This window comes from Phyllostomus hastatus, unplaced genomic scaffold, assembly GCF_019186645.2.
Source record: "Phyllostomus hastatus isolate PE091 unplaced genomic scaffold, TTU_PhHast_1.1 phas_contig_348, whole genome shotgun sequence".
Classification (NCBI taxonomy): Eukaryota; Metazoa; Chordata; class Mammalia; order Chiroptera; family Phyllostomidae; genus Phyllostomus; species Phyllostomus hastatus.
Window position 1 is genome coordinate 10,255,561 of NW_025333860.1, and position 72,089 is coordinate 10,327,649.

At 42.3% G+C, this 72,089-nt stretch overlaps 1 protein-coding gene across 1 annotated transcript; it reads right to left on the reverse strand.

Annotated features, from left to right (window-relative positions):
- Nucleotides 1-6,550: 6,550 nt before the first annotated feature.
- EGLN3 (egl-9 family hypoxia inducible factor 3) lies at nucleotides 6,551-32,929 on the reverse strand. Its single transcript, XM_045841270.1, has 5 exons — nucleotides 32,271-32,929; nucleotides 12,567-12,686; nucleotides 10,870-11,006; nucleotides 9,063-9,136; nucleotides 6,551-8,204 (listed from the first exon to the last, which is right to left on the reverse strand). The coding sequence occupies exons 1-5, from the start codon at nucleotides 32,625-32,627 to the stop codon at nucleotides 8,173-8,175; spliced, it is 720 nt and encodes a 239-aa protein (XP_045697226.1). The 5' UTR covers nucleotides 32,628-32,929; the 3' UTR covers nucleotides 6,551-8,172.
- Nucleotides 32,930-72,089: the final 39,160 nt, after the last annotated feature.

Below are 72,089 nucleotides of genomic sequence, written 5' to 3' on the forward strand. Positions count from 1 at the left end.
TAACTCTGGCCTATTGGGGACAGCACACCCCATACAGCTCATGTGCAGCATTGGCCCCAGAGGCCAGTATTGGACATACACCCAAAGTGCCTCCACAATCCTGTTACGAAGTTAGGAAAGAGCCTGTGGGGCAAAGGAGTCAGTCAGGCTCCCTCACCAGGATATCCGGGCGACTGTGACTCAGCAGTGTTCATACAACCATGATAAAGGCCTGCACGTGCAGAATCAAGCTCCGCTATATAACCAGTGATGTTGTATATTGGCACCCCACTGGGGTTGTGTTCACTTAGTATGTAAGGGAGTCTGGAGTTTCCGCTGGTGAAGATTGCTCCACCCCCAAAGGCATGTCAGACATCCCGAGGGCTCCGCATATTTTCTTCCAGCTGCCCGAGTCCCACATTAACCAGCCCAGTCTCGAACAATTGCGGGACACTCGGGGTAGTCGGCAGGATTCCTCGCAGTACGGTGTGGAACCATCAGCACCCCCAGAGAGGAGTTTAGAGAGGTGGCCTCCCACCAGCATATGGTATTTGGTGGCAAATCTTCTTGTGGCTGGGCACCGTCCCCACAGAGCTGCCCCAATGTTAGTGGCGCCCCAGACATGGCAGAAGGGGTTCTGTAGGCTGTAGGGGAGACCCTGGAAAAGCCAAGTGCCTGGGTGGCCATAGGCTGGATGTTTCTTACAGCTTTGCCAGCTGCGACTGAGACTGCACTTCGCAATAGGAAGTTACAAGAACTCCAAAAGAGAGAGGAAGCCTTGGAGGCTCAGATCCACGCACTGGAGGAGGACCTCTGGACAGTGGATTCTCAGCGGTCCCCCTCCTGGATTGTAGTGGACGATTCGGAGGAGGGGGAAGAAGAGCCAAGTCCCCTGTGAGCCTGCCCAGTAGCAATACAGAAGATGAAATCACAGCAGCCTATGCACCTGGTGGGGATCTGGTTGGCCCCGCCCTGATGGTTGAGCACACTACATCGTCTTTACAGACTGACTGGCTCAGCCAGCAGATCTGGGAAAGCAGTTCCCTGGCAGCGGTGGGCAGAGCCCTTGGCAGTATGGCTCCTCCACCTTTGGGATTTAGGAGTGGATGGTATTATGTGCACTGATGAGATAGAAAAGTTAGCTTCCATTATGACTCACCCCTCCCTGCACCAGCAGCTGCAAAATAGCCAGCAGCATGGAAGAGGACAGGGACCTCATTCCCTGTTAGAATGGGTCATGGCCACTCTCTGTATGGTCTGGACAGATGCAGGAGATGTGCTGGACACTGTGAGCAAATGGCAGTCCTATGCAGACTTAGTGCAGATCTTACTGGAGCTGAGCACATTCCAGGCCATGTTTAATGTCAATACTCATGGCCCTGCTGATGAACGCTTTACAGCAGGGATGAGGGATCTAGTACTGCAGCATGTCCCCTCTGCCTCTTTTGGATCCCTCATGGCTATTTTGGCCCTGTACGCCAAAATAGTGCCGTATTAATGAGGTCACCACAATGGTGGCAAGTCTGGGAGAAGCAGAGAGTCGGCTGCAACAGAAAGGAGTCTTGATGGTGTCTCAAGCCCCCTCTGTCCCTCAGGCAAAAAGTGAACCCAGGTGGGTGACTAGGACGCAGATGTGGTTAGATCTTTAGGGGCCTGGAGCAGGTTGAAATAAGATTGGTAGGAAACCAAACACCTACTTATTAGAACAGTGGAAACAGTTGTGAGCTGGCCAATGCTTCCTGCGGCCCCAGAAGAAGGAGATAAAGGGGAAACCCAGGATGCAATCGGGAGGCCCATCCTGTCCAGCTGGAAGACCACCTGGCTGTGCCAACCTTCTGAGAAGAGGGAGGAGATAGCCTTTGGAAATTTGAATAGGAGGAGGGCTGAGGAACCCGTCTACAGGGGACAGATGGGGACTGGAGGCAGCATGCGGAATTGGCTGTCCACTGGTCCCCTACAAATGTCCAGCGGGTCATGGCCTAGTAGACACGGGGCAGAGTGTACATTCCTGTATGGAAACCCTGACAAGTTTCTGGGGCCTATAATGATGGTTACAGGGAGCTCAGTGTGAAGGTGAAGGCTGTGTAGCTCTCCCTGAGTATTGGGCAATTGCTCCCCACCGCCACCGTGAATATACTGTTTATGTGTTCCCCATTCCCAAGTATATCCTGGGCACTGTTGTGCTCCAAGGATTGTGGCTGCAACCACTGCAGGGGACTTCTGCTTGAGAATTCAAGTGGTAAAAGCCATTCAGCAGGGGCATGCCAAACATTCCCCATTCAGCTGCCCTCTCCACGATGAGCGACAGCAGTTAAGCAGTACCAGCAGCCTGGGGGTTGTGAGGAGATTACGGCAACTCTAGGAGAGTTGGACAAGGTGGGGATAATTAGGGGCACCCACAGTCCCTTCAACTCCCCCATGTGGCCAGTGCAGAAGCCACATGGCATGTGGAGAATGACAGTAGATTTATCGGAAACTGAAAAAGGTCATTCCCCCAATATATGAAGTGATCCCTGCTGTGGCAGACTTGATGGACCAGTTAACCAATGAGCTGGGAATCTACCATTCTGTGGCCAATCTGGCAAATGCCTTTTTCTCCATTGATATTGCTCTGGAGAGTCAAGAGCAGTTTGCTTTTACCTGGGAAGGCCAGCAATGGACCTTTACAGTGCTCCCTCAGGGGTATTTGCACAGCACGACCATCTGTCACAGGCTTGTAGCGGAAGACCTGGCTAAGTGGCCACAGCCCACAGTGCACCTTTTTCATCACATTGATGACATTGCTAGCTAGTGATTCTCTTACAGAATAAGAAAAGGCAGTATCACAAGTGCTGTCACACCTGAAGTCATGTGGCTGGGCAGCCAATGAAGCCAAGATGCAAGGGCCTGAATTATCTGTCAGATTTTGGGGGGTTGTCTGATCAGGTGAGACAAAAGTAAGCCCTGGTGCGGTAATAGACAAGATTCAGGTGTACCCTACCTCAACCACTGTGAAGCAGCTCCAAATGTTTTTAGGCCTGCTTGGGTGCTAGAGAGTGTTCCTACCCCACCTCACTCAGGTTATTCATCCCTTAAACACTTTGGTAAAAAAAAAAAAAAAAGAGCAAGATGGGACTGGACCCTGTCTTTGGAACAAACATTCCAAGGAGCAAAGCGCATCATTAAATGTGCTCAGGCCTCGCATGCTTTGGATCCTGCCAGACCTTGTGAGCTGGATGTGCATATCACACAGGAAGGCTTTGGGTAGGATCTTTGGGAGCAATTGGAGCAGTACGGCAACCTCTGGCAACACCAGTGGAACAGTGCACATTCCTTATGAAACATGACCTGGACTGACATCTACGATGGGGCAGAGCAGCAGTATGACCGGCCCTGGCCATTAGTTGGCTACACCATGTGGGATGACTCAGGCTGGCTCCCAGCTGAGGCAGTGGAGTTGGCTGGACCAGCCTTCCTGTCTATTGAGAACCTCAGAGGACAAGCCCAAGTGGGCTGGACTCCGATAGGTCTGTGTCAGAAGCATATTCTTAAGCATTACGGGGAGGTAAGGAATAATGCATGGGCTGCAGTTCCCACTGGCACCCTCTGGGTGTGTGGCTCACATGGGTGGCCTTACTTGCCCAGAAATTGGACTGGCCATTGACCCTGGGGGTGACCTTATTTGCCTACCCAAGTTCAGAGAACTCTCACAATCCGACCAGTCAATTGGGAAGCATTTCAGGCATAACACCAGGTACAGAGTACTGCTGGTTGTACTACCCATTAGACACTTTTTTCTCCTTAAGCTGCTTCTATAGTAACTGAGGCCAAAATAATTGCTTTGGCTTTGCACACCACTTGTGCTTTGAATACAACACATGGTTCCTTGATCCTCTTAAATGAGGAAGTATATCAACTGCAAAAAGCAGCCTTATAAAATCTCATGGCCTTAGACATGCTCACTGCATCACAAGGCAGGGTATGTGCCCTACTTGGGGCTGAATGCTGTGTATATGCTCCAGATGTCCATCACAGTGTTAGCCAAGCTTTATGAGCATTAGCTTCTGAGACCCATGCTATCGAGCTCCTGACAGGCGATCCCCGGCAGGAAGGGTGGGCATCCTTAACTACTGAATGGCAGTGAGTCCTTGCTGTCTTGGACAGCAGTGCTTGTGTTTTGGTTGTTTGCTGCTGCAGCTTATACTGCTGTTGTGACATTTGGGTGCAGGGCTCTGCCCTCCTCACCAAGGGACCCTCACGGAAGACACCCTCATGTAGATTGTATGGTGAAGAACCCTGAAGGGGTGGAATGCAGGGACAATGGAGTCAGTCAGCCTCCCTCACCAGGATATCTGGGTGACAATGGCTCAATAGTGTTCATACAACCATGATAAGGGCCTGCATGCAAAGAATCAAGCTCTGTTACATACCAAGTAATATCATATATTGGCACCCTGCCGGGTTTGTGTTCACTTAGTACGTGAGGGAGTCGGGAGTTTCAGCTGGCGCAGATCACCCCACCCCTGAATAAAGTCATGTCAGGCATCCCGAGGGCTCCACCTACTTTCTTCCAGCTGCCTGAGTCCCGCGTTAACCTGCCTGGTCCAGAACGAGTGCAGGACATGCCCATTGCAAAGTCAAGAGAGAATTCAAGTATAAAGTTGGTGTTTTCTGCTCATGTGGTTTATATTGAAAAATTGACATGAGAAAAGCTGACAAGAGCAAAATGGGCATGAGACCCTCGTTGATAATAAAAACATTATGTAAAAATATCAAGTAGCAACAATTTACATAAAACTCCCTCTCTCCAAACTGCACTCATCCCACTGTTTCGTCTGGCATCTCCTCCGCGGATAGGAGACCCCAAAGACAACAATACTCAGCTGGAAGTCTTGAGTTAAATCCTGGTGTGTTGCCTCATCAGCCTGTAACCTCTGATAAGCCACCTAACCAGTTCCTTGTGTGTAAAAAGAGTGAGCTGTCTCAGAGGCTGCAAAAACTAAACATGTGAGAGCACATAGCACACGCATGGCATATAGGTATTCTCTGAGTACTTAAGAGTCATTTTACCAATTGTTTTATATCATGACTCTAACTAATGAGCTTGGCCTTGCAAATGTAAAGGAAATAGGCCATGGTAAATCCACCCTATCAAGAGAACTAATCTATCACCAAGGTGAGAGAGCAGCATATTAAAAAATCACATTTGCATAGTAAATTGGGTCTGAAAACAGACTGGGTTTTTAATACAAACCAGCATATGTTGCCCAACAGAGTTCAACTATAGCCAGCTTCATTTTGAAAAGAACAATTTATTTCCACTGTTTTGACAATAGTCTCTGACCACCTAGCTAATCAGTATTCTTGTCATGCCATTCAAAAGATTCAAGATTGAAGCTAAGTCAATTTTGTATTATTTTCATTTGAAATAACTTTACCAAGAACATTCCTTGTACTTGTCCTCATAGTTATCAAATATAAAAGTACCTGACATGTCCAAACCTTATTTCATACAAACTGCTGACCCAGCATGGCATTTCTCATCATTGCTTTCTGGAACACAGGAAATTTGAAGACTGAATGGCCAAAGTAAATTAGGATGACCCAGCCTCTAAAGAAATCTGAGTTATTTAAAGAAGGAAAAACAAAATTATGTCTGAATAGATAATTCGTGATTCAGACAGCCTAGTATTTAATTGGTATTAACTACTCTACTGAAGATCTATTTAATGCACTTAGGCAAGACTTTTTATTTCCATGAAATTGGATCTTTGGTTCAAAATTTAATCTCCTACGAAGGACTCTGCACTATGTAGGTGACGTAACACTGAGGTAGGCTCTTAATATTTCATTGCCAGGAATATAAAAGAAATTGATCAGATTATTTGCCAAATAACATTGCTTTAGCAAGACAAAGTCATTGTCTAAGTGGGCTGTCAAAGAGAAACGATATAGCAGACCCTATTACAGTTGTCTTTTCCAGCTTAATCTTCCAGACCTCAAATTCAGCCATGAAAAAGATCAGTGCATTAAAAGTTGATTTAATATATAGTTTATTAATTTATAGGACCTTTGTCTGAATGAAGTAATAAGCAAGGCCTCTGATATTTTGGCAAGGCAAAATATGGACCAAAGTAAAAGATACAAGATGTATCATTGAAACAACATGAGATTCTTTCAGAATATTCTCACTGTCATTCATGACATTTGTAATTATGGAAAAAAATCCTAATTACAATTTTATAGAACACAAAATTCTCAAGAAACAACCTTCTTTCTTTCTCTTTTAATGAAGTTTTCCAAAATTGTTCTGAAGGAAGAATGTACTCTGCCCTATCTGTGGCTATTCACGCAAACTACCTCTGCGTTCCCAGGGCACCGCAGGGCAGAATTCTCTGTTCAGTTCAGGTTCATAGGAGTCAGTGACCTGTTCAAACAGGTAAACAAATATGAAATGACATGATGACCAATGCTTTCTAAAAATCTTAGCCTAAAAGTGTAAGTCAACAACAATGATGAGAGGTGGGTATGTACAAAAATTCCAGCAAGTCCTTCCTGCCAGAGATGAAGGAGATTAATCAAACCATTGAAATGCTAAGGTAGGAGAATGAGTTTATTCAAAAGTATTTACTGAGCCCTTGCTGTGTTCCAGGTACTATTTTAGATGCTGGGAATACATTCCTGTTACCTTTGTGCTTAGGAAGGATACAAGAAAATAAACACAATAAATAAGAAAGTTACACAGTAAGTTAGGTGATGAGTAGTATGAAAAAGAGAGAGAGAGACAGCAGTTATGAGAATGAAGATACGTCTTAGCTGGAAATTTTCTAAAACCAGAAAAGGAAAAAATAAGGTTCTTTCTTGCAAAGTCTCTATATCTGTAAATGACCAAAGGAAATAGTCCTGGCTCTTTAAAGTTCATGGGATTTTCACACAAGTAATAAGAGATTTTCAAAATAGGAAAATGGAATTGGAAACTAGGAAGAGTAACTTTCACAGAGCAGGCACTGGACACAGAGTTCCTGAGGAACCTGTGCCCGCCGCCCTGGCAGAACCCTCCTCGGTCCTAGCAGACCCCTGCGGTCTGGCCGCACTGCCAACCACAGTGGATCTGCAGACTCAAGTCTGTTGAGACAAGCAACTCGGGACAGAAGATGTGAAGAATTCAAAGTTTTTCAGAATTTTTTGTTTTATTTCCATTTCCACTTTTAATAGCACCCTACTTTTTAAATATTGTCTTATTCTATTAAAGAAGGGTGAGCTCCTTAAAAAGAAACACTGAAAAATGAAAATGTCCACATTTGCAACTCTACCTCACTCTCAAATTGTTCAAGATGCACACACATTTGTCGTATATTGGTAGACCCAGGTCTTTCAACACCAGCATCAGAGGTTGCCATCTCTAAACTACCAGGTAAATATTTTTCCCATTGCTTTAAATTCAAATTTCATTTCAACAAAGCAACCAAACAATTAATGTCTAGTTTTTGCCCTGAAGAGTTAGGCTCTCCAAGTAAAAGTGAGAATAGAAAATAAATGATGTCATTTTTTATTAGAAAGTCACATGTTCAGTAAAATAGGGCAGAGGCAAGAAGTCCAGGTTGTAGGGTCAGGAATAAGGAGTGTCTACCCAGAGGACACTGATAAATGCTTGACTATGACAGCAGCCCTGTCCAGAGGTAATAATGTCATTAGGTTGTGATAATTCTTCAGAAACCCCAACAGCCCTTGGATTAAAAACATCTAGAAATTGTTCAGATGACACAAATTCCTGTTTCCTGCTATTAAGGCTTCAGTGATGCCTCTTTGTGGCATCTGTCACCATTTTTTTCTTTGCAAGCCTCCTCCTTTCAAATTGGGAAGTGTACATAAAGTGCAAATCAGATTTACTCCCTCACCCGTGTTTCTGGGCTCTCATTTTGATAGATGGTATTACCAAATCTATCAATTAAACCGCTGGCCACAGAGGTCTTCTGCAGATATTTTCAGAGTTGAATAATGAGTTCATCTGGCAAAGAGAGTGTCCGAAGGTGGATACAGTCTTGGCAAGAAAACACCAAGTACCATTTGCAAGATAGGGATGTGAATGATGCAAGCAGTAGGGGGTTTGCTGGTCACCAATTCACTGAAAAGGGCTTCTTTGGATCTCAACTCTGGAAGAGAATTCAGGAACTATTGTATCAATGAACGAGGCCAGCGGAATTTGGAGCACAGTCAGTCTTCAGTGAGGGCAGATTCTGTTTTCCCTGGGTTGGGAACAGAAAGGAAAATGAAGAGGGTTAGGAGCCAGATCTGATGAGTTTAATATCATACATGTCATTCTCCGACTCACAGAACAGAACTGAGCAGAGTGCCTCCCGATCGGGCTTAGCAGGATGGGTTTTCTTAAGTGTTTGATAGGTACATAGTCCAAACGGGTCATGAATTAGATGATGTTACCTATGACTTTACTGCAGGATTTCTTAGATCAATTTTTCTTGGTCAATATGCCAGTGGGCACTGTGACTCTTCAAGACAGGAATACAATACATAATATTTCCCATATTTGGGAGGCAAGGAATTCACCTTCTCATAAACCACCTGGGCAAGGCTATCAGGACTAGTGTTTCAGTGCAACATACTGTGGGAAATGCTCCTTTACAATACTGGTTGGAGGGGAGAGGAATGTTATTAAGTCATATTCAGTTTATATTATACAAGCCCAGTTTTTATATTAGGAGTCATGGTCCAACACACATATAATGAATTAACCATCCTAGCTGGGTTCCATTGTATTTCCTTTGCGATGTGTCAAATCCTGGGCAACATTTAACATTATGCTGGATGGGTGAATATTAATAATAAAAAGTTAACAATTTCCCATCTATTATAAACTGTCATGCAATCAGTGGGCATTCAGAAAGGATATCCTTTACATTTTTCTGATTTTCCCAGCAGAGCTCAGGCTAAGGTTTCAGGATTAAGCCCATCAAGATGTCATTATATATGAAGGTAAGCCACAGCTGAGAATGAACAGAGTAGACTAGAATATATGTTAAAAAAATCTTGAATAGAAGTCAAGGATTGATTTGATCAAAAGTCACAGAAAATTACCAAACACATACTAGTTAAATTCCTGAATTTCCTTTTGGCTTCTGCCCTTTCATCAGCATCAAAGTACCAGACAGTCATAGCATATCTGTGAAAGATAAGCAGATGTTAGAAAAGAGGTTTAAAAATACTACCAATTTAAAAAAAAATGCATCCTACAACCCTCCCCTCAGTGTCATTTGTAAAGCCAACATTTAAAGTTTCCCTATTATTAGAAGTCCATCCCAATTTTAACTTAAAATAAACTTCTTTGGTTTCAATTCTATTTAAATGTAATAAAACATGTAAGGAATTCCAAGTATGCGCCAGACATCAATGGGGGGAATGGGAATTCAAATGACATGCGAATGTATCTGCCTCTTCCTCAGGGAGCTCAGCTTCCAGTTGGGGAGCCAGGTAATTTAACAAAAAAAAAATGTAACAGGCTGTGCAATGATCTGCATGGAAAGGACAAAAAGGGAATCATTCTGCTACAGACGGAGAGACCCACTTGGTGGGGAGAGCACAGAGAAGAGGAGGTGACATCTGAGTGAAGCTTTAAAGAATAACTTATTTAAATGACAGGACACATAAAACTCTTGGCATTCTTTCTTCAGTTTTGGACACCGAGCCAAAGGTGCAATGGAATAATAATGCCCTCAAGCTTTCTGCTGTGTTCTCATTAATAAGCTTTATCCTATCTGTGAGCTAGACTGGAATAGGAGTCCTTTTATGCATGAGTTTTCAAAAGTTTCATTTTATAACTATTATTAGCTACTGGAATTTCAATAGCACTTGATTTTTTCAATGGCTTCCCATCAACATTTGCTAATGTTTCCTGTGACTCCAGCCATCGAGGGCCTGTGGAACAAGGAGGGAATTCCAGCACAAATGACAGGGTTTAATTATTGGACCCCATTAAACAAGCCACAGGCAGGCTTTGGTGGTAGAATAGTTAGTTACCTGCTCACCTAGGGCACATTTGACATTTAATATGCAAGTCTGTGTGGGGCTCAGATCTGTGATTTCTGGAGAACACATAAATCTTAAGGACTTTACACATGTGAATGTAATTTAAGTAGGCTTGTTAAGGTTTAGTCAATATTCTTCTACCCATGTGCTCACCCCTTACCCCCAGCTGGTATTCCCAGTGCAAGCTGTACCCCACAGCACTCCAGGTCTGCCTGGTTTACAGCTGTGGCTATAAAACTAAGCAAATGAAAGACAGAATCCAAAATTAAGATTATATCAAGTTCCTAGATTAATACTAAACAACACTAAATGGATTGGATACACTGAAAATCTTCCTATGCATGACCTAAGGACAGAATTATTTTATATCCAATTGTTGGGATATGATTGGTACAGAGAGCCCAAACCAATTTTATGCTAAAGAAAGGGTTAAAAAGAACAGAACTCAAAACAAATTCTTCTTTCTTTTCTCAAAGTTCTATCTCTGCTTTCAACTGGCAACTCATAAACTCATCCAGAGTTGACCAGACAGAATTCCTGGTATGTGGTAGCTAACATTCTCAAGGAGTAGTAGTTCAGTGTTATGTTTTTGAAGGGAGGGATGGGAAAGAAAGGAGAGAAGAGAAAAACATTCTGGGAAATTTGGCATCCAATATGCTCATCTACAAACTGACATTAAATCTTGTATACTAAAGAATCCAAAGCTTCCACTTTAAGGAAAACTAAAATTTATTCCAAACTGGTTTGCTATCATCAGCTTTGGGGTGTAGATACTCCCTCATATGCATAGGACATGAATTAAGAGAATTCTCTGGGAACTGAGGTTTAGACAAGAAACTTCTCTTGAGGAATCCTGGCCCTGGCCATTACCTGGTTGCATAGGAAGGCTGGACTTCATGAGGGTTCCTGCGGTCTGACCAGAAGAACAAGAGTCTGTCAAAAATGGGCTCCACATCTGCTACAAACGATTTCCCTTCTGGAAATATCCGCAGGATGCCACCGTGTAGCTGAGGGCCACAAAGAAGGAAGATTATTTCCTGGCCTCACATGTAGCTAATTAACAATGACATTTAACATGTCTAAAAACAAAGCCATCTTCCAACCTCCACTCTAAGCATATATACTCCCAAATTTTTACTTCAGCCTCATGCTCTGTACTAAATTTTATTTCAGACTTGGCTAGAGCTGCTTCCTTATTCACCTCACACCAAAGAAAGCCTTCCCACCCCACAGTCGTGATGCCCATGGACCCAAAATGGAGTTCTATTAAGTCAAATCATATAGAATCACCAATATTCAGCAAATTCGACCAACAACCCCCCCCAGCAATTTCACATGGTTCAATCTAATATTAACAGCTTCCTAGGATAATAATTCCACATAACCTCCCCTCCAATTAGAGTTTACAGCTTCCCTCTGAGCTCCACTAGCTCCTATGTGGCCTTGTTAGTTGGAAGAGACATGCTCTTTTTTCCTGAGCTCTCAGATCCCCTTATCTATAACCTTTATTACACGTCTTTCTCTTTTCATTGAATTGCTTTTTTCATTTCACATGTACACCCAACCTGTCCTACCAGAATAACCATAGCAGGGTGGAATTCAGACCTCACACATCAATGTTCCCCCACAGCACAATGCCTGGCACTAGCCGGCATTCCAATATTGGTTGAATGATTTCATGTTTTGTAATATATTGTCACAAACCTGACAACTTTACTTGCTTGTCTGTAACAACACCTTTCAAGATTTTAAAGGATAACTAAGGGATCGATTCTAGTCATGTTACCAAATAGGGAGAAGAGACAAGCCTTGCCACCAATTCACTGGATTCCCAGGTTTAGTTTTCTGACCCCAGATAAAATATCCTAGCCCATGACCGCCAGCGTCTGCCCTAATAAACAGGAAATGGAGATGCAGAAGGTTCAAAGCCAAACAAGCTTACAGAGTTCTGACTTCTCAGGCTCCTAAATCGTCCTTAGTGTTCAGAAAGGACACACATTCCAGATAAATGTTTGTAAGTGTGGAACCAGGCTTCATATCTCTTTCTGTCTATATGTTCAAAAAAATTCAAAAATAAACCATAAAGCCTTTGGCATCCACAAACCATAGCAGGCCATGGCAGGCAGCCACCAATGAGATGTATCACCCCAAGAGAGAGGACTGTGTGGGAAACCTCGCCCGGGGATGGCTTTATATCCTACAGTTCTATTTTTGTGGAATTCTCTCAGTGTTGCTGCTGGAAGGGAAAAGTGTATATCTTATTCTGCACTAAGATTCTTGTCAGCTCTAGATTACACTAAAAGTGTCAATCCCTAAAATAGCAAATTACCTTCTCTTCATCGACCATTCCTTCCATATCCTAATAATGACCCAACTCCTCCATCACATTCACTTCATATTCATTTTTTTCATCTTATCAACTTTAGTACTAATACCATGGTGGGGGGAATATAAAATAGAAAAGATTCACCAGTGGGAATTATGAACTCCAAACTCTCCTGTAAGTCATCTGAATTCTTTTCCTCTCGTTTCTAACCCCACGCTCTCTTCCCATTATTCCAAAGTACCTTGGAATCCCAATTCTTGTTGAGATAGTAGATGCAGGTGATGCAGCGGCCGTCACCATTGGGGTTGTCTACATGTCGAACGTAACCTGTTCCATTTCCTGGGTAGCAAGCCACCATTGCCTATGAAGAAGAAATCCCAAGAAAGATGGTTAACAAAGCTGAGACAATCTTCTCCCGTTGATGAACAGCTGAGTAACATATTCTCCTTGGGTACTATGTGACACGAATGGGCACTGCTGGCATCTTAATTGCAAGTACAGTACATAAATTTGGACTCTTCGGCACACATACAAGATTCAATGGCCAAGTCATACCTATGGTGCAGCCCAATAGAAAGTGGTTTAACAATATTCCCAGAGTTGTAGAACATTTTAGGCAGTAACCCATATATATCTCATTAGGACACCCGCCTGCCGTTCTTCAATCCTCCTTTTTGAAATAGCGGGTTCTGGGTTCCTTCTCTAGATCTCCAAAATCAGAATCACTAGGCATGGAATTTAGGGATTATGCCCATTTAACAAGTTCCTCTGAGTCACCAAATTACCTACTGTCTTAGATCTAGGACTCAAGATACTTGCATTTACAAAGAGGTGGAAACCAATCACCAAGGAAGAGAAGGTCAGGCTTGCTCAAATGATTAGGGAAGAAGGAAGAGGGAGCAGTCAATGGGAAGCCATGTCCTAACTTGTGAGCAGAGAACCAGTCACATCTGGTTCATAGAAAAGGCCACAGACACATCTTATGTTTCCCAATGCTTGTCTTCTTCCTACTGATAATTATCAAATCAGATGATAACCTGAAGTTCTCTTCCTTTTCCCAAGCACTGCCTGTATCAGCCACGTGGAGGAATGAAGCAGAAAGCCATACTAAATATTCTACTGACTGTTACTGTTAAGTTACTATAAATTCTACTGAGAATTACTATTAAGAGGATAACAAACTCCTAATCCCGGGGTGTCCAACCCATGGCCCACAGGCCACATGACTCCCAGGATGGCTATGAATGCAGCCCAACACAAAAGCATAAATTCACTTAAAATATTACTTAGTTTTACTACTAAGTTTTATACTAAGTTTTATTACTTAGACATATACATTTTCTATATTAGTGATCAAAACTTGAGACCTGCTCAATGATTTTAAAAGATTATCAAAAGGGCTGCTGCGCAATTAGGGTTATTATGTGAGGACTTACACCTCTGCCCTAAGCGTTCCATGGAGAAATTATAGCAAGAAACAGGACAGCATAAGCAAAAGCTAGTTCTTTGCATGGACACTGCTATATTTCTAAGATGTTTTTATAGAGAAGAGATAGATGCAGAGAAGATATTGGAACTGGCAACATAAGATGAGGAAAGCGGTGTTTTTCCTGTTTCGGGCACTGATGTATTCTCAGTGCCCAGAATAGCACCTGACACATAGAACGTGTCTGTTTAAAATGTGATATAAACAAGCGAATGAGTTAGTGAATGACTCTTTCCTCTAAAGAGTACGTGCAATATGTGTACATTCTATCTAAATCAATATAGATTTCCATCATTTTAAAAACCTATCTTCCAATATACATGTAGCAATCCAGTTCGTCTTTTCTCCTATAAATGGCAGGATTGTTTTATTGGTAAAGTGATCAGTCAGGTAGAGGCCCAAACTAATGCACTAGAGTAGCTCAATGAATCAGCTTCAGTGCTATGGGTGCCAAGTCACTCCCAGTAGCAACATGAAGATGTGAACGAGGCATATAGCTTTACAGGCTTCACACACACACACACTGCATATTGACTTCATAAAAAACCATGTCTCTAAAACAATAATAAGGCTGAATGGTAACTGGGTTTTGTGGTGCTCTTAAAGCTTAAATCGCCATCTCTATCAAACTTTATATTCCTATGCAGCCAGCAATCCCCATACCCTACCCTACCTTTGAACATCTAAAATGTCAATGCAATGTCATCTAGGAGGTACAGTTAGGCTGTTAGTGTGAACATCTTTCAAAAGGTGGAATTTTGAGGCTACTGTAATCAAGATTTAACAAATGATGGTACCACCAAGCAAATAATGGCCCAGGGAAAGGTGATTGGTAGCAGACAGAAATGACGGGCCCAGCTGCAGAAGAAGAGATAAATGAAGTCACCTGTAATGAGAAGGGAATTACCTGTCCCTGGAAGCAGCTATTAGGATTATGAGAGCCACCACTGAGCCAATAATGAAAGTCATTTAAGCTACAAATAATTACCATCTCAGCCTCACCGCTCTGTGAATCCCTGAAAAGAAAAAGCACTCCATCGATGCTCCATAAACCTACATTCTTAAACAGCTCAATTCTAAGGAAAAGGTCAGTGGTCAGATGCCTGCCACCTAGTTCACTCTGCAACTAATTGTATTTCTTTTCTATAAAGAGGGCTTTGGTTACATGGCCTCTGACAGTCCCAGAAGATCTAAGACTCAATCTAAGCACTACCTCAGGAAAAGCAAGAGGGACAGTTCTCCAGGGCATTATGAATACATACCTGCCTCAGGACTCATCTTAGATTCAAATATTGAAAAAACAGATACAACTCACAAAAGTACATCCTTAATGAATTGCTGTATCTATCAAACACACAGAGAAAGAGCTAGCAAATTCCAGGGGACTTAGCAGGTGGACAGAGCCTCTAACAGTCAGCAAAGTATCTGATTGCTCAAGGAAGAGCAACAGAGAAAATTTCTCTGGCCAGAGTAAATCTTCACCCTTTCTCCTGATGGGTGAAGCCACTGCATCAAGTCGGAAACAATGGGAGGAAATCACTGTGGGCCTCAGTGGGCCTGTTCAAACCTCATACAGTCAATTTTATCAGTGCTTTCTGGACAACAGCCATAGGAGATTGGTCTCAGCTTGGGCACACTCCTGGCTATTTGCTGGTCTTTGGCACTGTCTAGAACCAGGAGGCTGACAACTCACTCAGGAGCAAGGATCACGTCAATAACAAGTCACTGATTTCTGTGCCAATTTGTGCACGGGACAGGAACAAACCCCGGAAACCGGCGGGGTCAACTGAGCGGCTGTTTAAACCTCATCAAGCCCGGGAAGGGATTTAGAATGTATAAAGGAGAGTGTTTCAGAACAACAACAACAGCGCCAAAGTACTTTCATTATCATGTGACAAACACGCCACACAATGATTTGGACACAGATCAGGAAGATGTCTCATTTATTACAGACTTCGTATTTGCCAAAACCTCCTGACTGGATTAATATTTGAAATGTCAGTGTGATCTACAGAAGCATATACAAGAGAGTCTTTTTGTTCCATTGCTGGATATGCAGATAAATCCACAAGTTCCCTTAAGCATTTACCATTCCTCCCTCTAACCCCAACGTGGAACCGCCCCCCACCCCACCCCCCGCACCACCCCCATCCTCAGAGGCCTCCCAACAGCTCCTTAGCCAAAGGAAAATTAGCTGAGGGATGAACCCCTCCCAGGCTCCCAGGCTGGCTCCAGACCAAAGATATGTACTCTAGACACAGAGGCAGCCACGTTCAGGCAGGAAATATGTACGTATTCTTTAAAGATGTACACAGATATATAAAGTTTAACAGTCAAATACAAGTAACAAAATATGCTCCCCAAATGCTACAAGTGGAAAAGAAAACACTTGTTCTATCAGGGTTCCTGGTAAGCTGACTTTATAAAAAACCAGATCTCATCAATCACAAAGGTAAAGTTAAAAATGAAAGTCAAGAATTTCCATACCAATGCCTAAATAGAGTGTTCTTGATGGAAACTAACCACAGCTTGATTGTACAGATGAACCATTTCAAACAACTGGCGTCAGAGACCCCCACTGTCCATTCAGCGATGATGATCGTGTCAGACACACGGCTGCCAGGGGGGTGTAACTGCCCCCTCCCAGCCTCCAGTTAGGCGCACCACTTCTCTAATAACAATAAACAATGGATTTTTTGGAGCCAGATTCACTAGTATGACTTGATCTTGAACAAGTTATAATCAAGTGGCATTTTACATAAATTTTAAATCAGCAAATTGAAATATTAATAAAGTCTTACTTTATTTGCAAAATGTGTAATAAATGGGAATCTATTTTTTTTAAATGTGTCAAAAATAGCATTACTTCAAAGCTGACTGGCTGGGTGACCTGTAAACTGGTATTTGGGTCCATGCCAAATGCTAAGACCCATCTAACTGCTATGCAGAAATAGCAGCCAATCTTTGTAAGGATTTGTTTTGTATTATGAATGGTCTTTGTAAAATGCAACCTAAGTCCAAAAAACCTGTACTTAACCTCTTTGCACCTCATTTTTCTCATCCATAAAATGGGTTTAAGAAGACTGAAGGAGATACTCCTTATGCTGCTCAATGTTAGCCATTTTTAAAGTTGATAATATGCTTGTTTCTGTTCCCTTCACTGGGGCTTCGGCATGCCTCCCCTTCAGGGATCTGATTCTACTTAAGTGCTTCATAGCTTCAACTCTTTTTGGCACTTGTGTGTAACAAATAATTGAAACCAATCATGCATACATGTACATGTCAGAACTCTGGAGTGCACGCTATGCTACCTACACCAGGGAATTTACCATCCTTTGCAAGGGGGGCCCGGTACTAGAAAATTCTCCGAGTTTAGGGTAGTAGCGAACAACCAAACTGGATTTGTAGCTAAATGCTCCTGAATACTTTTTATCCCGATTTTTAAATTAGGGTCACAAAAAATACATCAGGTTGTATTTTAAGATCGCTGTCTGAATCTCCTAAGAAATCAGCTATCCTATGTCAACTCCTGAGCTGTAAGTGGGCACCTTTCCCAACTCCCTCCACCAGGTTCAGATGTTTGCTGTCCAAAGGCACAGCCTGGCCCTACAGTGCAAACCACCTTCCACTTGCCTCCTCCATAACTCCCTCTCCTCAAGTCCTTCCCCTGTGTCCACTCTAGGCAAAGCAAAGGAGACCCAGGATCCTTCCCTCCGCCCCCCACAAGGCACTAACGACATGGAGAATTAGATGTGGAAGGAGTTGAGAAGAAATACACAAGACTATGCACTTTCTTTAGCTTGGAAAACCAGCCAAGAAACCCATCATAATGGAGAGTGTAATAGCTGAAGTTTTCTGGCCAAAAATGGGACTAATTTATATTCAGGTGACAACAGCCTGGTGACAAACTTGCCAATGTTTCTAGTCAGCTGTGGGTGGAGGTGCTAAAAGCTATACTTGTGGGGTCATTCTTTCTGGGTGGTTTGTGTTCAGCACATACTTTAACACACGCCTTCAGTGTGGACAGTGGGCAGGGCAGCTGCATGGCTGTACACTTTATGTCCTAGATCCATAAAGGCACATGCTGGGGAAGGGGTCCCATTTGGTAATTCATTGCTGGGGGGGGGGGGCAGTGTTAAAAACTGAAACAAAGGCACTACATGTGCTAACAGGAGTTCTGAAATAAAAGTTTTCCTATTTTAAAAGAAAACCAAAAATAAAAATTTTTAAGTATTCAAAATGCTAAGTAGAAACACAGCACAGAAAAGGCTGAAGTGACAGAAAAATGGAAGAGGCATGATTATTGCAAGTTTTCTTCTCTAAAAACACAAACAAAAAAACCTAAAGATAAATTAAGCCAAAATTTCATTTTCCATTATTTTCTATTTGGCTGTGACAAGGAGTGGGAGAACTCCAAAAATCCTCCGCAAGGGCAAGGAACTGAAATCCAGAGGCCTTGGAAAGCAAACTGGAATTACTGCTTTAGCCTGTCCTCGTCTCCCTTGTTCAGGGGTATGTACTCTTCGAGGACACCTCATGCGACCCACTGGTGTCACTTAAATCCAATTACTATAGTGCAATATTCACAAGGCAACTTCACAAGATGGTGACAACTATGCAGTGCTTTTTCCAACAGTTTCAAGGAAACATTCTCAAAGTTCACATTGCTGCCAGGCCCCTCCTTTGCGGGATGTTGAACAAAAAAGTAAGTTCTTGACGTGATGATGGACAACACAGAAGCTTGCAAAGTGCTTTAGAATTTCTATATATTCACTCTAACTTCACCTGGATTGGCATAAAGAAATTAGTTGTAGATAACTCGGGGCATGTTGGAGAAAAATAGGGAACTTTGTTGCAAACTGTCATTAGTTATCTGGCATCTTGTCTGTCATCTATCTTGTTGGTGAAGAGCCAGCTGAGCTATTTCCTTCCTCCTGGTGCCTCTCATTAAAGACGAAGGCAGCAGCAGGAGGAGGAACTAGGAAGCAGGCTTTTGTTGGCAACAATGTGAGTTGTGTCCAGTCACCGCACTCCCCTCCCCAATGATTCAGTGTCTGACCTGGCAATTTTGGAGATTCAGGACACCAGTCAAATATGTGTCAGGTAAATTCGGCAGGTGCTCGAAAACGCTGTTTTGTTACAACACCAATGAGATGCTATAGGAACTTAACTCTTGTTTATATTAGATAGCCTATGGTAAAATTGGTTTCATTAGACACAGTTTCATTTGTAAAGTCACAGAACCTACTGACAAGACTGAGGACTTACTGCAATCTTTTCAATGAACCCCAAGTTACTCATTAAAATATTTTTTACAATTTTGTTTCTACACTGAGAACTACTTCTGTCTTCCTCAGTTGCCCTACATACATACTAAAAATTCCTCTCTGAACCTACACCCTCAGAAGCCTGCGTGACACACACAACCTCACCTCCAATTTGCAACAATAATCATCATCCCTCATAGCTGAATTTTGTTGTAATACAGGAACTTCAGTAATTCTGAAAGTGAAAAACAAGACGTTACAAGCAACTCTCAGTGGTTCCAGTGAAGTGGGTCTGTGGTCCCTCCTGGTCAGGGAGAGCATCCTGGCAGGCAGTGACACATCTCCATTTGAAAACCTATCCCCAGGTAGGCCTTCTCATCGCTGCCCTTGTTTTACTATGAACTCAGTCCTAGATTCACAATCACCCAAACTGCCATCAACAATTACCTGGACTCCTAAACCTTCTATTTAGTTCTTCTAGCTCAGTGAAATAATGCCATGGGAATCCTACATTAAAGAGCTGGGCTCCCACTCCAAGCCCCCAGAAAGTGCACACATGCGCGTGCACACACACACACACACACACACATACACACAATTACAGCGGAGTCACGGGCGATGAAGTCTAACTGTTCTCTATCAAAATTCCATTCCAGAGGACCCTCCACTTTGTGCATGAACTTAAGTGAATCTGAATGGCCCTTCCCCAAGAAGCAACCGAAGCTCTGAGAGGCCAGGAATTTAAGAGACTATTGTCATTCCTCCAGGAATTGTGGTTAATTCCTCCCCTCGGAGGGGATTCAGCCAGCCGGAGCCCTGCAATTAAGCACAGTAAACAGGCCAGGGAACATCGACATATCAATACAGGCTGCTTGGGTTTGGGAAGGCAAGTCCTTCCCGCAGCGGCCTGGCTCTGGGCCAGCCGGGTGACGGCTGAGTGACAGGGCTACGTGCGCTGCGTGAGGGTGGCAGCCGGCCCACACCCAGAGCACACAGCCCGGGACGCAGAGGGAACAGGCACGGGAGAGCACCTCCCTCCCCCTGTCACTACCCTAGTCACCAGAGAAATGTTTTGAATAAGGGCTTCCTTGCAATTATGAAATCAGTACAAGCCAGCCAGGCTCAGGGTTGAGAACAGCAAGAGAGGCATGTAACCACACCCATTCTGACACCTTTTTGCAAATCGAATAGCTGCCATTTCCTGAGGACCCGTGGAGCCAGGTGACACTTCAGAGTGCCGCTTTACACATATCTCATTTAATCTCCTGGTGGGGGGCGAAGGTGAACAGCAGTCATCTGCATGAGTGACACTGCCCCCTTTTCCACAGAAGTCATTAACCCTGGAAGTTATAAGGACCTAGAAGTTATCTCACTTCTACACAGAAACAAATTCATGAGTAATTCTTAAGGCTACATGACAGTAGGGAGTCGCAATATTTAACTTTGACGTGAGAAGCAGTCTCATTTGAAAAATAAAACTTTACCAGGAGCTCTCTAAAGGTGTCACAGAAAACAAAGAATGTTTTCAACTCTTGGATCATCAGAATACGGTTGTCTTTAAATTCTCATCTGCAATGAATCCCAAAATACTTTAGGGAATCTGTGATAACTTAAATACAAATGGTAAGACAAGATTTTATTAATGGGTAATCTACAAAAAATAGTTACTAATCAAAACATGTCCTGAAAAATGCCTGGAAACATTATTTTTAATAGAAACCAGGAAAACACTTTACCTGCAATTCCCAATGAATTTTAAGAGTATTAACTTGGAACACTGCAACTGTGCTGGAAAAAAATAAAGGTAAAGAACTTGCTGGAAAACCAGATCGTATATTTATATTTGCATTTCAGCACTCGGAAATATACAGTTGCTGAATGACAGAAATGACACACAGCAAACCAGTTAGAACTGAACAAACATTTGTACAGTGCTCCCTACGTGCCTGACCCTGGTCTACATGCCTCACAAATATTACCTTATTCAACAGTCATTTGAACCCCACGAGGCAGGAACCATTACTGCTTGCATCCTACAGATGAGGAAACTGAGGCAGGAGGAGGTTTGGTAACCTGTCTTTGCGAACCCAGTCAGTCTGGCTGTGGAGTGGGAGGTCTTAACAACCAAGTCATGCCCTACCAGGACAGCCTATCAAATGTCTAACATTTGCCAAGTCACCCCATTTTTGAAGGAACTAAGATCTTCAATTCTACTTAAAGTTTTCAACTCCCCCGACCCTGGCCTACCATCTTTTCCATAACAATAGAAAATCAGAAAATACAAAAAAAATGAAAAATGATTGTGCTTGAAATTGAGTCTGTGAACTACAAGCTTGGGGAGGAGGAGGGTTGGTGCGTAACAAAAGCAAGGAGCAAAGGAAGTTGACTGAACCCTGTGGCAAAGCACCAGTTGTCTAGTTGTCTTTGCTTCCACTACTCTCACTGCAAGACAAGCTCGATCCCACTGTACACCATCCGCAGTCTCTGCAGGGCCCATATCCACTTCCCATGCAACTGGTCAAAAGTCAGCCCGAGTCCCCCTCCCCATGGGGTTGCTCTGCCCCTGCCAGGTTCTGTGGAAAGCAAGCAGCCAAGGTTTTTGGACTTGTTTCAAAGTCAGAAGACCAATGAGTAATTAAGTAAAAATTTCTAAGGAAATACAAAAGTATATTCCCCTTGGAAAGACAAAGGGTGAGATAAATTTTCCTCACATGGGTGCAAAACTTGTTTAGGAGACATCTTAACTCTCCACTACCACATTAACTAGCAGTCACTGAATGCAGAACTTTCTAAAATTATGTTAATTAGAATACAATGGATACAGATCCATGTGGCTCATAGGAGGGTTGAGATCCAGAAGACCTCTTAGACCGGTAGGAAGTAAAAAGCTCTTCCGAGAGAAATGTATAAAGCATTTTGGGGAGCAGTGAAAGGACCAGAAATAAAGGAGCACCTGCATCTGAGTCTTGGGCGGGGAGCAGGAATGATTAATTTAATTGCCCCCCCCCCCCGCCGCCCGCCGTGTTCCTCCAAGTTAGATACAAGCCCCATTTTACAAACATACAAACTGAGAGGCAGACACAAAAAGTCATTTACGGGACACTATAGACTTAGGCATGGTCTCTCCACCACTAAACACTACTTCTAAAATATCAGGAAAATCGTGCTAACTCAGAATAGGGGTTGTTATTTCCGGAGTGACCATGGCTGGAGTCGTCTGCCTTCAACACCAAAATAATGCAACAGGGGGTTCTCAGCTTTCCAGTACAGGCTCAAATCCTAATTGAAAAAGCAAAGCCCCGTGCGGAAGGAGGAAAGGTAGGCGACACATACTTCCCAACCTCTGCCTAGTCATAACTTTGATTCATTTGTCAGCTCCACCCCACCCCACCCCCACACACGTCAGCTTTCTGGGTTCTCCCTCAGGAGGCCCTCCTTCCCGGAGCACCAGAAATCACCGTAGACTTCCGTGTGGTGATCGCAGTCAGCACATACTACATGCTCAATGCAGAAAGAATCATCTGCTCACAAGACACTCTAGCTTAGTTTGTGCTCATCCAAAATCACTATGATTCTTTCTCATTCTCGCCGGTGCTGGTGGCTTGCGCTCCTGGTACGTGTGGAGGAGCAATACGCTGCAGCGGTTAGCCAAGGCTTTTCCCTCCGTTCACCACAACAGGAAAGAATCAGTTCCAAATTTCACTCTAATTCTGGTTCTGGAAAATTAACTTTATTGGTACAAAAATAGGAAAAAAAATGTGTATGTGTATACTTAACATGTTAATGCGTGGCGTTTTGGGTTTTTTTTTTCGCAAAAAATCCAAATTGAACTAAAAACGTGCATTTTTCAATTTCAGCAATGAATAAGCTCAGCTTTGATCAAATGTCTGAACTCCGATTTTCTCTGTAATAAAGAAACTGTAGGAAGACACAGCACCATCCCATTTAGCCTCCTATTCATTTGACTCAGTAATTCTCAGACATTAGCATGGGTGAGAATCACCTGGAGGACTTGTGCGTCTCTGTTTTACTAGGTTTGGGGAAAAAACCCAAGAATTTGTAGAAAGTTTCCAGGTGATGCTGAGAACCATGTCTATTTTGTGGTAAGACCAAGAGTTCTGGGGCAATGCCTTACCCTAGATGAGAAAAGGCAAAGGGGAATTAGTCGGCTACACTATTAATCTGCGGAACAGGAGGTGGTGGGCAGAGCAGGAAACAAGAGGCATTCCTGGGGCAGTTTTTGGCATGGGCTCGCAGTGTGGTTCCTAAGGCTGGCAGGAAGCCTTCCAGTTGTGACTCTGTAGCATGCTGAGGATTACTGTCACGTCAGTGAGCCTCCCCGGGTGTGACTGACTGCTGGTAGTCAGCTCTCATCCGGAGTCCAAGGAGAGGCACTGAAAGCACCTCTTTGCCCTCTCAGGTGAAAACTTATTCTCACTTTTCATTGAATTCCTTATAATCCTGGAGGCAGATATTTATTATCGTATCCATATTATAAAAGTCAGGCTCAGAGAACTGACTTGCCCAAGTTCACAGTGAGATGACACAAAATGTAAAAACATCCATCCTAGGGTGTAGTGGTTAGGTACTGACTAAATTAAGCTAAAAGATAAAAATAAAAATCAAACCCATTCCTAAAGAAGTAGAAATGGAGGTGCTGAGATGCCACTTTCCAGGGGCTGAGCTAGGACCAGACACCAGGACTCCAGCCTCATGGTCCACAGTCTTCTCTTGCTTCTCTGAGCCAGACCTGGATGAGTGGGTGGCAGGGTCCAGGGGTGCCTTCCCAGGGACAAGCACAGAACTCCAGCACTGAGGGAAAAACCTTACAAAGCCCAAGTCCCTCCTTTAAGATGGTCCCTCATAACATGTTAATGTAATAATAAAGTATTTAAACACTTTGACATCACATTAGGGACCAGGGTAAAAAACCTTTTTTCTGTTTTCTTTTTTGTTTTCTTTTCTCTTCTTTTCTTGTCTTTGACATCCTGACATCCTTTGAAATCAAAGTTCCTTTTGAAGATGAAATTAAGTCAACAAGCACCTATGAATTATCAAGGACTGTTCAAAGCACTAAAAGTATATATTAAACTTAATAAGCTCTGCCTTAAAGGGACTTTTAAGTAAATGTGGGGTTAGGGTAAGCAGTCAAAGAAATAAATGTATGGGGGCAGCCTGGACTGAGCCACCCGCAGAGCGCTAGGGAGCAGAGGGAGGACTTCAGGAAGAAAGCACTAAGATGGATTTGGAAGAGCGGGAGACAATGGGAAAGCTCAGTATGCCTGCAAATCAACCCATAGCATTTCAGGGATTGAGAGAGAAGGAAGGCAGTGAGCAGGAGATTAAGTATAGAAAGGTCAATGGGGTCAGAGGGGGTCAGAGGGGGCCAGATGTGGAGGAACTTAAATGGCGCACCGAGAAGCGCTCAGCATGTACAGTAGACAATGGGGGCAGAGCCCGGTTGGGCCTTTGAAAGCGTGGCGACTGCATGACTGGAGACGGCTCTGGACCATTTACACTCTGACAAAAGCACATTAAAATGGATTGCAGGGAGAACGAAAACAAAAGGCAGGTGATTTATGGTTAAACCAAGCCTCTTTGAAATACTCTTTCTTCCTCAAGGAATTCTACTATGAAAGCAAAACTAAATTTAGTTTTAAAAAAAAAGACAAAACTTGAAGTTCCACAGTGAACCTAAAAAACAAAAAAAGCCAAAACTTTGACCAATAACAGTGCAAGTTCCTGCCTGAATCTTCAATATTCTGTTTTTAAAAGGTTTTATTTATTTACTTCAATCATTCAAATTAACCTATAAAACCATATGAACAGGAAAAAAAGCCATCAAAAACAAATAAACAAACATATGAACACACAAACAAAAGACTCGCTGTCAATTTTGTGTGGGGTATTGAGATTTCTGAGCAATAGTCCCTCAGGTTTGACTAGATAGATGGTAGAAATGGGAGGGGATTCGGATGGAGGAACACAGCAGATTGCTGTTCTGTGTCTGCAGAAGACACACATGTTCCAAAGGATGTTCAGACTGTTTAAAACAATGTACCTTTACTTCTTCCAAGCAATACTCAAATAGAAGAGTATTATCCTGGAAAAAAGAAAAAGAAAAAAGAGTATTATCCTGAATACCTCAAAGCATCCTCAAGTTCCCCTAGAGAACCAAAAACAGATGTCACTGACACCTGGAATTGAGTTTTTCTTTTGTCTGCTTCCCACTGGCAAATACTCAAGACAACTATCATATTCTTTGTATTTTGAAATTATTCTATATGATAATAGTACTTTGGCCTCCTTTTGGAAGGAAAGCAGTATTTCATATGAGGTAGGTGCATTTACTCCAAAAACTGAGAAATGGTGATCATCAAATCTTCTAAGAAATCAAAAATCGGCTTGACTTAGTAAGGAGGCATTGATATGGCACTGAACATTGAGGACACTCAGTGAGTAGGTACAGAATGAATCCAACACAGATCTGAAAGCCTGCATTATACAACTGCAAACCCCTGTGCCTGCCAGGCTGGGGCTGGGTTGGGGCAGGGGTGAAAAATAGAACTCTCACTACCAGCTCACCAGAAACAAAAATAGGAACTCATCCACAAATCCAAATATCAAAAGAAGACACAAAGTTAAGGTAAGTGCCATACTGGTTTAAGATGGAAATAACTGAAGGAAAAGGGGTATCAATTCATGTATAATGAACCAAGCTAACTAATCTCGCTTGGCAAACAGACACACAGCTCTGAATCTGAGCCAAGTCAACGGCCCCTGGAGATCCGCCAAAGCCGAATTCCTTAGTCTGGCACCATAAAATGATTTGTCTGTTGCATTTACAATTCCAGTGCCTCTAGATTCAGTCACCGGCTGGACACCCCTGGCAGTTGCCCAGCAGAATACATCTGAACTATGGTTACTGTCAGAACATGAACATCTGACAAAAGCTATGGAAAAGATGACACCCATTTCTTGGAGCAATATTAGTTCACAGCTACAAAGTGCTACTACGAAGGAATTATCAAGTCTGTTGCTATAATAATAATTAACAAAGGATCAATAACCTTCTCCATTGTTTGAATGTGCAAGCTGCTCCTTAGTAGTCAATAGGCAGAGGTGAAAATGTCACTTAATTTACCTGAGGCTGCAAAGGTGAATCAAAAGCAGAGGGGCCTTGCCAAACTGAGTAAATGCAGCCCACAGGTGAGATGTTCTCTGAGTTTTTTAGTGATACGCATGCTGCTGGGGTGCTTGGAGAGGCTTCTCATAGGTGCTCTGCTCACTAGGGTACAAGCCCCCACCTTTCAGCGTCATCAGAGAAGTCTTCCACACGTGCTGTGTTTTCAGAAAGGCACTGTAACGTGCAAGGCGGCTTACTATTTATTAAATCTGAAATTTTTGTAGCCAGAGTCAGGAATCTGGAAAGAACTTACCAATTTGCTTTCAGCTGAGTGAGGTCAGAAAAGGAAAAAATTCACGACACCCCCAAGTGGAATGCACAGATATACTTACATAATTCCATGAAAGGGTGCTTGTCAATTTTAAGTTAGAATTATATTTAAAATTCCCCAATAAAATGCTGATGCAGCTGAATTAACCTACCGACCCTGTCTCCTAGTCTACCTGACTTACGGAGAGACCCTGGCCAGGCTAGCTGCTCTCTATTTAAGCACCTTTGCTTAGGCCCAAGAGCAGCCCCAGCCCCGCCCCAAAAACCTGCACAAGACCTCAACTCTCCAAATGTAAAAACTGCTGAATAATTGAGGGGTTGGGTAGCTGCGATTCCTGATACCTTTCTAACTTCAAAAACCTGCACCATTAAAATCCTGTATAGTTTGGGTAACTTATTTTGATCACTTAATTTTAAAACAGAGAAATTGGAGAAAGCCCAAAGAAGAGAAAGAAAAATGACGAATCAGTGTAAAGGTAGACTGTTTAACCAGAAAAACAGAAAGTATAAGTTGGTGACAACTATTTCACACCACTCAACTTTCAACTGCTTTAGGTGGTTTTATAATCACTTTTTACTTCCCTTCCCTCAGCCACTTACAAGTCTACCACAGTACAAGACGCATAACAATTTGTCAATGAATAAAATTAAACTGATACCCCCTGACTTTCCACTTCCCTGAAAGCAGATGAAGTTGTGGTTGTGTGGCCAGTGGCCCAGAATTGAACAAGAAAAATTATAAAGTACATACATACATGCACACCGCACCTACCTTCCTTGTTCCCACGTGTTATTCAACAAAAAAGACAAAAAAAAAAAAAAACACTATGAAAACCACCCAGTGGAGAAACTTGCTTCACTGTCATTGAGGCTGTATTCTATAAATTATTTCCTTGGATTAATTTCCTGCTTCCAAGAGCCAAGTTATTTTTAAATACAAACCCTTTTATAGGAATCTGTCACATCCTACAGAAAAATGTTCCAGTGTTTCAAATTCTGTGCCTCACTCCCTTAAGTACCTCATTCATGAGTAGATTTTTAAGATTTTAACTGCAGAGGCACCACTTACCGTGTCTAATCTTCAAACCGAGTGCTCAAAGAACTGCACTGGTCATGGGTCCTGGCATCGTATTTGGGACCCCTGATGCCATGCACCCCGCTACCACCCCAAACCAAGGCTGACGGCTCCCCTGAGCCAAGGCAAGACCATCCCACTTTCTCCTGGGAAGAAAAAGCAGAGTCTAGCATGTTTGTTGGTCGAGTATCTGCTGATCTCAAACTGAGGCTGAGGACCTTCTGGTTCACAGTTCATGGCTCCAGTTTTCTCTGTGAACCATGCCTGCATGTCCTGCCCTTGGGTCCTGAGAGAGATCCTGAGCTTCGAAACGCATTATCCCAGTTTTGCTTAAAGTAATTTGCAGCCATGAGAAGCTCCACTGAGTAATGGCTATTCCTGATATCACATGAGAAGGGTGGGCCAAAATTGTTATTGCTGAACAGCAAAGGAACAAACCCACCCCTCTGCAACACGTTTTCTTTTATTCAGACTTACCACTGTTTCATCACTTCTCTGCATGTTTCCAGGGGGAGGACTGAGCCCCCACCACCCCATCATCCAAAACTACTCCAGTCAGGGATCCTAACAACCAACCTTATTAACAAACACTTTCCCTGCCAGTATCAGTGGGAAAACATTAGCACGGCCCCACATTTTCTCCCTCAAATGTACTTCGCTGACCCACTTCAATTTTGGGGTTTTGTCTTTCTTCTTTTCTAGGCTTGAGAATTAATCTGTGTGAACTAGAAGATCCTGCAATTCAAAAGTGTGAGTGAATGTTAAGCCCCACGAGGCAGGGATTAAGCTTGTTCACCACTGTACCCCCAAGCCCTGCACAGTACCTACCCCACACTGAGTGAGCACTTGCTGAATAAACGAAAGGATGAAAAGTAGGAGCATCACGGGCAAGTACACAGACTCTGGAGTCAGACAGACCTGGGCTAGAATCCCACATCTTCCACTTACAGCCTTATAACACTTATAAACACTCAGATCTGCTAAGAATTTTGTATATATTATCTTATTTAATGTTCCCTCCCTGAAAAGCTCTAAGGAATTATCCCTCATTTTACACTTGGTAAAAATTGAGCAACTTTCCTAAGGCTACAAGGTCAGTAACCCCCAGCTTAAATGTATTTCTTTTTTTTAACTGAAGTTATTGGGGTGTCACTGGTTAATCAAATTATATAGGTTTCAGGTGTACAATTCTGTAACCCATCATCTGTATATTGTATTGTGCATTCACCACCCCAAGTCAAGTCTCCTTCCATCACAATTTATTCCCCCTTTACCCTCTTTTACCTCCCCCACCCTTCTTCCCCTCTGGTAATCACCCTGCTACCACCCCACTATTGTCTATATCTGTGAGTTTTTCCCTAATTTTTATGATACACTGCTTCTTACCACTAACTTTGTGACCTTGGGCAAATGATTTGATCACTCCATTTGCTGAAGACTGTGGTTCTGAAGACTAAGTCAGACAGACAGTGTGTGTAAAGTGCTTATTAGCACAGTGCCAGACAAAGGGCTCATTTAAAGGCAGTTATTATTATTAGTTACTCACTAGCGAGCCTATGGTGAATGTCCTTCAAGCAGGACATTCAGTTCCATAAATTACACGTTCTCTGGAAAGCAGCCATTTTCTAGGCAGCGAAAGCAAAAGGAGCAAATTATAACCAATATTTATTTTGGATATGATCTAAATTCTCCAAGAGGAAATAACAGACAAATCTTCTGATAGCCTGAGAGCAATGATCATGCTTGAAGTTAGGGGGCGCCATATTGCCATATTACATTATGGAAACCACTTTCCCAAAGAATATTGAGCACCCTAAGACTTTTTCTCCAACCACGTAAATAAATTCTGACCAGTAACAATTTTTTTGGCAGTTATTACTGCCAAAATTCTGACCACTAGGAACTTTTTTGGCAGTTATTACTGCCAAAGGGAGGGGGAACCCTTTAATATTTCTTTCCACACTCTTCCACAATTTCAATTTCAATCCCAGTATCTATTCCTACTTTATTGCCAATGCCTTTGCTATTGCTTCATTGAGATAAAGGGCATTATTACATCATTCAATGACCTTTAAAAAATCCAGGAAAAAGGGTATTTAATTAGGATCAATACACTAATAAGCACAACCCCAAGAATTTAAAGTACCTGTAAACTGACTGTTCTAAAATAAATGTATGTATTGGGTAATGTTAAAAATGGGTGATAGGAGCTCCATATGCTAGCCTCTCTAAATTATTTTTTTAAATTTTCATAATAAAAATTTACAAAGAAATTTTAAAATAAATTCACATGTTCTGCTTTTTAAAAATTAATTTTCCCTGAAAACCCACTTGGAGGACGCAGCAGGAAACCAGGTCTCTGTCACGACTCTGAAGCAGCGCAGAGTCAAGTACTCAGCTGAAGGAAGAGAAGTAAATAAGGTTAAATTAAGGTGAAACTAATATAAATCATGTAGGGATGGAATGTGTTTCTGCAATGCTTTACCAATGAACTTCAAACAAGAGACCCAACGCCACAGACTCTACTAAGGAGACTTCTTTACACAGGCAAATCAAACTTTTAAAAATTTTTACTATAATAATTGTTTGCTCAAGCCTGGTTTACATTTGGTTCTAATTGGTTGGGAATATCCCAGTCTAGAGGTGGTTTTTCTAAAGGGAAGGAATGAAAAGCTCTACGCCAAGACAACCAAAGGAAAGCTGGAAATCTGGGTGTGGGCAGGCAGATGTGTCTTCAGTGGACAAAGATGGATTTTCTCTTTTTAATTCACATTCATTTTCTGTTAAGTGAAAAGTTATTTTGTTCTACTCAGAAGATAACCCACAACAGAAAATCATGTCTATAGATCTCTTTTCCTTAGTCAGACATACACAGTGCTTTTCATTCCATTTGTGGAGCTAACTTCTGGCTAGCCAAAACCCTGCCACTGTTCTTAAGTCAAAGCTAAATAAAAATACTTAACATTCAAATATATTAGTGACCTCTTTCTACCAATTACTTCTGACTCCCTCAGAGCAAATTCTGTTCCTAGAATGCTGGGGAAGGGGTAGGAGACAAGGGGGAGTTTCCTAATACCTAAGTTTACAGGAAAGTTTTAAAAACTGGTAAGAAGTCATCTGCTCTTTCAATTTGAAGCTACAAGCTCCTCTGCAATACTGAGGCCAGGTATTCCCCTCTCCTCCCCCACCCCGCCCCAGCCGGGCAAGGTGCAAAAATAAGGCTAATCAAGACAAACAGCTTTCTAAACCACCCCGCAAATGATACAAGGAAGAAAACTAGCATCAATCTTCTACTGAGTCCAGCTCATTCCAAATTTTCCCCAAATCAAAGTAGAAGTTCGAAAGCAGCATTTTCTTTTAAGATTTACTTTTTGTGTGTGATTATCAACAACGTTGTCTGCTATTCTATTCATGTTCTCCTACGTGAAAGGTATACAGTAATCTGTCTCTCCTCTACTCCACTGGCCCACTCCAACCCCTTCATTTCTACACATTTCCGGTCTTCACCACTTGCCCTATATTGAGTGTCCCTCTCAGCTTATGGGACCAATGAGACAACAAAGGTGTGTTATCACAGGATCAATCTTAAATTGAGAAATACAACCTATATGTTTCAAGAATGGTACATAGGTGAATGTTCACCTTCCTTCTCACGCTAGCATGTTTTGCCTTGCTGTGTTAAATAAACTAAAAGTTTTCTACAGTTCAGAGTGCCCCTTGACCAGCCCACAATAAAAAAAAAAAAAAAGCAAATCACTCTCAGAACTGCCACAGGAAAACTGGCTGGCTTATCATTTGTAGAAAAGACTGAGTCGCTGCACTATCCCAAATAAGGTACATGGTTACTACACATTCCCATACTTCTGCCAATCTACCTGTAAATATTTCCAAGATAAATTTCCACCCAGGGAGTCACTTCTGGCTGTGAAGGAAAACATGATTTCTTTCCAGAGGTACTTGACTATCCTCTCCCAATCACAGAACTGGTGGTTTTGAGATTTCCCCATCAGCTGATAGTTAGGAAAGATAAGGTGGTGGTGTGGGCTCATCACCAGGAGAGAAAGTTCAAAAGCAAGCAGATGATCTCTAAGTGTCCTGGATGCAACAAGCCAAGGGCAGCGCTCAGAAGTGAAGAGGAGCTTTACTCTTTCATGGGGCAAACTCTTCCCCTACCTGCCAAACTCCACCAACTGAATGCCACACTGCAAAGTCACAACTGTTTCCAGAATTTTTTAAGAGTGTGTTCACAGGAATCATTCGAAATCAATGGAGGGCAATATTAGGTGACTTTAAAGTAGACATTTAAGGTCATGAGTTTACGTGTGTCTAGAATCACACACAATGTTTCTAACAACCCGTCCCTCATTTGAACCTTTTGAGAACCTCCATGTCTTAAAATCTGACCAAAAAGCCAGTTTGTCCAGCTTATACCAACCACTAGAGCCATTATTTCAAAGTTATCAGAAGATCATTAAAAATATAAACCTAAGTTCCTTCAGTGGATTTTCCCCGGGCGGGGCAGAGAGACCAGACTGACTTTTTCCTTCTTGGTGAAAAACTAAAGTTCTCTTGTAGCCCTGCGAAGGCGACAGACAACGGACTCTGAATGTCTCTGGTCCCTGCGGGCTGCAGCAGCGGTGGGGCGCCCGCGCGCGTCCTACCTTGGACCTCTCCTTGACGTAGTATTTGCCCAGCCGGCTCCCGCAGTACAGGACCAGCCTGTCGATGAGGGACAAGAGAAAGCTGATGGCCTCACAGCCCTCCTCGTTGCCCCCGATCCACGTGATCTGGTCTCCCCGCAGGTGCCGCTTGGAGACTCCCGCGCGCGGCCCGGCCAGCTGGCCATCCCGCAGGACTCCGTTGCTGTGCAGCTGCTTGACGCGCTCCAGGACGCAGTCGCCCACTACCTCGCCCAGGAAGTTATCCAGGTAACAGAAGCCGACCTCGTGCAGACAGGGCACTATGTACTCCAGGGCGATTTTCTCCAGATCCAGCCTCATGATGTGTCCCAGGGGCATCTCGCCCTCAGAGTCAAGCTCAGGGACCCCCAGCGTGTACCAAGAGTGAGCGACTTACGAGCGCGCGCAGCGGAGACACGGCTGGTGTGGCCCGGAGTTCAGCTGCCTGCAGCTGACTGGGTCCCCGAGCCAGGGCAGCGCCAGGGAGAAGGGAAACTTGCTCGCAACTCTGGGAAACGGGGATCCAGTTCAGGGATCAGCGAGACTTGTGGGGAGCTCCACGACCGAGCACCAGACTGACTCAGTGAGAAGTGAAAGGGCCCCTTTTGGAGACGCAGAGCAACCAATGGTGCGGAGGCGGCCCCAGGCAGGGAAAGGCTGAGGTCCAGTCCGGCAGCCGGCCCACTTGATGCGTCACGGGCCCCACCCAGGCCCCGCCCCTGTACCGCCTCCTTCTCCCCCGCCAGTCACCCTCGCGCAGATCTACAGCAAACAGCCTCGGTTGTCCGACTAGCGTAGAGGCTGGCTAACAGATGGAGTTTTCAGACTGCTATAGATTTGCACGTGTTTTGCATAAAATTCAAGACCAAACTTGAAAACGTGGCTCCCAGCTCTGAAAATACAAATGAAATTAACAGCACAGTACACTGCCGCATTCTGGCTGGTCACCTCACACTCCTGAACAAAATAATAAACTCAGGAGAAAATTTTATGTATATTAAACAGTGGTCTCTTCCTAGGTTTACTTGGTGCCTTTTCTTATTCCCTTTTCCTCTTCTGTTTGACCCAGATCAGGAGGTTCAAGCCACTGAGAGGCTGAGAGGATTCCAGTTTTAACTAAAATTAACATTTTCCTAATCCCTGCTCTAATTCAAGGCCCTCTGTGCCCAGTGAAGAAATGCTGGGTCCTATCTGATTGAACCCTGAAAACACCATATATTGCTTTGCTGGATGTTTTCATCGACTAATCTTTCAAATTTACTAAACCATGGCATTCTGAAAGTCTGCCTTCAAAACTAACCACATGCTCATGTAACAGCCAGCTTAAGTATGTCTTCTAAAAGATAGTCTGTAGTCCTCTCACTTTCCCACAAGAAGCCGCACTTACATGGGAGGGCAGCACCTAGAAGACTTTTTAGTTACCCAAAGGTAAGCTGAGTGCTTCATGGCTTTTTAATTTCCTGATGAAGGCCAGATCAAGATCAGGAAAAAAGAGTCATAAATTGCATGCAAATCTATTTCCATACTTTTAATTTTACATTAGTTTTATTCAAGTTCTTCATTTAAGTTGAACAGAAGAATGTACAGTCAGGTATCATTCATTTTGTACATAATCCTCTACAGCTTTTTCACCTTTATTCTCCTTCCAATAGCCCTGTCCGCTCTGCATCCAAGGGGGGGGGGGGAATATGATAGGAGGATGGAATAAAGCCCAGGCCAAGAACAAAGAGTAGGGTGGGAACGGGACACTGCTGCTGCTACATTGTGGAAAGAAGCAGACAGAAGGAATTTTCAAGAGGATCCATCAATGGGAAACTCGGATGAAACTTCTAGTTCTGTTGAGAAGAGCTTCTCTGCCAAGGCGGTGATTAGTTGGCACCGTTGGTACAACCTTTCAGCAAAAGGCGCACCAATGAGGGTAAAGTCTTGACTCAACCAGCCTCAAGGAACTAAGTTCCCTCGGCAGCTCTATGATGCCCACATCCTTGGACCTCCACACTTAGCAGCCAGTAGGTACCTAATCAGGTGGGCCCAGGTAGGCTGTGGCTTTCGGTTTGTGCAGCTTAGGGGACTGTTGTAGACCTCAGAAGCACATATCCCTGTAGAAACCAGAATTTAAAAGGAAGGGAGTGGCCAATAAATCTCGGTAGGTGGTTGAAATTTTTCTAGCTAAAGGTTCTTCATAAGTACACCTGACATTCCTAGGAATTACTGGGAGGAACTTGACAGAGGGCCAGACATCTGCAGCAGCAGGCGGTGGAGGTCGTGCAGTGACAGGTGTGTTTCGTGCCATTAAGATGGCTCTGACTCCCGGTGACTCTATGAATTAGTCACAATGTTCACAATGTCCTGTTCTCAGCAACCTGTGGACTCAAGAGCTAATGAATAAAATTACAGGTCCACCTCTCAGCATGGACATGTTGACCCAAGACTTTATATCCCAGAACTGGGCAAATTCAGTTTGCCATTCAAATAGCATTTCAATAATTTTAAAGTTCTAACTAGTCTAATTGTAATTAGAGCAATAGTCTATAAGCACATTCTGGTGACTGATAGCCTTAAGCTGTTCTAGATTACTCTGGCTGCAAAGCAGGGGCCGTTCAGAAGGGTATTTAATCCCTTGCTACCATCCCTGCTTGGCAAGGGCACCGATTAATCAATCAGTCAGTCAAGGGCCTCCCAATCAACTTGTGGCTGCCAGCACTGCACGTGGCTGAGGAGCTGGAGATGGCGTGGCTGGCAAAGAGCACAGTGTGTGAGTTCATGGAGGGGTGCAGACAGGCTAGCGCCATGCACAGGCTCTGAGCCTAAGCATCAGCGTGGCAAACACCAAGCTAATTGCTACAGTGCATTTGTTTTAGTTATTTGCCCATTGATTTGTGTCATTGTAATAATGAATATTAAAATATTTTTCATATTAATAACTAAAACAAATTAATGTCCCTGTAATTTAATTACAACAGCAGTCATTGTCTTCCAGTATATATCTATCTGCAGTCATTTTCAAGCATGTGGATGAGACAGGGTGTTGAATTTCTTTGCCTTAGAGTTTGAAATGAAAGGGATGCTCATAATCATCTGGGCAATTTCATTTTCTTGCAGATAAGGAAACCAGGGACCGGAGGGGCTGGACGTTGGGTAACTTTCTCTAAAAGAGCCTCTGATGAGTCCAAGAAGAAGCCTGGAATGTTGTGTATTCTCAGCTAGAACAAAGACAGCACTCACTCTGGCATGTATGTTTGATTTTTATAATGTAAAATTTACAAAACGTAAAATTAACCCTTATAAAATGAATAATTCATTGGCACTTAGTACAGTCACAATTTCGTGCAACCACTGCCACTCTGTGTTTCCCAAATACGTTTGCCAGCTGAAAAGAAAACCCTCTACCCAATGAACAGCTACTCCACAACTCCCCAGCCCTGACCACTGTCCGTCTGCTTTAGTTGCTGTGGATTTACCTTTTCCAGACAATCCCTCGGAGCAGAATCAGAGGATATGTGACTTTTTGTGTCTGGCTTCTTTCACTTAGTAAAATGTTTCCCAGGTTCATCCACATTGTACCATGTATCAGTACTTTGTTCCTTTGCATGGCTAAATAATATTCCATTGTATGGATAGACCACATTTCTTTATCCATTCATAACCTAATGGATATTTGGTTGTTTTCACCTTTTGCCTATTGAGTACCTACTTTCCATTCTTTTGGGCATATACTTAGGAGTGGAATTGCTGGGTCACATGGTAATTCCGTGTCTAACTTTCTGAGGAACCAACAAACTATTTTCCAAAGGGCTGTGTCATTTTATGTTTCCACCCATGTTATGGTATCACATTCTTTTTTATTTCTCATGAAAACTGTCTATATGTCTTCTGCCCCTTCAACCTCCTGCCATGCCTCCCTTCTCTTCTGTGTTCTTGCCATGCCATATCATCAAGAGGCTTCTCATTACACTGAATGGCTTCATAGTGGGCAAGGGCTCTTATTTATTAATTTATGAAACAAACACTTTGGTAACACCATATTCCAGGTACTGTGCTAAAAGTGTTACAAACATTACTTTGATCAATTCTTATTACATCCCCAAAGAATCAGTACTATTAATAGTCCCCATTGTGAAGATGACACAAGTGAAACAGAGAGAGAGGCTAAGGCCAAGGTCACACAGTGAGAGAGTAAAACAATGATGGACAAAATCTGAGAATTGCCAATGTAGTAAGGGCAGGAGAAAAGATTATTTTGAGCCATTTGTTTGTCATGGCAACTTTTTTGTCCTTAAGTATTCTCTCTCTCTCCTTTTTTTTTTTTTTAAGCCAAAGTGTGTTTATTGGGATGGTGGCCCCTTGTCTAATCTGGGAGCTTTAGTGCTGCTTTGTTCTGAAAGACCATCCTTCTGCAGGCCCTGTGTGTCCTCCTGTAGGCCAACAGAGGACAGTGGAGCAGCCAACACACAAAACTACCCCTGGTGGATGGCTAGGGTCAGTGGTGACTTTACAGCATCCCGGGTATTTCACACTGATTGGAGCTCTGCACTGGGTGCTCCTTCCTGTGTGTTTCTTCTTCTCGTCTTCTGGAGAGGGGTGAGAGAGAGCCTTAGCAGGGGCATGTTGTTGTGGCGAGGTGGTCACTGCCGGAACTGCCCTTCAGTGCTCTTTTTTGCTATGACTCTTAATTATCACACTCTCACCTGCAATGAAAATTTTGATTATTGTTTGCCTTACTGGCACTTGGTGAAGAAGGGAGATAAGCCAAACTTACCATAACTGACTTAACAGACACTATTAGGAGGAATCTTCCAAACTACAAGTTGGGGTCAGCTCCTTGTTCCTTTCCAGCGATGGCCCAGTGTTGCTGGGAGTTGCACATTCCAGTGACGTGTAGTCTGTGAAGAGCAGTCATTGGTAATGAGCCACCCTCCAGTCCACAGGTCTGTATGGCTCAAGCTTCAGGACACAAGAAGCACATTTCATTTAAATGGAGGTGGTGAAACAAGAGCTCGGTGCCTGAAGGGAACTTGCACTTGAGCTCACTGCTGTGAACTGGGTCGGAGTAAGGTGCATGCAATCACGTCCCATTCCCTGCGGAGTCCAGGCATCCTCCTTCTGTCCATGTCGAAGGGGAAAGAAAGTGACTTTCTGTATAAGTTCTTAATTGTTTCTGAGCACATGGGCAAGTGCTCTTTGATAACTCTGTCCATGTACAGATTCTGGGAAGCGAGACATATCAGTAATTTCTTTAACATTTTCCAATTCAACTCTTACTTAAACTGAAAATGCCCAAAAAGCATTCACTCTGGCTAAAAATATGGCAAAAAAAAACACCATGGTATCAATCATAAAAATACAGCAGTGTCATGTTTATATTAGTATGGAATATGCTAGGAAGCTTTAATGCTTAATTTTATCAAGTCTTTTACAAAAGGTTTTCATGTCTTAATGTGTCTTATTTAAAATGGCTTATTTTTTATTCTAGAATAGTTTTAGATTTACAGGACAATTGGCTTACACAGAGTTACCACATGCCCCGCACCCAGTTTCCCCTGTTGACATGTAACAGTAGTATAGTACACATGTCACAACTTATGAATGAATAATGATATATTATTAACTAAAGTCCTTATTGTGTTCACATTTCCTTTGTTTTTACCTAATGGCCTTTTTCTTTTCCAGGATCCCAGTGAAATTGCACTATGGTTGAAGTGAGTTCACAGTGTTTTGGGGAAAGTGTATGCCAAGTCAGTCATTTCAGCCCTTTAGCTCCTGTAGCAGGTAAGGAGGGTTGTATACTGACCGAACGTGGCTCCTTCCCTTCCTCACAGCTCTCTGCATGGCTGAGGCTTGGTGGCAACCTTGGAAACCTTCTGTATACAGCCAGGAGTCTCCAGGATTCAGGTTCTGATCCCTCTTTGCCCCTCCCTGGCCTGTGCTGGGAGGAGGGAGTGCTAATGACCCCAGTGTCCTGTGGTCCACTGTGTGACCAGACCTCAGCTTTTGTTCACATATTTCTCTCCTCCCTGGATCCACAGAAGGAGCTTGGTTGATCTGAGGCAGTGGGTCCCTCAGAATCACCAGGCAAGCTTGCTGAATCACAGATTGCTGACCCCACCCCGAGAGTTTCTGAATCAGTAGGTCTGGGTAGTGCCTGATAATTCGCATCTCTGACAGGTTCCCAGGGGCTGCTTCTACTGGTGGGGGAGGGGAAAGCATATTCTGAGATCCATTTTTCTAAGCCAGTCAGTATTCTCCTGGTGACTGTTAGTCTAGTAGTGGGCAGGTCACCTCAGCCTAAGCCAGTGGTTCTTTGCCCTGGTTGTCCATTACAGTCACTTGGTAGCTTCTAAAACCTACTTCCAGCTGGCACCCACCTCAGGCTAATAAATTAATATTGCTAAAGATAAGTTCTCAGTATTGACAGTTTTAAAAAAAGCAAGTAAACAAACAAAATAAAAATGAAATAATAACAATAAATAATTCAAGAAGCTCTCCGGGTGATTTTAATGTACAGCAGCACTGAAAATCACCGGTAAAGAATCGATATCAAAGGGAGAGTTCTCTCTCTTTTCCTTCCCTGCAAACACAGAAAAAGGAAGCAGGCAGCTCTTCGGCCTCTGGCAGCCATCGAGTCACCATGAAGGGCGCCAGTCTCAGGATGAAGCCAACACCAAAAAAGGCCGAACAGAGTGTCGAAAGGACTTGGGACCTTGGTGACATCACTGAGTGGCTTATCTCCCTATTCCGGGAGCCTGCCCTACCTCTGGACTTCCCGTTATGTGAGAGAATACATTTCTTCACTTTTAACGTCAATTTAAGTCCCAGTTTTCAGCCACTCATAGTCAAAAGTATTCTAACAGATAACACCAGAGACAGTTACCAAGTGGCCATAATAATGAGTCTACTCTGAAAGACACCTTGTCTCAATGTCGCCCCTTCTGAACACCCCAGAAGTCTGAGTCCATGAAGACAGAGAGAGGGCAGCAGGACGGTTCGAGTGCAGTCTGCAGCTAAGCTCCTCTCCAGCTCCGGACATGTATGCGCATGTCCAGCTCTGAAATTTTACGGTGCTTTTGGCTTCCCAGCAAAGCAAAGGACCTGGATAGAAGACCGGGTGTTTTCCCTTATGTCTAAAATAGTTTTCTCTTTCTACCTAAGCAAAAAAAATCTCATAATAGTCAAACTATGGGTTATGATTGTATTCTTTATAAACTGTTTTCTCAAACTGCAAATTTGTTTTCAAGCAATAATTCCTATTTATATTTATAATAGGAAAATGTTGGTAGAACATAAATATTCAACACTGGGAACTACTTGGAACAAAGTAAATGTCTGGCAAATGTTTTATTGCAACAAAATTAACACCGTGGGTTACAAAACCAAATGTAGAGTAAGAGTCCCTTGTTGAGAGACAGGCCCCAAGATGTTATTAATGATTGTTTCTAGCCCTTGTTGCTGTGGCTCAGTGGACTGAGTGCCAACCTTCAAACCAAAGGGTTGTCAGTTTAATTCCCAGTCTAGGGCACATGCCTAGGTTGTGGGCCAGGTCCCCAGTAGGGGACATGAGAGAGGCAAACACACATTGATGTTTCTCTCTCCCTCCCTTCCCCTCTCTAAAAATAAAATAAAATAAAAAGAAATTATTGTTTCTGTTTAAGTGGGAGTATGACAGTTTTTAACGTTTGGTTTGTATGTATTTTCTAATTATTTTCTAATGGATACATATTGCCTTTGTAATAAAAAATAAATGTAACTTTTTAAAAGAATATGGGATTCATTAGCTTGTTGGTGCTGAGCACCATTTCTGCTGTTGTGTGCACTGTTAGAGGTGGCTGGAATCCTGTGACTTGCATTTCCCAGACACCTTTGCCAACTGGCCCAGTTAGATGCTGCCAGTGTGAAGCACTGGTGGGAAAACTGGACAAAATAAAGGAGAGACCCTTTGTTTTAGAGCTTCTGGCAGTGGCTGTGGCAGCGGTGTGGGCTCCAGGAGCCGTCACCAGTTCCAGCAACAGCATCAGTGGCTGGGGCAGCGGCCAGTTCCAGCAGCATCAGCAGCTTCACACAGTGTCACGTGCCAGACATTTCTGGGCTGATAACATCACCACCAGTCTTTTCCTCCAGCTTTAGGACTGGTCCTGCCTTCCTGCAGGTGCTCATCTCTAGGCTAGCATACCTTCCCCTTTCTGTTTCTCCAAACTTTCCAACCACCTTGTAACTACTAGTACTGGAAAGTACTACTAGTACTAGAATGTTCGGAAAACATTCTAACAGATAACCTAATTTCCTTAGGGTATAATCCCTCCATTTGAAATAGCTGGTTTGTTTTCCCAATTCAACACTGACTGATACGTGTACATGAGTCAGTTCCTACATCGAATTCACCAACAACAACTCCTCCCAATTCTGCTGCCTCCTGTAATTCCAACCTCCCCACTTCTCCCTGTCTCCACTGCCACCACCAGCCCTGACCTCCAGCACCTCCCGTGTGGATTACTGCCACAGCCTTCTCTCAAGTCTCCCTACCCTCACACTTGCCCCACAGCAGTCCATTGTCGCCACAGAAGCCAGGGCAATCTTCCTTAGACATAAATACACAGCATCACTCTCCTTTGAGAAGCCTCCCCACTTGAAATCCAAACTCACCAACATGGCCCATGAGGCCCAGGGGCCAGCTCATCACTGTGCCTTGTCTTCCACTCACTGTGCCCCAGTCACACCACTTTTCCTTAAGTTCTTCAAACAGGTGAGCTCTTTCCTCCCTCAGCGATGCTGCACTTGGCACCTACACCTTGAAATACACTTTTCCCTACCCTTCATAAATTAGCTTCTTCCCATCATTTCCACATGTTATTTCTTCAAAAAAGCCCTCCTCACCACCCTACAAAAAGTGGGCATTCCCATCTCAGCTCCTGGTGGTTTTCCTTCGCAGTGCCTATCAAAATTGGCTTTTTCTTGGTTTGTTTTATGTCTCTTTCTCCCAGAATTCAGAGGGCAAGGACATGTTCATAGTATTTCCAGTGCCCGGCACAGTGCCTGACACAAATCAGATGTTCATTATACATAAAAATCAAGGAAATCAGATTTATTTTCATAAGTTTTTGATTGTTGGATATTTAAAAAGCCAAAAGTTAATGGAAATCTAAAAAATAGAAAGAAAAAAATTTTAGAACAGACCAAATTGATAAAAGATAAAGAGCTAAAAAATCTCCCCATGACATAGTAGCAAAATGTTCTCCCAAATATGATTTGGTCCAAATTCTTTTATTGACAAATTTGCTTTTGCCTAAATTGATTCAACTCCATTAGCTGAAACTGATTCAGATATCCAGGCTGGGGGTTCTGAGTCACTTCTAAGGCTGTGTGTGCGACAAGCAGAGTCTCACTCAGGATTGGATCTCATTCTTGCAACAGTTTTAGCTCTTGAGTTCTTGTATCTTTCAGCCAAGCATTCATTCATTGAGTCAGTAAGGCAGTCAACAAATATTTTCTTGCATGCCTTCCACATGCCAGGCACTGTACAAGGTGCACACAAACAAACACACTGATTTGGGGTCATGATTAAGTGCTGTGAGAAAATATGGCCGTGGAATGCAGTAAGTGGTGGAGGGGCACCATCATGTCACTGGTTGGAGAAACCTTGGCTGAGAAGGTACTCATGGATCTGAGGTCACAATTGCTAACAAGGACCCTGTAGAGCCACATTGAGACTTTAAAGACCTTAAACACGATGAGATTGTGATGTGCTCTCTCCTTCCCACCCACCCCCAGTTAATTCAAAACAGAAAAAGCCTTAAAGAGGCTTAAAATAAGTGCAAAGAATGTCAACAAAGTTCTGATACCCACACCCTCACCTCACTCCTATGACAATTACTTGAATACTTTTGGGGAAATATCTCAAATCAAATTCATTCAAAAATATTTTCTCACTTACAGGGCTTTCTTTGCTGGTTCTCCAAATATACATTTCATCTGTTCACTGATTTATCTGATACTTGGAGCCATCTATGCAAAACTCTGAGGCGCATTCCCTCATGCCTAGCTAGGGGCATCTTACCTACCGTAATCCCCCTTTCTGTCTCTGAACCTCTTGTGCCCATGGGGTCTCTGACTCTCTCCTGTGTGTGTGTGTCAGGGGGGCGGGGTTCCCATACATACGTGTGTGTCAAATCTGGTTATTTTCTCTGTCTGCTCTGTCTCATGTTTATTTGATTTTTAGACCAGCCAGAAGAACCTTGAAGGTAGAAGAAAGTTTGTTTCTCTCCCACATCATCTTTTAAAAAAGTAAAATAGATTGTTCTCCCTCCACAGCTGAAAAGTCCACAATGGCTTCTGATCTTATTTCATAAATGAAAATAAATAAATAAAGCCCAAGGACCAGCAAACTTTTTCTGTACTGGGCACATAGTAGGTACTGTAGGTTTTGCTTGACCCATATTGTGGTGCTGTAATGATGGGCTGTGCTTTCAAAGGGTCCTCGCAGGTTGATAAGAAGAGCAGATGTTTAGTAAATAAAAGTTTTCCCTGCCACATAGGTGGATCAAAAACGTTATCACTGATAATCTCTTATTATGGGCAAGGCCCTTAATTCAAGTTCTTTTAGGTAGTTTAAGGGAGGGGCAGAAGTTTCTTTTGAGCCTGCTGCTAAAGGTGCCTTTAGCTCAAACCACCCCACATACCACTGAGGCACAACGTGGGGTAGCTCATCCTGGATGCCCACAGTGACTTTGCAGCTGTGTGGAGGAGAATGGTTGGGAGCAGCATGGGCCTGGCAGAGACCAGGCAGCAGCTCTGATGCGAGCTGAGTTGACACTCTGGGGCGTGGACTTGTGTGGGAGCAGAAAGCATCAGGTCACCTGAAGGGCCAGCCCTTCTGCAGTTCCAACAACATGGGCCTACTGTTCTCCTAAAGGGGCTCACGTTGTCCTTTTGCACAGTGTGTGGCTCTTTTCAGGAAAAAGGGATGCCTTTGAGCCTTCCCATCCAATTAGTCCTCTTACCTGAGAGGTCTTTGAAGTGCTTCTGCCCAATAGCAGGACTTAGCAGGGAATTCTGGAAGTCGGGAAGCAAAAAGGGGGCTATGTAATAAATCTGACATGCTCAGTGACAGAAAGTAGCCTCACAGGGTGATCGGATCATAGATTCCTAACTGGGCAGATCGTGGTGGATAGTGACAGTGCTGGTAGAAGCGTTTTCTTTGCTTTAAGCAAGCCCTGTCCATCGTGTGCATCTGGGTTAATACACCTTTGAAATGCCAGACCCCTTGCAGGTATAACCCCCATCAAGGGAGCACATTATCTGGCTACCCATATACTGCCCCTATTTATTGCAAATGCGAAATGTTAACTGTCCTGTAATCCAGTCCTAGAAATTCATACCCCCTTGCTTTCTCCCACCTCCTTAATCTACTTCCAATGGATTTCATGTAATCTTCCTAATGTTCCCTCATTTAATTCCAAATGTGTAAAAAGAACTGCAAAACTGCCATCGTCAGAAGCATCTTCTCAGATCACTGAGGTGTTGCTTCCAGGCATGTCCTCAGTTTGGCTCACATAAACCCTTCTAAAATTTTCTATAGGTTTGGACATTCCTATGTTGACAGTTTGGTATCCCATTTAGGTCCCAGATGTGTAGAAAGTCCCCCAGGCCTCTCCCAGCCATCGGAGCCATGAGGTACACACGATGGATTCCAGTGTCATTCTCCAGCTTCCCCTGGTGACAAGCTGGTGGGAACCTCGGGAGGCTAGGGACAGAGTCCTGGGCAGTGCCCTCTGCCCCTTAGCACAGGGCAGGGTCTTCTGGAACAAAGGTTCATGCGCCTCCCTGGGTGAGCTTTCCTGCTCAAGTGCTGAGACTTCTATCCGAAGTGCGCCTGTGTCACTTTAGTGTGACCCACAGGAGCGCAGCCCCTTTCTGTAACTGGAAAGCTCTGAGTCTGCCAGCTGTGTGGCAACTGGCTGGTTCTGCTGCATCCATTTTCTTCCACTGGGAACGGAAGTGGGAAGGGGCTGTGCACAGTGACAGAGGCTGGGGTTTCTAATAAAATTTTCTTGACTGATGGAAAATGGCTGGTTTTTACCATATCTCTTTTGTTCACTCTCGCTATATAACTGTATGTGCGTTTCAGTTTTTTTTTTTTTAAGTTATCCTCACCAGGGGACATTTTTTTTCATTGCTTTTAGAGACAGAGAGGAAGTGAGATAGAAACGTTGATGTGAGAGAGAAGCATCATAGGCGCGGGGACAGGGGATCAGGGATTGAGGATCCAACCCACAACCCAAGTATGTGCCTGATCAGGAATCGAACCTGCAGACTTTTGTTTATGGGATGACACTCCAACAGAGCCACCCCAGCCGGGGCTCAGTTCAATTTTTAAAAAATAAATTGTTTTCCTCTAGTCATTGTGGAATTGAGTTGGAATCTTCCATGTGGGACTACCTGAAGTAGCCTTCGTTTTATAAGTCTGAAAGCAATTCAGGTGAACACAGAACCTGAATCGCTACAAAACAATGCTGATAGCAAAAAGAAAGGTTTATAGTGTTTTTAGTTATTTTTTGTTTTGAAGAAGGGAGGAAGGACGGAAGGGAGGAAGGGAGGAAGGGAGAAAGATTTAGGGGAGTACATGGAATAAAATGGAGCTACTCCTCAGTCTGCCCCCTATTTTTCAGTTTCCTGCCTCCTTTATTTTTTTTAAATTATGGTTTAAAAAAAGTGATATAACTTCACTTCTTGATTTATATGCCAGTAACCTTTCCTGCCAGCCTGGTTTACTCCCCACCCTCCTGAAAATTTCTCTAACCGCTCCATCCCCTGCCCTCCACCCGCCCCGGAAACAGCTTGCATTTGAAACTGGCAGAAGGGAGGCAAAGCGAAAGCCCAGGTGATTTTTAAGAGACAAGAACTGTTTAGAGGCTATCTGCCTCCAAAAAGACTGACCAGCTTAGAATATGACCTGGAAACTTCAGTATATTGCCATCTTCTTGTTAAATATAACACAGCTGTGTTTCAAATCCGAGGTCAGAAATGCCAGGGAGAAGAATCAGCTCAAGCAGGATGGCTGGCTGCGAGAACTGGGCTGACCCAGGCAGAGGGCGCCATGAAATGCATGAGGGCCACATGGACTTGGCTGCAGAGGTTAGTTAGTCTTGATCTGATAGTAGAGCGGTTGGGAGCCTTAAGGAGAAGGTGCCAGGGATGGGGCTGTGCCGGATTGGGGATTCATGGGTTTAGCACAGAGTGATGTGAACCTCGAAGGCGTAGAGCTTATGAGAATCACCTGTGGAACTTTTCCAAACTCTCAAATTCAATCCATCCCTGTCCCCCATCCCACTCACCCCTCACATTCCCCTCATGCTCCTCCATCTCCCCTCACTGCAGCAGGCACCTCCGTTGCTGACAGGAATGTGTCCATCTCCCAGGTGTATTGGGGCCCAGAGTGTATGTGGATTTTGTGAAGCCTGAAGCTGACAAAATTGTAGGGGCCCTTTTAAAGGAAAAATGACAAAACAGTAAATGCAAAATGCCTGCAACCCAATACAAAATGCACTCAAATCACTCCAGTGCCACAAACAAATCTGTCTCATTCTAACTGATACTACTTTTTGTGTGACTGCACTATAGTTTATTTATCCATTCTGCTACTGAAACAATATACCTGTATATTGTTTCCAGACTCTGCCTATTATGTAAAATACTGCCAAAAGTACTTTTGTACATGTATTAATTCCCATGCTTAAAAGTGTATCTATAGGGCCAATTTCTAGAAGTAAAAATCACTGGGTGAAAGGGTTTGTGTGTTTGTAATTTTGATAAATATTATCACATTACTGTCTGTAGAACTTGTTCCAGTTTACACTCTTATCAGCAGGATACAAGGGCACCTGGTTCCCATACCCTTGCCGATACAATATCATTATTGTTATATCTTTGTTCATCTGATACATGAAACATTCTCTCTTTCTCTCTCTCCCCCCCCACACCCACACCCCACCCAACATTGGAAGTTTAAGTACTTTTTCATATGTTTGAGCCACATATGTGGGTTGCTTTTTTGGTCAACTGTTTATATCCTTTGCCCATTTTGTTTTCATAGACCAATACCCAATTGTTCTTTTTCTTATTGAACTGTAAAAAGCTTTTATATTTTAGGGAAATTAGCCCTGTAATATTAATATGCAAATATTTTCCCCAGTTTTGTTTTTGTTTTTTGTCTTTGACTTGGGTTATAGGACCTTTGCCATAAGATTTTTATTAATGTCATCAAATCTGCCCTCCTACAGAGGGTTATAGACATGGTGGTCAGGAAAGGCTCCTCCAGAAAGACAACACAAGCTGAAACCTGAAAAGATTTCCCGTGCGTCTGTGCATGTGTCTCATGCAAGGGGCAGATGACAAGGGCTCTGGTCAGCAGACTCTCAGGCAGGAATGTGCTGGGTGTGTTAGAGGAACTGAGAGGAACCCCAGGAAACACAACGCACAAGAAGTGCGAGAGCTGGACACAGCCCAAATCAGGAAGCTTCTAAAGGCCAGGGAAAGAACTGTGGGTTAGCTTCAGACCCCAGAGGGGACCTAAAATCAATGGAGAAAAATGATAGGAAGGCCATTCTAATAATTATCACTGTCCCGCATGGAGCAGGCTCCAGGATTCATCGGCGTTTCTGTCCCTGGAATGCTTCAAGCAAAAGTTAACACCAATGGACAGAAATGCCAGGAAAACTCAAGCATTAGATGGGAGTTCGACCCGGTGACATTTGTTGTGTATACCCCTGCTTTTCTCTTTCCTCGTGGTTTCTCTCCTCCTTTTCTGTTTGTGTATTTTCATTTCTCCCTTCCCTTCCTTCTTTCTTCCCTCTCTGCCTGCCTCCCCTTCCTTTCTCCCTTCCTCTCTCTTTCATTCTTTTATCCTTTTCCATGTGATAGCACTGCTAATGATTTATTCTTGGCTCCACTGATAGCATTAAAGGCCAAGGTGACACGGCATTTACATGGAAATAACTTCCTATTTTCAGTGATACCTGTTTATAGTTATGTCATACACGTACCTGGCACTAGAACTCTCTCTCTCTGACCCAGGAGTCACTGAGGGCAGAAACTACATCTTCTCCCTCCTGTGTTGTCTCCTGGTGCAGAGACATGGATCCAGTAGGCACTCAATACGCAGGTGATGTTAGTATGCATTCACAGGCTGGTTCTGCAACATGGGTGGTTCTGCAACATGGCTAATTGCAAATAGTGTGGTTTCCTCTTAACAGTTGAAACCTATGAAGAGTGAGAACAATGATTGGTCCAAGGAGTCAGGACAGGAAATGAATTTGAGGTAAGCCACAATCATGGATGGGACCACTAAGTCAGAATGCAGTGGAGAATGTGCTGAGAGGCAAGAAAAGACAGAAAACATCCATGAGATTTCTAGCATAGGAATACCTTTAAACTATAAGCTGACACTCTCACACCATACTATACTTGGAGAGACACTATGGTAGAATCTGAAATTGAGATGGGAAGAAAAACAGACAGAGAGGACTGAGCAGGCTGCTCTCAGAACCTGGCCAGCATAGAAGCAGCCCAGCAGAGCAGCTGGGGAGGAGGGATAGAGATGAGTTTACAGCAGGGAGAGCCTTTGCTAGGCCAGGAACTCCTAAGCTTCACATCTTTTACCTCATTTAATTTCACAGTCACTCTGAAAGTTACAAATTATTATCTTAGTTTTACACTTGTGGAAACTGAGGCTAAGAAAAGTTGAGGGACTTCCCCAAAGTCACAGAGCTGGTAGGTGATGGCACTGGGATTTAACCCAGCCCAATTCAAGGGCCTCCCTCTTTCACCCCATCCAAAACAGCAGCGAAGTTCCCCTGTTTTGCACAAATGCGGGCTGGGCAGCCCAGGAGAGACTGGGAGGTCTCAGGCGAGCATAGGATGTGTCTTCAGCCAGATGACCTAGGCCAGCAGACACACTCTGCTCTTGGCAGAAGCAAGGGAAAGAGAACCACAGTGACTACTTTGCTTGGCTTCTTTCCCTAGCTAAGTCAACATCGTGGTTGTTCTAGGGTCATATTTAACCAAATAATATGCTAGTGTTTTGTTACCTCAAAGAAAGACACCAATGTACTTACTTTGGATGCACCCATTTATTCCCAATTTCTTATTTTCCTGAGCCACATTCTCTTGGCACATCTTTCTTCTATACATAGCAACGACACTAATTTGGAATTGCAATCCTACACGAAGAGGGAGAGCACCCAATAGGAAAATAAATCCTAAAATGTTTTTTTAAACATGAAACTAATATGATATTGTGCATCAACTATAATTGAAAAATAAAATTATTTTTAAAAGTAATAATTAGCCCTGGCTGGCATAGCTCAGTGTATTGAGCTCGGGCTGTGAACCAAAGGGTCACCAGTTCAATTCCTAGTCAGGGCACATGCCTGGGTTGCAGGTCAGGTCCCCAATACAGGCCATGTGAGAGGCACCACACATTGATGTTTCTCTCCCTCTCTCAAGGAGGGAGATGTCCCTCCCTTCCTCTCTCTCTAAATAAATAAATAAAATCTTTAAGAAATAATAATAATAATAATAATTAAAGAATAAATTGCTTTTCTTTTTACCCACCATGCATATAGTTGAAGATGGGAGCGATCAAACACATTGCTGTACAATTAGATACAAAGAATCCTAAATTTTATGATTTACTCACTGTTTACATTACAAAATTTATTCAGTGCAAGAACAAAGGCAAACATTTGCAAATGGGGAAGAGGGGTAAACAGCCCAAAATATACCAGGAATTAATTTTTTGCTTTTTAAGAAATTGATGAATCCATTCCACATGAGTCCTTGCCTGCCATCTATTTTCCTTATCAATGAGCATCATGTATATCTACAAAGCTGTTATTACAGAACAAGTTCAAACCAAAAAAATTACAGAACACAGAGACTATTCCTCATGCAAACCCTGCATTAGAGAATGCCAAAAACCAATAGAAGATAAAAGTGCCTGCTGACTTATGACTAGGCCCTCAAAGAAGTTTCCACTTTTAAGGCTTTGCATTTTGTCTCACTCTCTATTAGCCATCTGAACCTCAGTCATGCCACTCGCTTGGTAAGTGTGTGAAACTTGGAGTAAGTTACTCCCCCTCCCTGGGTCTCCTGATTCTCACCTATCAAGGGAGGGGCACAGGATTCAACACATTCTTGAGATACTATCTCCCATGCTTCAGTGCCAACTGCACATCTCACTGCCTCTTCCCATTCATTTTATGCTCTAAGCCCGAGCTGGTGTATTTGTGAAGAATGCTAGTACTCTGTAGGAGAAGGAAGTGCTTCTGATCTTCTGTGTTTTTCTTGAAGCAATACACATACACTCTGTTCATAAAACGCCCCACCACCACCCAGGCAGGGGTCCTTCTGCACCTCCTCCTTAAAGGCTGGCAGGACTAGTGGCTTTGTACTATGATCACATGATTCAGGTATCATAAAAGCTAATTATCACATGAACCAAAATACCATGGCTTGATTTTATTCAAAATCTAGTCTAGCTTAATTATAAGCAAATCATCCCATATATAAAATCACCTAGAATTTAGTTTTTTTAGTTACCCCAGTTTTTTTAATTGCCCACAATTATTTTTATTTGTCCTTTGACACTAATGATAGTAACACACAGTAAACTGCTCGCCAAACCTGCATTTGTGTAACTTTTGCCATACATGTCCAGTCGATGAACTTTGACACTTGGTTAGAAAATGTGTAATCTCATAAGCGCAGGTTTCCTCAAGACAAACCACTCTTGAAAACAAGTTAGAAGTTTTTGTCTTTAATTCCTGTTTTAGACTTGTTATAAACATGCAAATTTATTTCCCAGTTCATTCAATCTGCCATCTCTAAATCTTTAGGGAGAATTACAGAAATGGAGATAAAATCTTGGTAATTTATGCAATTTTATCACTTCTACTGATCCCATAAAAAGACTCCATCTGTCAAATTATCTTCTTTAAAAAAAACAAAAAACCTTTTATAATTTTCTTTATATGGGAATGTTGAAAACGAGTAGTTTAAGTATCTGTGTCATGAAAACTATTGACGTTCCAATAAAATCTGCTCTTTCTAAATTATCTGTTCTTGAGCCTTTTTTGAGAGGAAACTGCAGCTTCTATCATTTGTTTATAATTTGCTTGTGCAGCTTGGGATTTATTGCTCTGAGTGAATATATTATGGCATGTTTGGGAAGTGCAGAATAAAATATTCTTATGTTAACATATTCTGTGATTTGGATTCCAATCCATAATCAGTACATCTTTCTTCTTAAAATTTCTACTGCCTCGGTTTTATTGAAAGCACAAATAGTAAGCATAAAAAAAAAAGAGAAACCTGGTTGAGTCCCATCTTTGATCATATATTTTAAAGCTTGTTTCTGGATCACAGGCTGTGTGAACACCAATGCACCTGAGCATCTGAGTTCCTCTAGAGAAACAGCGTATCACCACCACCAGGAGTTTTCTGATTCATAATTTTAACTGGGCTGTCATTGTGCTAATCTTTGGTTAGTTCTCTCCTTCTCTCAAGGGCTATGCCCAAGCTTCACTTTTCTTTTGCAGGATCCATCTAGGATTGTGAGACAAAATACAGAATGCTGAGTAAAATTTGAATTTCAGTAAACAATGAATAATTTTTAATATATGTACCATGCAATATTTAACATGTTCTATATTTGTATTTGCTAAATCTGGCAACCCTACTCCTAACCTCTCTTCTTCTCATAGATAACTTTGTGTCACAAGGGACTTTTTATCAAGAACTCCTTCAACTTCCTGCCGGCTCCTCTTCAAATTTACCTACCTTAGGATAGCTAGTTACCTGTTACCTGTCTCTCTCCTGTGCCAGTGACTAGACTTTCCTTCTGCAGAGAGCTGGACATGCAGGAGTGAGGTTGATCTGTGGTGCAGCCTCTCCCCGAGGGAGAGACTCCATCAGGAGAGGCCAGTGTGCAGGGAAAGAGAAGCATGATCTGATGTGCAAGGGGAATCAGGGATGATCCACAAGAAAAGTCACTTAGCTTTCCAGGTCTTGTGTCAGAACATTTCCAAGGACCCACTGGAAAGACATTGCTGTACTGCTTAACAAATTTCTCATTTTAGTTTAAGTTAACATGAACTGATTTCTCTACTTATAACCAGATGAGTATTTCTAACTGTTAGATACATCCACTAGGTCATATCATAAACTCCAGTAATCCAAAAACATTACCAAAGAGGATTCTCCTTTCCAAACAGAATCCTGCTATTAGAAGTCATTTGAGGGCATCTGAGAACATTTTCTAGGTAGAATTTTCGGAACTCACTTCAATTTCACTACAGAAAATTTTACTGTTAAATATCATACCAGCTTCATTAGAGTCGTTTGAATCACAGTCCAGCTGTTTCTTTATGGCTACATAACTTCATGTAAATTGGATTTCCCTATAGGAGACTGAGATTATTTCAACTTCTCCTGGTGTGAAAGAATAAGCTACAAATTGATAAAAATTATCTCTATGAGGTTTACCAATAATAATTATAGGAAATATTTTCTAACATGGCATATTATATTGGAACATAAGCAAATAAGCCCTAATTTAAGTTTTTAAAGAGTTGCCTTTACCTAATGATGCAACAATATACCATTGTTTTGATAACCATCATTTTCTAAAATCACTATACAATTGCACCTTACAGATATATATAAATAGAGTCCACCCTGCCTGAGTCCACCCTTATGAAAGGTTTATGAAAGGAATTTTGATAGATTTTAGGAAGTCAGTGAATTGAGTGCCAGCCTGAGAACCAAAGGGTTGCTGGTTCAATTCCCAGTCAGGGCACAGGCCTGGGTTGCAGGCCAGGTCCCCAGTACAGGGCTCATGAGATGCAACCACACATTGATGTTTCTCTTCCTCTCTTTTTCCATCCCTCCCTCTCTCTCTAAAAATCACACATAAGTAATCTCTTTTTAAAAATAGTTCCCATAAGTATAAGATGTATGCTAGAGTAGTTAATTTCAAAAGTGTTCAGGAAAGTGAAACTTTTAAAACTCTTTTTAAAACATATATGTGCTACAATACTTATTGCAGCATTATCTAAAAATGGGAAGCAACAGAAATGTCCAACAATCAGCTATTGGTTAAATAAATTACAGGATTCTATGTAGCTATTTAAAATGATGATGTAGGATTATAATTGTTGATATGGAAATATATTTAGTAAGGGGAAAAATGAGATCTAAATAAGCAGGTTTCAATTCCATTTTTGTAAAGTAAATATATACATGCATACATACTGTATGAATCGAAAATGTCAAATAGTGTATTTCAAAGTGTGAATGATGGCACTTTCCTTTAGGTGAAGGAAATATGGGTGAACTATTTTAACTTCAAAATTTTTTATTATCTAGATTTTTTTATAATACATACATATTACCTTCATAGAATACTAATATTATTTTCATTTTCAAAAGTTTCTACTTTTTAAAAAAGATTTTTTATTTTTAAATTACATTTTATTGATTATATCATTACAGTTATCACAATTTTCCCCCTTTACCCCCCTCCACTCAGTACCCCCCACTCCCTCAGGCAGTCCTGCCACCACTATTCATGCCCATGGGTCATGCTTAGGTTCTTTGGCTACTCCTTTTACTGTACTGGACTTTACATCCCCATGGTTATTCTGCACTTCCCCATGGTTATTTGTACTTCTTTTTTTTTAAGGTTTATTTAGTGATTTTTAGAGAGGGGAAGGGAGGAAGATAGAGAGGGAGTGAAACATCAATGTGTGGTTGCTGCTCGAGCACTCCCTACTGGGAACTTGGCCCAAAACCCAGGCATGTGCCCTGATTAGGAATCGAGCAAGCAACCCTTTGGTTCACAGGCCAGCAGCACTCAATCCACTGAGACACACCAGCCAGGGGCCTATTTGTACTTCTTAATCCCCTCCTCTCTTCACCCATTTCACCACATCACCTTCCATCTGGCAACCATCAATTAGCTCTCAATATCCATGATTCTGTCTCTGTTCTTTTTGTTTGTTTAGTTTGTTTAGATCAGTGGTAGACAGATATGCATTTTTGTCATTTTATTGTTCATAGTTTTGATCTTCTTTTTGTTAGATAAGTCCCTTTAACATTTCTTATAATAGTGGTTTGGTGATGATGAACTCCTCTAGTTTTGTTTTGTTTTGTTTTGTTTTGTTTTGTCTTGTTTTGTTTTGTTTTATCTGAGAAGCTCTTTATCCAACCTTTCTTATGCCTGATCACCTGGGAAACCCACCCTTTCTAGCACAGGGCGGCACCACCCTGTCATTGTTTCAGGCTTAGGTGGAGCAAGGGAAGTAAGGCAGCCAAGAGATTAAGAGATTTCTAACAGACAACGAGGTCTCAGGCTTTGTGAAAGCTGAGGGGCGAGGGTTTATCACCCCCTTTTGCTGTAGCCCCCAAAGTCCTTCCTTGGGGGCCTCCCACGAGATCGTGCCTGTCTTAGATCGTTCCCCCCTTGGGGAATCTTACCCATCATTGGCTAGCTGACCAAGCATTGGGGGCCAGGGTGAAGTAAAAGGAGTAGAAGCGATGCTCCTGCCAGGGAGATAAGCTTTTGTCTCCTTGGTGGCTTACTATCCAAGGTCATTCCCTCAGTCTTAGCCTTGGCAGGGTTACAGCTTCTGAAACCAGGCAGGGCGGTTCCCAACAGTACAGATCAAGGTCAGCCCCAACTATGTTCTCTCTGGAGCCATCCTGCATAAGCTATAAAACAATCTGACATGGCTGCTACTTGTGCTGGGTTTGGAGATTTCTAGGCAAAGCCAAGTCATGAATGAAGCTGGCTGCTGCTGGTGCAGGCCTGGGGCTCCTTAGCAAGAGGTACAGAGTCTGGGTGCTCACTGAGATGATCTATTGCTTGTTTGATAGGTTTTAGGAAGTTATAAAACATTAACCAAGACCAGCCATTCATTCAGAGTTCAAGGGAATCTCCAGGGAGGGGCAACAGTGTTAGCCATATTGATAAAAACTCAAATACAACACCAGCCTGCCAGCATAGTGGCTCTCCATGGGGAGGGTTCAAAAAGGGGTCTGTGGCTTCTGCCCTCCTTTCTGTCTGGGAGAAAGTTGTTCCCCTGCTCTCATTTGAATGCCAGACACTTCAGTTCCTCCCAGTATGCTACTGGTGCCCTTCAAGCTGCTACCCTGGTGCTAGAGCTCAAAGGGAGTGAGTCTGAGTAAGTCTATGTGTGGGTTCTTTTAAAGAAAGTGCTTGGGACTCCAGAAGTTTCTTCCATTGACTCAATCCTTGCTGGTTTTTGCAGCCAGTAGTTAAGGATACTTATCTTCCTGGTACTGGAACCCTGGTACTGGGTACTGGGCCCGGTGGCCTGGGTCAGGGATGCAACTCCTTGCTCCCAAGATATCCCTCCCAAACTTTTTCCCACCACATGTGGATGTGGGACCAGCCCATTCTACACCTCTGCCTCTCCTACCAGTCTGGATGGGTGCAGTTTCTTTAATTCTTTAGTTGTCAGACTTCCATTCTACTTGATTTCTGATGGTTCTCAGTTATGGTTGTCCTATATTTTAGTTGTAATTTTGATTTGGTTGTGCCAGGAGGAAAGCCGTATTTACTTAGGCTGCTATCTTCAATGGAAGTCCCCACCTTTATTTATTTACTTTTAGAGAGAAGGAAAAGGAGGGAGAGAGAGGGAGATAAACATTGATTGGTTTTATCTTGCACACCCTAAGTCAAGGACCTAGCATGCAATGCAGGCATATGCCCTGACCAGGAATTGAACTGATGACCTTCCAGTTTGCAGGACAGTACTCAACCCACTGAGCTATACCAGTCTGGGCAACTTTCTACACATGAATGGTAGAGCTAATGAGTTTTGATGTCAGGTAAGATGGTGGCGAAGTGAATGGAAGCCACACTAACCTCCACCCAGGACCAATCTGGAATTACAGCTAAATTGTGGAGAAATCACCCAAAACAAACAACTGAACAATATTGAGAGAGAAGGCTTATAACCTTGGAGAGACAGAAGAATCAACTTCAGCACAACCTGGCAGATAAGGAGTACGGTGCAGACTCAAGAAGGCTGGCTAGGTGCCCACAGGCACCAGCACAGGTGGGATAATTAAGCAATCAGTTGGATGCCCCTGAGAAGAATGGGGTCTAAACCATAAGCTAGGATTCCCAGCCTAGAGCACCAGAGCCCAAAAAGTACACAGATAACAACCAGCAGTGAAAAGCAGCAGGGTTGCTTTCTGCCAGAGACAGATGCCTGAGATGCAAATATCTATTTAAAGGGCTAACACATATATTTTCAATTGTAGCCACTGACCCTGGGCTCCAGCAAAGTCAAGGGCAAAATGGGCTAGAGATGCCTAAGGAGATACTGGGGATGGCAGCTTAGGTGAGAGAGCTGAGAGAGTAGATGCCAGGATCCCAGTTCTGAGTCATCACACATACAGCAGCAGCCATCATGCTCAGGCAAACCACTCTCCTCCAAGCAGCAGCAGCCTGAGGGGAAACAATAACCCTGACCCCAGAGATGGTCTCTGCCCTGGCTCTGTGCTACTTAAGCCTGACTGCTGAGTGCAGAGTGACTAGATTAATAACTAAAGGAGTCAGCCACAGACAGTAGATGCCTGCCAAAGGGGGCAGGGTGGTGCAGAGTGGACTAGGGTTGCTTGAGGAAACATTGGGAACAGAGGCTTTGGGGAGAGAACTGACTAGCTACCAGGATCCTGGTGCTGAGTCATCCCCCCATAGAGCAGCAGCCATCTCGCTCAGGCAGACCACTCCCCTCCAAGCAGCAGCAGCCTGAGGGGAAACAATAGTTCCAACCCCAGGAGGGATTCTGCCCACTCTATAGGGCTTAAACATGACTGCTGAGTGCAGAGTGGCTAGATTAACAACTGAAGGAGACAAACATAGACAGTAGATCTCTAGCAGTCTCAGAGCAGGCTGCCTAAGGTCAGATAGGGTCAACATCTGACATCACCAGAGGTGGTGTCAGAAATAAAAACAGTAGTAAATACTAGAGGCTACAGAGACAAAATCCACTGTGGTCTTCTCAATGATTTGCGATATTTTCTTTCATGCATAGCTTTTTAACATTCATTTCTTGTCCATCAAGTTTGTGCACATTATTTCACTATATTTTATACTATATTTTCTCTCCTTTCTTTTTTTAAAGATTTGGTTTATTTATTTTTAGACAGAGGGGAAAGGAGGGAGAAAGAGAGGAAGAGAAACATCAATGTGTGGTTGCCTCTTGTGTGACCCTGTACTGGGGACCTGGCCTGCAACTCAGGCATGTGCCCTTCTTGGGAACTGAACCAGTGACCCTTTGGTTCACAGGCCAGCACTCAATCCAGAGCCACACCAGCCAGGGCTCTCCTTTCTTATAATAACCTTAATCTCTTTTCACCCTTATTAATACTGGTTCATTTGCTGTTGATAGTAGGATTGTGGGAGAGAGGCTATTTTTGTGGATGTCGGATTGTTTCCTGAGCTTTGTGGTTTTGTTCTGGCAGCACCTGCACAACAGCATACAAGATGTGATGGACAGAATGAACCTCAGTCAATCAGCTGGAAGGAAGGACCCACCAAAGAACAACCCAACAACAGATCAAGACACAATTACACCCAGAGAGCCAACATAAATGGCATAAAAGGCATCCCAAGAGCATCAAGTTCAGGAGATCAAGGAGACAGCACCACTGAATCTCACAGGTCTCCTCCCATAGAAGTTCATACCACAAACTCAAGAAGTCAAAAAAGATCAATTTACTAATCAGAAGCAAACAAGGAGAGTCTCACAAATAATGGGAAGACAAAGAAACAATCCTCAATCAAAAGGAAAGGAGGAATCCTTAGAAAGAGTGCTAAATGAAACAGAAGCAAGTCAACTATCAGATACTGAGTTCAAAACAATGTTTCTAAGAAAACTCAATGAACTCAGTGAGAATTACTAAAAACTACAGGGAAAATACAAGGAAGTTACTGCAAACTATATCAGCATGAAAAAGGAAATAGAAACTATCAACAAGAGCCAAGAGGAAATAAAGAATACAATTTCTGAATTGAAGAAAACAGTAAAAGGAATCAAACTCAGGCTACATGAAGCAGAGGATTGAATCAGTGAGCTGGAGGACAACATAGAAAAAAACTCACAGGAAGAGCAAGAAAAGGAAAAAAGACTCAAAAGGAACAAAGAGGGGTTAAGGGAACTTCAGAACAACATGAAACATAGTAATATCCACATAATGGGGATACCAGAAGGAGAAGATGAAGAGCAAGGCAAAGACAACCTGTTCCATAAAGTCATGATGGAAAATTTCTCTAGTTTAATGAGAGAAAGAGTCATACAAACACAGGAAGCACAAAGAGTCCCAATCAAGAGGAACCTAAAGAGGCCCACTTCAAGACACATCATAATTAAAATGGCAAAATTCCAAGACAAAAAGAGAATCTTAAAGGCAACAAGGGAGAAACAGGAATGCAACAAGGGAGAAACAGGAACACAACAAGGGAGAAACAAATAATACACAAGGGACCCTCCAATAAGGCTAGCAGCTGACTTCTCAACAGAAACACTACAAGCCAGAAGGGAATGGCAAGAAGTATTTCAAGTAATGAAAAGCAAAGGCCTACAACCAAGACTACTCTACCCAGCAAGGCTCTCAATTAAAACTGAAGGCCAAATAAGGATTTTCCCAGAAAAAAAGAAGGCTGAAAGAATATACCTCCACCAAACTAGCTCTGCAAGAGATGCTAAAGGGTCTGCTGTAAGAAGTAAAGAAAAAGAGTGAGAGAGAGAGGAACACAGATACAAAGGGAGTAAAATGGAAATGAATAAGTACCTATCAATAATAACTTTAAATGTAAATGGATTAAATGCTCCAATCAAAAGACATAGGGTAACTGAATGTGTAAGAAAACATGACCCACACATATGCTGCCTACAAGAGACCCACCTCAAAACAAAAGACCCACACAGACTGAAAGGGAAGGGTTGGAAAAAAATATTCCAAGCAAATGAACAGGAAAAATAAGCTGGGGTAGCAATACTTATAGCAGACAAAATAAACTTCAAAATAAGTGCCATAAAAGAAGACCCAGAAGGACACTTCATAGTACTCAAGGGGAGAATCCATCAAGAGTATATAAACTTTATAAACATATGTGTACCCAAAATAGGAGCACCCAAATATAGAAGAAAAATCTTGGAGACTTCAAGAAAGATATAGACAGCAACACACTTATAATAGGGGATTTTAACACACCACTGTCAAAAATGGACGGATCTTCCAAACAAAATATCAATAAGGATATTATGGCATTGAACAATGCCCAGATCAAATGGGCTTAACTGATATACATAGAATTTTTCATCCCAAAGAAGCAAATTACACATTCTTTTCAAATGTACATGGAACATTTTTAAAAATAGACCTCATGATAGGACATTAAACAAGTCTCAACAAATTCAAGAAAATTGAAATCATATCAAGCATTTTCTCTAACCACAAGGGACTGAAACTAGAAACCAACCTCAAGGGAAAAAAAACTCAAAAACACTCAAACTCATGGAGATTAAATAGCACATTTATTTAATGGGTCAAGAATGAGATCCAGGAGAAATGAAAAGTTTCTGGAAACAAATGAAAATGAACACACAACAGTCCAAAATTAAGGGACACAGCAAAGGCAATCCTGAGAGGGAAATTCATAGTGATATAGGCCTACCTAAAAAAGATAGAAACATTTCAAATAAACAACCTAATTGTACATCCAGAAGAACTGGAAGAACAGCAACAAACAAAGCCCAGAGAGAGTAGAAGAAAGGAAATAATCAAGATCAGAGCAGAATTAAACAACATAGAGACTAAAAGCACAATTCTAAGAATCAATAAATCCAGGAGCTGGTTCTTTGAAAAAATAAACAAAATTGGACTTCCAGCCAAAATGGAGACATAAGTACACACACTGTGCCTCCTCACGCAACCAAAAGAAGGTGGACAACAACAAATTTAAAAATGAAAAACAACCAGAAGTGACAGAAAGTCAAACTGTATGGAAGTCCAACAACCAAGGAGTTAAAGAAGAAACATTCATCCAGACCGGTAGGAGAGGCAGAGGTGGGCAGCCCAGTGGAGAGGACTTGCAGCAAGGCAGCAGCTGGAGGATCAGGTGGTCCCACATTTGAGTGCAGATAAACTGGGAGGAACAACCAGGGAGCGAGACAGACCATGCAACCCAGGGTTCCAGCACAGGGAAATAAAGCCTCAAAGCCTCTGACTGAAAATACCTGTGGGGGTTGAGGGGGCAGTGGGAGAAACTCCTAGCCCTACAGGAAAGTTCATTAGAGAGATCCACAGGGTCCTAGAACAAACACAAACCCACCTACTGGGAATCAGTATCAGAAGGGCCCAATTTGATTGAGGGTAGTGGGGGAAGTGATTGAAAACCAGCAGAGAGCAGAGCAAGGGGCATTGTTTCCTCTTGGACCCCACCCCCACACATAGTGTCACAACCCAGCCACGTGGGTTGCTCTGCCCTGGTGAACACCTAAGTCTCCACCCCTTACTACATAACAGGCACACTGTGACAAAAAATAATGACCCAAATTAAAGAACAGGTCAAAGCTCCAGAAAAAAAATACAACTAAGTGACAAAAAACAGCCAACCTATCAGATGCACAATTCAAAACACTGGTAATCAGGATGCTCACAGAAATTACTGAGTATGGTCACAAAATAGAGGAAAAAATGAAGGCTATACTAAGTGAAATAAAGTAAAATGCGCAGGGAACCAACAGTTCCTGGGAAGGAAACTGGGACTCAAATCAACAGTGTGGACCAGAAGGAAAAAAAGAAATATTCAACAAGAATAGAATGAAGAAACAAGAATTCAAAAAAAAAAAAAAATGAGGACAGGATTAGGAACCTCCAGGACATCTTTAAACATTCCAACATCCAAATCATAGGGGTACCAGAAGCAGAAGAGGAAGAGCAAGAAATTGAAAATTTATTTGAACAAATAATGAAGGAGAACTTCCCCAATCTGGCAAAGGAAATAGACTTCCAGAAACTCCAGGAAGCTCAGACAGTCCCAAAGAAGTTGGACCCAAGGAGGAACACACCAAGGCACATCATAATTACATTACCCAAGATTAAAGAGAAGAAGAGAATCTTAAAAGCAGCAAGAGAAAAAGAGAGAGTTACCTACAGAGGAGTGCCTCTAAGACTGTCAGCTGATTTCTCAAAAGAAACCTTGCAAGGAAGAAGGGGCTGGAAAGAAGTATTTCAAGTCATGAAAGGCAAGGACCTACATCCAAGATTACTTTAACCAGTAAAGCTATCATTCAGAATGAAAGGGCAGATAAAGTGCTTCCCAGATAAGGTCAAGTTAAAGGAGCTCATCATCCCCAAGCCCTTATTATATGAAATGTTAAAGGGACTCATCTAAGAAAAAAGAGATAAAAAATATTAACAGTAAAATGACAACAAACTCACAGTTATTAACAACTGAGCCTAAAACAAAAACAAACTAAGCAAACAACTAGAACAGCAACAGAATCACAGAAATGGAGATCACATGGAAGGTTATCAGTGGGGGAGCGGGAGGAGGAGAGAGGGGGAAATCAGTAGCATGAATGGTAGGTAGAAAATAGACAGGGGGAGGTCAAGAACAGTACAGAAAATGTAGAAGCCAAAGAACTTATATGTATGAGCCATGGATATGAACTAAAGGGGAGGGAATGGGGATGGGAGTGGGTATGCAGGGTGGAGGGGAATAAAAGGGGGGAAATGAGACAACTGTAAAAACATAATCAATAAAATATATTTTAAAAATTGACAAGCCTTTAAGTAGACTCATCAAGAAAAAAAGAGAGAGGACCCAAATAAACACAATCAGAAATGAAAGAGGAGACACTACAACTGATACCACAGAGATACAAAGGACTGTAAGAAATTACTACAAACAACTATATGCCAAGAAATTTGAAAATCTGAGTGAAATGGACAGATTTCTAGAAAAATATAATTTTCCAAAACTGAAACAAGAAGCAGCAGAAAGCCTGAACAGACTGATAATAGCTAGTGAAATCGAAGCAGTAATCAAAAGACTCCCGGCACATGAAAGCCCTGGAATAGATAGTTTCACAGGAGAATTCCACAAAACATTTAAGGAAGAGCTAATCCCTATCCTTTACAGACTATTCCAAAATATCCAAGAAGAGGGAAGACTCCCAAACTCTTTTTATGAAGCCAGCATCATCCTACTCCCAAAACTAGATAAAGACACAATAAAGAAAGAAAACTTCAGGCCAATATCACTGATGAATGTAGACACTAAAATCCTCAAAAAAATATTGGCAAACCACATCCAGCAATATGTTAAAAAGATCATACACCGTGATCAAGTGGGATTCATCCCAGGAAAGCAATGATGGTACAATATTCACAAATCAGTAAACATATCATATAAACAAAATAAAAGACAAAAACCATGATCATATCAATAGATGTGGAAAAGCATTTGATAAGGTACAGCACTCATTTATGATAAAAACGCTCAGCTAAGTGGGAGTAGAGGGAGCATACCTCAACATAATAAAGGCCATGTATTAGAAACCTACAGCTAACATCATATTCAATGGGCAAAAACTAAAAGCTTTCCCACTAAAGTCAGGAACAACATAAGGATGTCTGCTTTCACCACTTCTATTCAACATAGTATTGGAAGTCCTGGCACAGTGATCAGACAAGAAAAAGAAATACAAGGCATCCAAACTGGAAAGGAGGAAGCAAAACTGTTATTGTTTGCAGATGACACAATAGTATACACAGAAAATCCTATAGACTCCACGAAAAAAGTTCTTGACCTAATAAGTGAACTTGGCAAAACAGCAGGATACAAAGTCAATGTTCAGAAATCAAAGGCATTTTTGTACACCAACAACTAAATATCAAACACAGAAATCAGGCAAAAAAAATCCCATGTGATATAGCAAGGTAAGAGACCTGTACTCAGAAAAGTACAGAACACTGAAGAACGAAATTAAGGAAGACAATAAATGGAAGCATATACCATGCTCATGGATTGGAAGAATTAACACCATTAAAATATCCATACTACCCAAAGTAATCTGTAGATTCAACACAAACCCAATCAAAGTACCAGGCATATTTCACAGATACAGAACAAACATTTCAAAAATGTGTATGGAACCATAAACAACCCCAAAGAGCCTCAGCAATTTTGAGAAAGAAGAACAAAGGAAGGATGACAGAAATTCCTATCAAACTGTATTATAAGGTCACTATAATCAAAACAGTATGGTATTGGCATAAGAACAGACACACAGACCAATGGAACAGAATAGAGAACCCAGAAATAAACCCATGTCAATATGGTCAATTAATATTTGACAAAGGGGGCAGGAGCATAAAATGAAGTAAAAACAGCCTCTTCAACAAATAGTGTAGAGAAAACTGGACAGCTACATGCAATAAAATTAAACTAGACCACCAACTTTCACCATACACAAAAATAAACTCAAGATAGATAAGTTGCAATACCATATAAGTCGTAGAGGAAATCATAGGCAGGGAAATCTCAGATATCCCACACAACTATATTTTCACCAATATGTCCCCTAGTGTAAGGCACATAAAGGAAAGAATAAACAAATGGGACTTCATCAAAATAAAAAGTGTCTGTACAGCTAAAGAAAACATGAGCAATATGAAAAGGGAACCAACCATACGGGAAAATATATTTGCCAGTGATACCTCAGACAGGGGTTTGATCTCCAAAATATATAAAGAACTCACACAACTCCATTCCAGGAAGACAAACAATCCAATCAAAAAATGGGAAAAGGACCTGAACAGACATTTCTCCAAGGAAGACATACAGAGGGCCCAGAGACATATGAAAGGATGTTCAGCATCACTAGCCATCAGAGAGATGCAAATTAAAAACCACAGTGAGATATGACTTCACACTGGTCAGAATGGTCATCATAAACAAATCAACAAACAGCAGGTATTGGAGAGGTTGTGGAGTTTTCTCCACAACCCTAGGGTTCCTAGGGAACCCTAGTGCACTCTTGGCAGAAATGCAGACTTGTGCAGTCACTGTGAAAAACAGTATGGAATTTCCTCAGAGAAATCAAAACGGAACTGCCTTTTGACCCAGTAATTCCACTGCTGGGATCATACCCTAAGAATACTAAATCACCAATCCAAAAGAACCTATGCACCCCAATGTTCATAGCAGCACAATTTACAACAGCCAGCTGGAAGCAACCTGAGTGCCCATCAGTAACTGAGTGGATCAAAAAACTGGTACATTTACACAATGGAATTCTACACAGCAGAAGGAAAGAAGTAGCTCCTACCCTTTGTGACAGCATGGATGGAACTGGAGAGTCTTATGCTAAATGAAATAAGCCAGGCAGTAAAAGATGGATACCATGTGATCTCACCTATAAGTGGAATCTAATCAACAAAACAAGCAAGCAAAATATAACCAGAGACATTGAAATAGAGAACAAACTGACAGTAACCAGAGGGGATGGGAGAGGGGATGATGGGTGTGGAAAGGGAAGGGTCATCAAGGAACATGTATAAAGGACCCATGGACAAAGTCAAAGGGGGGTAGAATCAAAGGTGGAAGGTGGTGATGGGTGGGGCAGGGGGAAAATGGAGACGATTGAACTTGAACAACAATGAAAAAAATAAAGAAAAAAAAGAGTTTTGATGTCAAAGGAGTAGCAGAGGCTTCCCTAATCCAACTGCTTTCACTACCAACCTCCAACCTCCAGTACCAAAATCCCTTCTGGAAGTTTCTGACAGTCACTCAGACTTAATTCATGAGGAACTAATTACTTTCCAAGCATAAGAAGATAATTCTAATGAAGCAAACTTCCACTTAAGACAGGAATAGAGTTTGGAGACATATAAACTACTCTGGGGCTCTGGGGTATGATGAGACACAAGTGTGTTGTGGGCACCCATTCTCAAGTGTTCTGTATAAGGCAAAGAGAATAATTGATGTTCTTTCTGCAGGGAGTGGAAGAGAGGTTTGCAGAGAAAGATGAGGGGAGAGTGCATTTGGCAAGTGGGCGAGAGGCTGGGGCCACTGCAATCACCTCTGAGAGGGGTTGACAGGAGGTGTCTTTGTCTAGTGCACTATGGAACACTTTTTTGTTTTCCCTGTGGTGTTAGCAGCTCCTTCCACTTTGCTTTTTCCCACTCTACTTTTCTTGTGTGAAATTAAAGTTGGGGTGAGTGTAATATCTGACTGACAGTACAAAAACAGCCACAGCACAACTGAAAGCAGGTGCCTCAGGTCAGCACTGACCATGAGGAAAGGATTTGCTAAACTCCTGAGGACAGCTCAGGACTTTCACCTGAAGGATAAGAGGAAGGCCATTTCACCTAAGGCAAAGGTGCCAGGTGACATCTCGGTCACACAGGCAGACCCTCCCTTTGATTTATATAGCTCTCCTGCCTCATGGCAACTCAAAGCCTGCTTCTGTGTCTATCCATTCCTTTTGTCCTACTCCGTACAAACACAGAGTCAGTCTAATCCATGTTCTAAATGAAAGATAAAGGAAAGATGATACCCTTGAAATATTAAACCAAAGTAATTTTCATTCCCCATAAATGCTGTTGTCCTACAACCCCTCAGTCATTGAATCAGTGGGTTTTACTATTTCAGGGGAATGCTGAATACCTAACTAGACCAAAGTCATCACTCAGCTTAGATTGTCAAAGTAAATCTCTTCATTTCACAGCAAGATAATTCCAGGCTTTGTTAAAAGAAAAAAGGTCTTGCCTAAATTCTAAAAGTCTTCTTTTTCAACATTTAAAGAGCAAAGCTCGGGGGCCTGAACACAGAGCCTCACAAGAGCTCTAAGGCCTTCAAGCTGGTGTGTGTGTACTCCTGGGACTTCACGAAGACTTTCTACAGAGTGCCTGGTCACTAGGAATTTTAAGGGAACATATTTTGAGACTGCCAACTTCCCTGTGTATTCTTTCCTAAAATTAATCTGCCTTTAGAATTTGCAGATTAACATGCCATTTCAAATTGTTCTTCCACTTTTACAAGAGAAAATCACACCTCTTACCATCCAGAATCCTAAACTGGTGCATTACCCTAGGGTATAAAAACCTCTGGGTCAGCAAATGACAAGACAAGTGGTTCTTTGGGAGTAGCACCAGGTGGGCTCACAGGAAACATTGAGGGCCACGGGGCCTCACTTCCTCCAGGCCACAGAGTCCTGCACAGATCATTGCCTCATCTACTGATCTTTGTTTCTATGCATTAGAATTTAGAAGTGATATGGCTGTCAGGAGGACTTACCTTGAAACATTGGCCTAAATTGAGAAATCACATCAAGATTTATCCTGACAGAGAGTACACCTCATTTAGCTGGTTGGTTAAACAATAAAAACTGCCTTTGCCAGTTAGGTTTGGTGCCAATGTTTTCCATTCACGGAATGAGCGAAATCTAATGTTCTGAGGTTTCAACAAAAATATAGGTAGAGCATATATTCAATACAAAATACCTCAGAGATCACCACTTTTACAACTATTAAACTTATGATAAAAATTTAGATATCAAAAAAGTATTCAAGTTTTTCAGGACTGTCTTAGAGAATATAAAAAGGAAAGATTTGCTAAAAAAACACTGTCAAGAAGGTGGACAAGATGGGCATGCATTTTTGACTGGACATGAGGGTGAGGGAAGAAGAGGAAGAGAGGTGAAGAACCAGTGGTCAAATGTGAAGGTGGGAGCTCTCCTAGCCACACCCTGGGGCAAACTTAAAGATCCAAAAGCCAGTGGGAAGTAGGGAGTACTAGGAATGAATAGAAAATTTAGGAGAATCCAGCACATAAGGACCTATTTCTTGCCCCCCAGGAAACAGTAGCTCAGAAAAATTTCAAGCATCTCAGTCTTAAAGCAACACAGAGTAATCACTGGCATGGAAATGGTGGCAAAACATTGTTAAGCAGAGAAAGCACTGAGAGACCACCAGGCCTGACTGCCTGCATTAGTCACGAGGTGTGAAAGGAATTTCCGAAGTCCACATGACCTTGTGAGGGATATATAAGGTGACTGGGAGTTAGGAATGGTCTGACCTTTAGGGGAAGAGGGCTGAACTTCCTCAGCACAGTTCTACTCCTTTCCCCTTCTGCTTCCTGCACCCCAGTGTCCTCCAGAGAGAAGAAAGGAGTCTGGACACTGGAAGAAATGCTGAATGTTAAATCAGCCATAGGACTCCCACCCTGCATCTGTGAGTCATCAAATAATTTAGACATGCAACAGCTTTCTCATTAAAATGATATATAGAGTCATTGAGTTTCATAGCTTGAAGGAACTTGAAAGATTGGCCCTCTGCTCTCATTTGACAGCTATGGAAATGGAAGGCCAGGGCAACAGACTGAGAGGCCGATGTTTGGGAGCTACCACTGAAAGTGGTGATACCCACTGGCTCACCTTAAGACTGGATCTTTGCTAGTGCTTTGTTATACCAGCCTTCTAATGCTTTTCAGAACACAAATTCTCCCCACCCAGTGTGGATACTATTCAATGTGCTCAGAACACGTTCAGGCTGACTGAGCTGCTGCCACCTTGAGTTTCCAGGATCACCTGACATTTCACATTGGTTAACTGTACATGGATAGAATAACAGTGAAACAAACCCCAGAAACATTGTATTAGGATCATGAAAACACTTTATAGCAGAGCTGCCCAATGGCAACTTAGGCAGTTTTAGAAAAATGTTCTTTCTCTACTAGCACTGTCCAGTATTGTGGCAGCTGGTGATTGAGGCTATTGAGCGCCATAAGTGTGGCTAGCTTGACTGAGGAATTGAATTTGTATTTTATTTAACTTTAATTAATTTAAACATATATAAAAAACCATGTGGAGGTAAAGGATACTATAATACTGGACAGCATATATGTTGTCCACACATGCTATAATAATCATTAAAAACAAAGGTTTCCTCTTCTTTTTGTCACAATTATCAGGACTTTGTTTGAAACTCATCATTTTAGGCCTACACACTGTTTTCCTCACATCTGTTACCTAATTCTTGAGGAGACAATTTTTTATATTGTACTTAAACAGTGGTCATTCTCTAGAAGAAGTAATGTGTTTTTTTGAAAACTAATGATTGAGACTTAATCTTAGTCTCTGAACTAAAATTTATTGGTTGTATTTATTTAGTTAATTTTTTATTTACTCTTACTGTGCATGTGATTTTCAAAATTAGATTCCATTTACTAGTCACATTATCAGCTTTAATAACTTTAACTTCTAAGTAATTTTTCTCTAACTTCTCTCTGTTTTCCATAGTACTATAGTACTACTGTATTCATTATCTATTTCTGTGTAACAAATTATCCCAAAACTTAGTAGCTTAAAACACCAACCTTTTCATTATCACAGAGTTTCCGGGGTCAGGTATCAGGGCACAGCTCAGCTGGGTTCCCTGGCTGAGTCTCTCATGAGGCTGCTCTCAGGGTGCCAAGACTGCAGTCATCTCAAGGCCCAGTGGGGCAGGATCTGCTTCCCAGGCCCGTCCTGTGGCTGTGGGGCTTCAGGTCCTGGCTGACTTTTGATAGGGGCATCAGTTCCGTGCCATGTATGTAGGTCTCTTTGTAGTGCGACACACAACATGCCAGCTGGCTGGTGGCCGCCCTCAGTTCCTCGCCACATTGGTCCTCTACATGGAATAGCTCACAATACGACATCTTGCTTAATCAGGGAGAAAGAAGAAAAGTCAGAGAAACAATGTGAGCCAAGAGCCCAGTCTTTTGTAATCGAATCTCAGAAATTGACATCCCACCACTTTTGCTGTATTTTAGCTGTTGGAAGCAAGTCATTAGGTATGGCCTACACTCAAAGTGAGTGGACTAGATGAGGGTGGGGGGGTGCATACTACAAGGCAGGGATCATTGAGAATCAATTGAGAATTTGCCCTCCACAACTACTTTAAAGAAGTCTCCTTTCCTAGCTGGTGTAGTCTATCTTGAATCTTGGCTTCAGAGACAACTCTATCTGGAGTCAGAGCGTGGCTGAGTCCAACCTCCCCCAACAACATAGCAAGAGAAATAGAATGAGAATCCAAGTCTTCTAAGTTCCTGAGCAGCCCTCTGTTTTCTCTCATATCTAATGCTTGGTTAGACCACCAACACAGGCACACAGAGTCCCAAAATGCTAAGCAAAATAGGTACTAAGTTTTTTGAGCAAGAGAGTGAGTGCTATGACAGTAGTGATTTTAAAGAAATATTAGTATGATGGCTATAAGTGGATTAGAGAGAGAAAGACTGGAAATTATATTAATTCCTATTTCTCTATAATTAGCATATTTATGATCTAGAGTTTTGTATTTTGTTGTTATAAAGACATTCCTTGTGTTTTCATAAGTCTTAATAAAACCATCTCTCAAAGAATTATTTGAACCAAAAATATATATATCAAATAGAATACTAGATTGGAAAGTCTATGACCAAATATTACATCACACAATACTTTCACTTGTGTATGTTGAAATAAACTCTAATAGTTATTTACAGTGAATTTCAGAGGTGATGTTCTCTACTACTATAGGGAGCATCTGGGAGAATCAGGACTTGAAAACTGCAAGAAGTTACTGTTGTCTGCAAAAGGTTTTAAAGTATTGCCCTGCTAAGCCCCCAACCTCAGCCATGATAGCACAAAACTTGCATGTAAACGAGAGGATGGTGTGGCAAAGTCTTTGAGCTATCTATCAACATTCACCCTCAACCTCTTCTTTTAGTAGTAAATTTTCTGAAGTTTAGCTGGACACATTGCCAGTTAAGACTACATTTCTCAGCCTTCCTTACAATTAAGTGCAGCCATTAAGACTAAGTTCTGGCCAATGGGGTATGGGTAGAAGTAATGGAAGTCATTCCTCACTGTGTCCTTAACAGGAAAGGTTTGTGTTCCCCTTATTCCTCTGCCCCTTCTCATTGGTTAGCGTGCACGTGTGATGACAGGAGCTGGGAGCAGTCAGAAATGAAATCTACCATAATTGCCCTGAGCCATCTACCTTTGGAAGTTTCCATGATTGTTTTAAACTTCTTTTTTGCATAAGCCACTAAGTTTTGCAGTGTCTATATTAGAGCAGTTTAATTACTATAATTACTTAACTGCTGTAATTAAATATCCACCTTTCCTTTATCTTGGTCCTATACCCAAAGAAATAATATAAAGATGCCTATGCTAACATGTTAAGGAAAAAGGATATATTGGGTTATATTAAATTCTTGTTTTCCTCTCCTACTTACCTGTGAAGCTACCAGCATCTTAGTGGCAACAGCAAACTCCTATTTTCTCTTGTTACTTGGCTTTACTCCTTCTCCTTATTTGACAGTAATTAAAGGAGCAATAGTATCATAAGCTCAGGCCTGCTAATGGTGCCAGAAATGATTTTAAGTTTCCCTCTCTCATATTGGATCTGGGCCAGGAACTAGATATTCATTTAGTTTGGGGCTGATAAATGCTGAACCTCTGACTCTCTAGGGAAACACGAGCCCTGATTTCTATGGTGCAAATACTCCCACCATGGCCGATTTCAAGCTAGCAATATGATGTCACTGAACATAAGGTCAGGAAGAAATGTTTACAATTGGCCTTGCAAGCTAATCCTAGCTGGTTCCAGAACACTGGGATCTATCCATCCATTACCTCAACCTGGCACTGCTTCCGATTTCCTTTCTGGCTACACTGTGGAGGAGGATGCTAAATTTACAATGATATGCAGCGGAAACAGTCCAGACTATGTCAGGAGTGGCTCTGATGATCTAAGATCTACAGTTGGGGCTTTGCCTTCACCTGATCTCTGATGCTCCTGAATTTCATCCTTTTGGTTTGTCAGTGGTTGGCAAACTTGACTATACCTTGGAAACACTGGGAAGTTTTAAAAACTAACAATGCCTGGGTTCCAGCCCCAGAGATTCAGATTCAATTGACCTGGGCTGGGAGTGTAAAAAGTAGACCATTGTAATGTGCAGCCAAGGTTAAAAAACACTGGTTTAAAGTAATAGATCTCTTGTTAATGGGACAGCGGGTTGATGTTCTTATTTTTGTTTTTGGCATAAAGGGGAAAAGTGAACCTACATGGCTTGGCAAAAAGGGGAGAAGTCCATGGCAATAAGGTCTGAACCATTTCCTTAGTGGAAGGGAAGGCAGAGGAAAAGAGCTCTGTGCTCTGACTCCTCTGTGGGTCCCAAAAAGTACCTTAAATATTACTTTCTGAACCCAGAAAAACACTCATGATTCTCCCCTTCTAATTAGGAATGTAAGAAAGCATAAGAAATGCTGAAATCCTAGGGAACTGTGATAGATCATTTAATTATCTCTGCTTTGTTTTGAGTATATATATACTGGTATTATACATCTTGAAATCTGGTTCAGTTCTTTCCTCTATATTAGATTTGCCTCCATTCTTAAAAGCAGATGTTATATTTACTGCTGTTCAAAATCAACAGACATCTAGGTCATGCAGTTTTTGACCATTATGTTAACCTCTGAAGGAAGTTGCGATTAAAATTTTACAGATTGATAAAGTTGCTGCTTTACTAATGAATCAATTTCATGCAGTATTTTTTCATCCATACAAGTCTTTATGTAAACACACAGATGATATAAGCGAGATGACAAAGATCTGTTGAGTGCAGCCATATGGTCACTAGCGGGGCAGCGTCTGGTGGAGGAGCAGCATGCCCGGGTGCTAAGCTTCACACAGCACAAGTCTGACGCAACTTCCTAATTTATAAAAATGAGGGCATAGGACAGTGTGACTTTGGCCCCTTCAACTTCAATATTTGATAAGGTATCTCTAGGCTGAAACCATTAGTGGTGTCAATGAACCAAATAGGTTCAAAGAGTGGTTATTTTCCCTAGGTTTGTCACACATTGACAAACTGAGAATGAGTGTATATTTCTAAGTTATTCTTTCTGAGTTGATATCCCTTCCAAATCAGGAATTCCTTGTAAATACACTTCATCTTCAGGTCCAGTCTCATTTGACTAGCAGTGGCCCCCCAAAGCACTGGGTTGAGAAGGTTTCCAAAGCCACATGCGAGCGTCATGGGGCTTAAGAGAGCTGTGATTGATAAGTGGTGATTGTCTTAGGTCTAAGAGGGGTGAAATAGCAATGTTGCACCCCATGTCCCATCCCAGGCCGCAGTCTTTTCATATAGACCTATGTTTCCCTCACTGCCCATTAGGTACTTCTGAAGTTAAATACATTTGGGGGTTCTATATCCTACCACTTTCCACCAGGAAAATTTAGTCCATTGTCAAAGTGGTAATGGCTCTGAAGTTCATTCAATGAAAACATTTAGCTATTGAGTCTTTGACAAGCAGCTTCAACATAGGTTATATCTTTATAATGATGAAACAACCATTAGCTGATTCATTTAAACTATTTAAAGGGTAAGGGAACCTGGTTATTTAATATTGTTTTGGCTAAAACAGAAAATACTTTTCGATTCTTTTGCTTTTAAGCCAGTCCCATTAGACACAGTCTGAAAGATAACAGAAATCGTGACCTTCCTTTTCTTCCACCAACTTAGGTCCGGATGGCTGCAGTTTTCTCTTTCGGCTTTGTAACACCCCAGCATGATCTGAAAAGTAATTAACTACTTTAGAAGTTAATCCAGCATACACTTTGAGGCAGAAACAATTCCATGCCTAATAGTTGCTTGGCAGATTGTTTCCCGCTTCTGGC

What these genes read in the sequence shown, in the direction of transcription:
- EGLN3 (XM_045841270.1), bottom strand. Translation starts at nt 32,627, where the DNA reads ATGCCCCTGGGACACATCATGAGGCTGGATCTGGAGAAAATCGCCCTG. An exon ending in ACAAGAATTGGGATTCCAAG is followed by an intron (nt 11,007 to 12,566) that starts GTACTTTGGAAT and finishes TGTGGCCCTCAG; the next exon opens with CTACACGGTGGCATCCTGCG. An exon ending in GAAATTCAGGAATTTAACTA is followed by an intron (nt 8,205 to 9,062) that starts GTATGTGTTTGG and finishes TTCCCAACCCAG; the next exon opens with GGAAAACAGAATCTGCCCTC.